Here is a 72,089-nt window from a genome sequence, read left to right as displayed (position 1 = left end):
CTTTATTAGGTGTCATGGGATTAGGAGATGGTTTAAGAAGGAAGGAAATGGATATTCAAAATGACAAGTCTGAGATAGTAGAGTCTTCATATTATGTAACTTAGAGAAAACCTTGTTATTTACTTTTGCTTCTACACTTTGTTTCCATCCTTAGCCATATTTTTTTCTTTTTCTTTGGCTTTTAACTCCTTTTATTCTATTTTTTCGGAGTTTTTATTTTATTTATATTTATATTTTTCTTTTCTTTGGATGGAAACTTCTTTTCTTTATTTTCTGAAGCAATTAACTAACTTTTGTTTACACCGGTTTTTCTCTTCTTCGTTCTTCCTCATTCTATTCTCAGACTTATTCTAGATTGGGTAGGTTGATTTTTTTTTTTTTTTTTTTTTTTTATTTTGTTTTGTTTTTGTAACAGGGTAAAGGATTTGTGGGTTATGAAAGGCTAAGGAAAGGCTCGAGGGGCTTACTAGCGGAAAATAATTCATAGGTTTGATTTTCGGCTATATCGATCCAAAGAGGGCCTAAATTCTCGCTTAGGATATGACATAGTGATCAAGCAAGTGGACGTGTGATTTCTCTATTCGAATATACTTCTCCCTTGTGTCATTTCTCAAATGTTTAGCTTCATATAAGGCTTTTAGGCTATATTCTCACAGGATTTGTAGAATAAGTACTCTAGCCTAGATTTTAAACTTATCGCTAATGATCATAGATACTCATGTAATATATTTATAGATAGATGCAAAGATTATTACCTACATATTAACCTAAGTTTCTAACAATTATTACGATACAAAAGCTATTGAAATTTCTAGATTGTTAAGAGCATAGAGAAAGAAAACAATACCAATATTCCTAAGTGTATAGCATAAACTTATTTATTTATATTTTTGAAATTTTTAACTTGAAAACAAATGCATATTATACATATCTATATCCTAACATATGCCTTAATTACATGTGTTTCTATGCCCCCAAACAAGAAGCATGCTTTGTCCTCAAAGCATTTAAATAAAGAGGGTAGAAAAATACCATGGAAATGCGTGAAATTCTGGAACATCTGCAAAACAAGGTTAGAACATACTAATATAGGAAATAAAAAAACTAACGCAACTCTATAAGAGTTCCACCTATTATGGGGTTAACAGAATTAAATTGTTTGGGACATAAGCAGACAATAACAAAACTAAAAACTTACCTTATCTCCCGCTTAAGCATCTTCCTCCTCATTAAAGAGATGAGGTTCCTTCGCATCCTACCAGTCCATTATAACTTGCCAAGCTTGCCGCCATTTATCATCTACTAATGCTAACCTGTTAAGTGTTATTATGTCTGATGGGATGTACAGGGCGACCAAATGAGGTCGCGACTGCCATCCCGCCAAGTCATTATTCGCAATGAGTGAACCACCCCATTGGTGGGTCTCATGACTTCAACCCTTTTCCAATCTGTGAATTGTGCACAGAATACAGGTAAACAACTACGCATGATACGGCTTACCAACACAGGCATAAGAAGATACTTACGCCTCATGGTTTGGGCTCTCTTAAGACTAGCGACTAAAACTCGGGGAATGTCATATCGGCGACGTCCCTCAGCTAAAGTGAGGAAAATTTCACCAACAGTACTGTTTGCATAAATGAACTGCCATTCCCCCAAAATATTCATCAGGATGAATAACATGGTGGTACCTACGTTTAGGGAAAGGCTACCAAGGGCAATGCTATATCGCCCCTGGTCCATTACTCGAAATACCCCTCCCCCATAATACTCATGGAAATATGTATAATCATAAAGATATGCATTATCGGTCATATATGCCCATGTGTGAACAGGATCCGGTATTGGTAATCCTGAAATAAAGCGACCACATGTTTATTGAATTTATGTGTCGTGTCATCGACTACGACGGAGAATTCTTGTTCTCCATCCTGATTACAATAGAATTTAACGTGGTCGTAGAAATAAGCAGTAGGTTGTGATGAATATGAATCGTCATCACTTACCAGTAGATGACGCTATCCTAACTGCAGGATCCTGTGTCGGAACCAATGTCCATAGGTCTCGGTTCCCAACACGTCTTCGAAAGACTGTTCAGGTATGACTATAGGAGATGTCATCTAAACGACTCCTTGAACAGTTCCAAAAATCCTGGAATGACCCTCAAAAAATTGGAACTTCCGTGTTCACAAATGGCAGTATGCGCTAAGCTTTGTCTTTGAAGCGCTTCGTGGGTTTTAGAATTACGGTGTTTGGGCCCGAAGTCGCCTCAAGGAGGGCTGGTGGTCTTCTGAAGTTTTAGAATTACAGAGTTTGGGCTGGTCGCTCTAACTAAACTTTTGTGAAAGTGTAATGCAAAGGCGCAGCGCCGTAAATCTTTGAAACAGGAGTTTAGAGGAAAAAGAAGGAAAAGCTTGGAGTGAAAGGTGCGGGATGATATTGGGGTGTAGTGTGGTTTGTTAGTGTAGAATGAAGGGAGTTTAAATAGGTTCTGAGCTTCCAAAATGAATCGGCAAGTTCCCAAATTGTTTTAAGGCAATTTCCGGAAATAGAAAAATTCCAAACCCGAAAACGGAAACAAACCATTTTCGTGATTTTCTAAAAATCCTGGTATCTTTCATGCTGGATTTAGAATAGTAACTTCTAAACTCTCCTACATTTCATGCTAGACCACACAAATCATAGATATGCCGATATCGGCCAAATTCTCAACCTTTCCTCCAAAACAACTTTACAGCAGATGATCATATAACGAATTATATTAAAACTAAAATTTAAAACCAAACAACATAAAACAAACACCTTAATATTTAAATTTAACAACTGAATTAAAATCCAACTAATAAAACAAAATCATGAAATAACAAATGAACACAAACTGATGGTGAACACCTAGTTATGTGATGAAGATGGACCCTGAGATGGAGATTGGCCCTGGGATGGAGAATGGCTTGAACCATCTGTCCTTCGGCGACGACGCTCATGCCTGTCAGACTCGGCTGAAACAGAGTCCTCCACGAGTGGCATGCGTCGTAGCATCTCTATTTGGAACAAGCGATGTGCTTCCATCTCAGTCCTGAGTACTGCATACTGGGCTTGTTGATGCTGGTGGATAGTCTCCATGTTAGACAAGATATCGCCCCGAACCCCCTTCTAGCATTTCAAGTCTCGTCGAAGGTTCGTTTTGCTTCTTCGAACTACAATCTGTCTATCTTGGATATCTTCACAAATACCATAAGCCTAGTATAAGCCGGTTTGCAACACTTGCATGCGTTCTAAATTAGAACTACAAGTATTTAATGCATCGTCATCCAGACATGTCATATCCTCCCTTTCATCCTCCGACTCAACAACCTTTCCTTCAGACAACGGCCATGTCTCTTGGATGCAATCTGTATAGATACTTGCATTAGAATGCAATTTGATCTTAATAGGAGTAGATTTTGCGACAGCTCTAAAGGAGAGCATGATCATAGTGATCAATACGGGAAGAGGCGCCAAGGTCTTTCCCACTCCTCTAATCACATTAAACATTAAGTCGAGGATGCAGAAATTATACTTATTTGTTTGCAAAATCCAGAGAACGTGCAGACATTGCAGGCCGATATCATTGACTTTGTCTTTCCCGAGGACGTTCCTACCAATCCACCGAGCTCTGACCCGGTTGATTGGTTCTCGTGGTTGGATCGGGCGGACGAATGAGATGTCGATTGTATTCACCCTCCACGCGGTATCTTTCATCAAAGCGGGAACTCCGATAATGGGATTCCTGAATTGTCGTTCTGAGGCTGCTTTCAAAGCGTAATTCCTAACATTCGACCAACAACCGTCACCGTTACTTCCTCCTCGTTCTCGCTACCTTTATAAAAATCCTATCCCCTCCAATTCTCACTTTTTATAAAACTGTTTTACCACATCATAGTGATAGAACTCCTCACCGAAAGTACCACAAATCCGTTCAATCCCTCCTAATCATCTCCGCCGTAAAATGGCGTGAAGCTATTGGCGAAACGCGTGCTCGGCAAAATTCTTCGTCAGAAAGCCATTGAAGTTTCGAGACAACTAATGGTTTTGTAGACGTGGGGGAGGCGAAGTTTGAAGAAAAACAACTAAAACAACGGTGGTGGTGGCGGTGGTTACTTGAATTGGTGGCTGTTTCGGAGTTAGGTTGGTGGTGGTAATGGTTTGGAGAGGATTTTAGTTGGATTTGAATTTCTTGGCGTGGGTGTAGTTAGGTTTCCTTTTTCTTTTCTTTTTTTTTTTTTTTTTTTTTTTTTTATTTTGGTGTTTAAGGTTTGTTTTTTAAACCTTGGTAACCGGGCGGGATTGAAAAGGAAAGAACTGCGTTTTTTGAAAGGAAGGAGATGAGATGACGACGCGTCGCGGTTTGGGCCCAAGCCCAATTTGAATTCAAAATTTTTCGATTTTTCGGCGCAATTTCAAATTCAATTTGCCGCTTCGTTACTGGCCCGATTTTGGCGAATGAGTTATGGAAATGATCAGTAGAGAATTTCCAATCCAATGATCCATAAAACACTCGATTCCAACAATGGGTGATGTATAAAAAAGTGGAAAATGCCTCATAGTGCGTGTGTGATGTAAGTTATGCGAACAAAGGAAATCTAAGTTTAGATTACGTCAACCCAATTGAACTACAAGTAATGGGCCTAAGCAATACAAATGGAAAGTTCGAGCAATCCAGATGGAAAGACCGATTGCCCACCCCCAAACAAATTTTTAAACACAAAATTTGTTCTAACGCAGGTCGTTTAAAGTCAGATTCCCTAGATGTGTTGGATTGCTATTTCTATGATTTAGAATTATTTATTTATTTATTTATTTATTTATTTATTTTTATTTATTTTTTTAGTTTATTATAAGAAAAACGAAAAACAATAAATACATAATTCACCCCATAAAGGAACATGTCTCAAAAACCGAGAAAACATGCAAAAGTGGAAAACGTGAATTATGTTAACCGTGGACTTAGGATCCGGTTACCTGAATGGTTCACTTACCACTATATGGAAGTGAAAGGAAGTACACCAATGACAAAGGTCAATCCTCATAGACAGGGTCCTGTAAAAGGACTTCCTCTACATCAGGGGACAGAAGTTCATGAAAATGTTTTAATCGTTGACCATTAACTTGAAAGGCACTGTTGTCATTTAGATTTACCAAGGTGATTGCCCCGTAAGGGGTGACTTCAGTAACCAGAAAAGGGCCAGACCAACGGGTTTTAGTTTCCTGGGAAAATATGTAGGACGGAGTTGTAAAGCAAGACCTTTTGACCAACCACAAACTCTTTGCGCAAGATTTGCTTATCATGAACACGTTTCATATTAGCTTTATAATCCTTCGCGAGATCGTAAGAATCGCTACGGATTTCTTCAAGCTCATTCAATTGCAACTTGCGTTTGACACTTGCCTCATCAATATTGAAGTTAAGCCTTTTTATAGCCCACAGAGCACGGTGCTCTAATTCAACGGGCAAATGACATGGTTTCCCAAATACAAGTCTAAAGAGAGACATACCTATAGGAGTTTTGGAAGCAGTTCTATACGCCCATAAGGCATCCGATAGACGCTTCGACCAGTCTTTCCTATCAGGGTTTATAGTTGTTTCTAAAATCTTTTTGATTTCCCTATTAGAAACTTCTATTTGTCCACTAGTTTGTGGATGATAAGGAGTTGCTACTTTGTGTGTAACTCCATACTTTTTCACTAGGGATGCAACAACTCTGTTGCAAAAATGTGTTCCACCATCACTAATGATGGCTTTAGGAATGCCAAACCGACAGAAAATATATTCTTTAATAAAAAATACGACGGTCTTATGGTCATTGCTACGGCAAGCTAGGGCCTCTATCCATTTAGACACGTAGTCCACGGCAACTAGAATATAAATGAAACCGTGGGGAAACAGGGGAAAGGACCCATGAAATCAATGCCCCAAACGTCAAAAATTTCTACTATCAAGATTGGATTTAATGGCATCATATTACGCCATTGATTAAGCCCAAGTTGTTGGCAACGAATACACGCCTTGCAATGCACTTGGGCATCCTTAAAAAGGGTAGGCCAATAAAATCCACATTGAAGCACTTTAGCGGTTGTTTTCATTCCACTAAAATGGCCACCACACTCTTTGTCATGGCGAACGATAGAACTTCATTATATTCCCACCGGGGAATACAACGGCGAATAATCTAATCCCGCACAATACTTAAAAAGGTATGGCTCATCCCAAAGAGTATAACTTAACTCGGCCAAGAACTTCTTACATTCATTTCTTGACCAATTATAAGGCATAACATCAGCCGCTAAATAATTTACAATGTCGATACCATGGTCTTTGAAAAATCGCGCGATACGATGCTCATCGGGGAAAAGAGTCCGGTATGGACTCAAGAATCACACTGATCGTCGTTTGTGAGTCTAGATAAGTGGTCGGCAACTACGTTTTCAACTCCTCTTTTGTCCTTTATTTCTAATGTGAACTCTTGCAGGAGAAGGATCCATCGGATTAATCTCTGCTTAGCATCCTTCTTTGCAAGAAGGTACTTAAAGGCTGCATGGTCCGTGTAAACTAAAGTTTTAGAACCAACCAAATAAGGACGAAACTTATCTAAAGCATAAATGACAGCTAAGAATTCTTTTTCGGTAGTTGAATAATTCCGTTGAGCATCGTTTAAGGTTTTACTAGCATAATAAATAACATTGGACTTATTATCTAGTTTTTGTCCCAAGACTGCACCAACTGCATAGTCACTAGCATCACACATGAGTTCGAAAGGTTTAGACCAATGGGGGAGGTCTGTATAATTGGTGCAGAGGTTAGGCTGACTTTTAAAGTTTCAAAAGCCTGCGACAGTTAAAATTAAAATCAAAGATTGCATCTTTCAAAAGCAGATTAGTTAAAGGCCTAGCTATTTTCGAGAAGTCTTTAATAAACCGCCTATAAAAACCTGCATGGCCTAGAAAGGCCATAATATCACGGACAGTCCGTGGTTTAGGTAGGGTCGCTATCTTATCTAGTTTGGCCTTATCTACTTCTATGCCATCACTAGATACGATGTGACCTAGTATTATGCCCTTTTCACCATGAAATGACACTTTTCCCAGTTTAAAAGCGAGGCTCTTTTCTTCACACCGTGTCAAAACCTTAGACAGGTTAGACAAACAAATTGCGTGAAGGAGTCTCCATAGATAGAAAAATCATCCATGAAAACTTCCATAAAGCGCTCTACCATGTCACTAAATATATGAAGCATACACCGCTAGAAGATACCAGGAGCATTACAAAGGCCAAAAGGCATTCATTTATAGGCATACGTTCCAAAGGGACATATGAAGGTAGTCTTTTCTTGGTCATCAATATCAATAATAATTTGAAAATAGCCTGAGTAGCCATCCAGAAAACAATAAAAAGCATGACCAGCTAGGCGTTCGAGCATTTGATCTATAAAAGGTAAAGGAAAGTGATCCTTTCGTGTCATAGCATTTAAACGTCTGTAATCAATACAGATCCTCCATTTCATAGGACCTTGTGTGACAACATAGTCACCCTTCCCGTTTCGTACCATGGTAACTCCCGATTTCTTAGGAACTACATGAATAGGGCTTACCCATTCGCTATCAGAGATTGGGTATATGATACCCGCATCAAGTAATTGTAAGACTTCTTCCCTAACCACCTCTTTCATGGCAGGGTTCAAGAGACGCTGAGATTCGCGAGAAGTCTTCGCGTTATCCTCCAAATGGATACGATGGGTGCAAACATTAGGGTCAATTCCCTTAATGTCGGCTAGGGACCAACCAATCGCCGACCGATGTTCCCTAATCACCCGGATTAAATGTGTCTCTTCATTCTTAGATAACAGAGAAGATATAATTACCGGATGACTACCATCCGGATCAAGTTGAATATATTTTAACTCCGGGGGAAGAGGTTTAAGCACTAGGGTGGAAGGAAAATCAATAGATGTTTCGTCGGGGTCCTCATTTTGCATAATGAATACTTGCTTAGGTAACAAGTTTTCATACTCAGTATATGGAGCAACCGAAGGGTTTACAATTAGTGTGGACTCTAGGATGGTGTTGACTTCCTCTAAGTAGGAGTCATTTACAAAATCTGAAGATCTAAAAGAAAGGAATGTGTACATATTGTTTTCGGGAAACGTGTTGTTAAAATAATCTTGAGCTAAGCTCTCGATCATGCTAACCTCCCCATCTATAGACGAATCTGGTAACTATTTCATCATTTTAAAAACATTTACCTCAACTGTAAGATGGCCAAAAGATAAGGACATCTTACCATCGCGACAATTTATAAGTACGTTGGCAGTTGCCAAGAAGGGGCGCCCTAAGATGATAGGTACAGAGTCGTTAGCGACTTCTGTATCAAGGATAACAAAATCAGCAGGATAGTAAAAATCCTGAACCTTAACAAGCACGTTTTCCACTACACCCTTAGGATACTTAATTGACATGTCCGCTAATTGCAACGTTATTTTTGTAGGTTGCATTTCTGTAGACCTATTTGTTTATACAAGTAATACGGGGAGTAAGTTAACACTCGCCCCGTGTCTAATAAAGCGGTCGTCGTGTGGGAATCTCCTAAGGTGCATTTTACTGATAGGACGACCGGGGTCCTTGTACTTAACAATTCCATTATTTTTGGATAAAGTTGGGAACCGCTCAGGTTAGAAAGGCGTCTTTAGGTATGTTGGTCTTCGCCTAGTAGTGCACAACTCTTTAAGAAACTTAGCGTGGTTAGGGAGCTTTTTTTTAATAGCTTCGAGAAAGGAAGGTTTATCGTTAGATTCTTGAAAACGTTCCTAATTTCCTCAAAGTTTGTATCCCTGGTTAGCATGGCTAACTTCTGAGGGAATGGTGGTTTCGCTCTATATTTAGCGTATGGCTCAACTTGATGTGTTACCTTGGCTTTCTGTTTCTTAGTTTGTTGTTTAACTGGTACCTCTACAGTGGTAGGCTCTTTAGTTTCTACTGCGGTATCTAGTTCGATATCCGGTGTAGGGAGTACTGATGGGGTAACTATAGGCATAGTTACTTTGTTATCAACCACTCTTCCAGAGCGGAGAGTGGTGATGACATTAAGGTCACCTACGATTGTAGTTTCAGTACTAGTATTACCGTTTACCTCAAATTTTGTGGTTTTTGTTTTAGGGTTTGGTATCGCTTGTCCTGGAAGCACGCCTTTTGGTTGGGCTTTCTCTTGGGCTAACTGTTGTATGCCCTGATTTATGGATTGTAAGATCTGTTGGTTTGATTGAGTCATTGATTGGAAAAGTTGTTGGGTAACCTGTATAAAGGCGTCTATACGATCCGGATGTGGTGGTGTAGTAGTCACAGGTGGTGCGACTGGAACTATCTCACGTTGATTATTTATGGGTGAGTTGTGATAGTTACTATTGTTAACCGGAACGATACCTCTATTGGTACCCTGACCTTGTGCTAAACCTTGTCGTGGTTGCGCTTGGTTGTTATAATTATTATAATTTCCCTGACTTTGTCCCTATCCTTGCCTAAGTGGAGCTTGATTATAGTTGTTTGCTTGCCTAACATTTTGGTTATTAAACCCTGGAGGTGAAACTTGTTGATTGTTTCGCCAACTAAAGTTGGGATGTTGTCTCCATGGGGCATTAGGAATAGGATAGCTATTAATGGAGCAAACATTGTCTTGCTCTAATTGTTGTTTGTTCATAGGCGAGAGGACAAAAGATTTAAGGTGCTCAGGACTCAAACAGACATTACATGGGTTGGAGTTAACATTCATGACGGGGATAGGCTTTTTTGCACGAAATAGCCTCAACCTTTTTAGTTAGAGATTCGATTAAATTTTTAAGTTCTAGATCGGGTTTCATCTCAAACATACCGGCGGCCTTAACTGTTGAAGAAGAACTAACAGAGCGGGGGATATCATCACTACCCCCCCAATTGTTATTACGTTTAGTTTGATCTTCTAAAAATTTGTAAGCCTCCGAGGCTCCTTTACTTAGGAAACTACCCCATTCATTATGTCAAGGACTTCTTTATGGTGATGTTGAAGTCCTTTGAAAAAGGCACGAACTAACGTGTCTTTTGCTAGGTTATGGTGTGGACACTCTATAAGCAGATCGGTGAAATGATTCCAAGCCTCAGAAAATGATTCATGAGGATTTTGTCGGAAAAAATGAATCTTGGAAAGCATTTCATCCGTCTTTAGGGGTGGGTAAAAATGTTCCATAAACAGCTGAACAAGTTTAGCCCACGAGTCCACAGAGTTAGGCGCTTGGGCAGTTAACCAAGACGCTGCCTTATTGGCTAAGGTGAAGGGAAATACCCTCAGTTTAATTTGTTCCGTACCAACCGTAGGATGATGGAATGTTGTAAGGACTTGTTCAATCGTACGCATGTGTTGATAAGGTTTTTCATGATCTAAACCATGGAAAATGGGTAACAAATTAAATATGTTTGGGGGAATTCAAAAATCCCCCACTGGGTCTGCTAGAACGATGCAAGATTTAGGGCTATCGCTCAAGGCTTTGTAAAAGTCGGAGAGAGGAGTCTCTCTTTCTTCAGCCATTATGTCCGGTGTGGTTGGTGGAATAGTAGCTAGAGGTGTAGTGATTGGTATACTTGATAGATTTGTTTGTTGACGTTGACGGTTAATTACGTTCGGTGTTTTTCTCCAACCAGATCTTAATCTCATGCAAGTCTAAGTCTAAACACGACAACACTCCAAACAATCTTGATATTTTAGTATAAACCTCTAACTGGAGATGTGAGGTATGGAAGAAAGGAATACCTGATAGCGTCCTTGCTTCGCTTATGAATAGCGTCTTATTTACGCGTGTTCAGTGTAAATAACAAGTTAGAACACTGAAAAACTTAAAAAAATCGAAGTTCGAAACAAACCTGTAGAAATTCGGAAAATTTAGCTTAGGGCAAAATTAACTCACGGCGATGTCGCTCCGGTAAGTTGAAATTCCAGTGTTTTAGGGCGGGTCACGCTCAAGATGGGGGCCGGTCGTGCTCAAGGTTCCGATCTTTTTGGGCGATGCTTTCGGTTAGAAGCCGTGTCGCTCCGTGTATATTTTTGCGGAACTTTTCAACGCTAAAACGGACAACCACAGTATGAATCAAACAAGGGTGGGTGGGTTTAATGGGACTTAAAAATGACTAATTATACTATGAAAACAATGCTAAAGTGAAACTAAGATGGCAGCGGCGCCATTTGATAAAAGTTAAAATGAATAGTTTACCTACGAAATGAACGATGAACTCAAAACGTAAGTAAACTAAAACTATTTACGAGTCTAAATTTATCAAAGTTTCTACTCTCAATTCTATCGAAATAGAGTGGAGTAACAAATTCGTTCCACTCCTAGTTCTCTAGCATGGAATGTTTTCTAATCTAATTAGTCGGTCTTAAGTCTAATGAGAGATTTACGAAGGGTGTTATACTACGATACAATATGAAATTGATTATGTTGAATTTGAACTACGAATGCTATAGAAATATGATTGTTTTTTAATCTAGATAAAGGATTAGAGGGGAATTGAATCCACCTCGAATCCAACTTAATAACCTAGCATAGATTCTTGTATCTCGATTCTTACGTTCTACGGCCAAGAATTCCGAGTTCTAATCCCTAGTGTTCATGGCATTTCTACCAAATACTAACTAGCATGTGAGGTCGTCCACCCATTCTCATGGCGAATCACGACCTTCTAGAATGGAATAGATTCTACAATGCTTCTACACTATACCACTAAGTTTTCATCAAAACTTCATCAACCCCTCTAATGGAGGTTTTAGTCTTGAGTCATCAACCCATCATTTCCCATTGAATTATAACTACACATCATATTAAAATTCTAACTTAACTAATTTAACTAACAATGCTTCAATCTACTTAAACTACGAAATGATAATCAACAAGAATTAAAACTAGATCTATAAATTGACATAACAAAAATTGAAATTGACAGAAATAACTATTTTATTTATCTAATCAATCAAGAACAATGATTCAAAGACTTAATCTAAAACAAGAATTGGAAATGGAACTTAAACTTAATTACTCTACTGAAAACTAGATCTAGAGTTCTATATAGTTTTAGGTCTAACTTGTTACCATTAACAAAGAGTTAAGCTTTGGTTTTTATACTTTCAGATCCAAAAATCGTGCATGGGCTTGGAGCCATGTTTTGGGCCAGAGAATCAGGCCCAAAACCTAATTCTTTCAGTCCAAAAAGGCCTCTTCAGGTGCAGTTAGCTTCAACAGACTTTTCGTCCACTTCTGCTCTTCTGATTGGATCAAGGCTTAGACCATTGGAAAGCTCTTTCCGAGCCGGTCTTTTTGACATAAGGTAGGCCCCATTCCGAGGTCTGAGTCCAAAGATACGGCCTTTGGAAGTTCTGCTGACTTGTGTGCTATTTATGCCCGCGTCGACTTTTCAGCTTTTGATCGGGCTTTAGAAAGGCTTTGTCTTCTTGAATCTTGGCATTTAATCACGGAACTCCTTAGTAACCGACCTTTGCTCCTTTATCTCGCTAAAGTGGCACATTTCTGCACATAATGGACTTTGAAACCTGAAATGCATAAAAACACGTAATCAGTGTTAACTCTTAATTATTACTCACATAATTGGTCTAAGAGTATGACTGTTACAGGGTTAAAACTATAGCTTTGGGCTCTTATCACACCACCACTTCTGCCTTCCTAGACTTTGGATTCTTCAGTTACTATACGTTGGACAAACACACAGAGTCTCACTCTTATTTGTGTGCACTACATGCACAAAGTGTACTACAATTTGTGTACAGCGGAAATATTAGGCAATCTTGAAGTTAGGGATGTTAACTCGAGGAGTTTGTAGATGCCTATAGAAGAGAGAAGGTCACTGTTGAAGGGATTATTTGACCCGCATGCATATAGTCTAATGTATATTAAACTGGAATACTATGAATTTTTTTATTATATTATATATCCATTTGCATATGAATACTGCAGCAATTTATTGTTCATATATCCATATTATCACTTAAAATTATAGCGATAAAAAAAACAGACGGTGGATGTGTACACAAAAGCAACGATTTTGTTTTAACTGATAAATAAATTATGTTGTTTCAAAATTTGCTCCCATACTAAGAGCTAAGAAGATGGTACAGTTACTAGGCAATTACACGTATCTTATATAAGTTGCATGTTAACATTGAACAAACACGTACCAAGACTTTGATATTTTGACGCCCTGTGGGACCATAACACTATAAGCACTGGAACAGGTATTGTACAAGCAAGGAACACAGCTTTCTCAATATGAGGTGAAACAGTTAACGAATACTGTTAGTCCAATAACATTGTGAGAAATATCGACAGTTGAGCCTTTTATACTCAAGCTGTTAGATTATTCTTTTATCATTTCTCTTTAATTTTTAATCCGGTAAATCGATCTTCAAAACAGGTTGACGCAGATGGCAATGGCACCATAGGCTGGGATGAGTTCATCACAGCGGCAATGCATATAAAACAAAATGGATGGACAAGAGTGTCTCTATACTGCATTCCAATTCCAATACTTTGATCAAGATCATAGTGGGTACGTCATATTAGAACAATTATTTTAGTCCCATAACATAATTATAACAAAAATGACTAACACTCCTTCGTAACAAAAAAATGTTGAAACTCCAAAATCATGTTAGGTCGTTTAGGAGGCCATGATTTTCTCATTGGTTGTGGAACATTATGTGAAGTGCCAAATAGTATTGACACCAAATAATAACTTAACATAAGAGTTTCACTTATGTCTTCAGCAGCCGTTTGTTTAGCATGTACTCTCTGGAAGAATTTGAAAGTAATTGGGCTGCCAATGGTTGCAAAATGTTACTTATGTAGCTAACATGATTGTATGAAACGTGGGCGAGATGGTCTTCAGTTGACACTAATGATACATGTTTTGCATAAATATACAAGAGTGAGTGTCGTTAAATTACTTAATTTGATGGTTACTTGAGACGTGCAATGCCTATACCTGAGTTTCTCCCAAAATCTTAAATGACTTTAGTTAACAGACGTGCAGCGGACAAATGATGCAGCGTATCCTTTGAGTCCAGCCATGCATTGCCTCTTTTGAAGTTATCAACTAATAGTGAAAAGGAACCGTACACCATTTACACCAAACCAATGTGTCCAAAGTTTCAAGATCGTATCCTTTTAAATGTCTAACACAAGCCTGATCAAAACTTAGGACTTGACTCCGATCGAATTATCACCATTCGTACTCTTGTTAATTAAATCACCTAATTTTGTCCTATCCGAACTGTAAACACCTTAGCAACTGTGCTTTATACTCAACCCAAACAATCAAATTTACTTATTAAATATGATTTACTAATGCCATGGTTATGGGCAATGCCAATTATGCTTTTGTATTGTGCTCTCCACAGTCATATTTGAATTTTTCTATTTACTTCATAATAAGTTAATTTCTACTAACTAATTCTTTTGCCTTCTTTGGAGATTCCGTTACGGGCCATGGCGTACAACAACGTACCAATTTCATTCAAGAACTTACTAGATGAGGCGTCTCGGATACTAGGAATTCATTTACCTACTTATGGATCAAATTTCGTCGCCGGCCGGTATGAGTCGTGGGTTGAACTATAACCTACGAAAAGGAGATTTTTTGGATTGCCAACACTTTTTAGGGATTATTCGGAACAAGTGGCGGCAAGGTTAGCCGTTAGCTACCTAAAACAAACATTCGAAGTTGAAATAATTGATTTCAATTTTCGTGAACTTCATGAAACACGTACGCAAGTCCAAACTCTTGGAAACCAATTAACTAACCTTCGGAACGAAATAGCCCAAGTTCGCAATAGGAACCTAATACTACAACACCAAGTTCAAAATTTGCAGCACCCACTTGCCAATCCAGAGGTCATAGTTATCAGCGATGATGGTGAGCACGATAATGTTGGCTCGGAATATGAACCCTCTATGGACTTCAACTACGAGACGGCGACTGAGGATTGAAGCTTTTACTGTTTTAGCTGTTTTTTTATCCCGTTGCTTATTGTTTTTTTTTAAGTTTCCCTGAAACATCAATTAATTACTTCATCCAAATCTTGCTTTGTATCAAAGTGATTTATGGATATACTTAGTATTGAATTGAGTAGTTCATCAATGTAAAGAGTGTTTTGGTCCTCTAAGGCCTATCTATGAAGTATCAATTTTATGCATGTGTTTATCAAAAAAATCTAGCTGTTTGCTATTATATTTCCTTTGGCATTGCAACTTATAACAATGTTTTACATGCTTTCACCATTATTCTGTGTTCATGGTTATTAGTGTTGGCTATAAATTCAAGACATAATATGTGTTATGTTTTATTTTTTTCCCCGATCGTCCTGTTATATATCTACTCAATAGCCACTTTATGTTCTTAATTCATGTGATGCCCTCGCTGCAGGTGTAGTTGCATAAAGTTTGTTGAACTGTATTGAATATGGAGTGTTTGTGTTTGTGTAGGGTGAGGGGGGAAGATTGGATATCATTCAAAAAGCTTAAGCAAGAAAACTTGCAGAATTTCCAATTACAGAAAAATTAGGTGTGATACATCTATATTAGAAACTTACATAGGGAAGCATGCTGTTTTTTGGACTCAAGACAGTGATATCTATCAACTACAAAATACCAACTTTGACTCTGCACACAAGAATTGCACAACAACACCTTCAACATTATTAACAGCACAAGACACAACACAGTCAAGGCTGCCATTTTAGCCTTCTCCATAGCATATAGCAGGTCTCACTAGCCAATTCAACTTGGTTTTGTAGAAGGAAGGCAGTTGGCGGAAAAGGAACCCCTCATTTTAGCAAACCTTCATGTTGTTTGTGGTATGTTAAAGGAATTGTTATTTTCTCTCGGGTCTATACCTACATTTATGTTGTCAAAAAAAAAATGCATCTGACCTCATCGTCTCATTCGCTCTCCCTTTGTTAGTTGAACTGTGATAGTGGTATGTCCGAATGTGTTTTGCAAATACTTTGATATTGGTATGGCTGAATGTGTTTAGAAATACTTGCTGAAAGTTGATGAGATAATAGACATTGCTGCAAGTGAACCAGTAATTGTGGTCCTTAAGTTGGGGCAAATGAAACAATTTATAACCATCATATTGAAGACGATACCACCACTTTGTTTATCTTAATTTAACTGTTTTTTTTTAATTCAACTCCATTGGCTTCTGGACTGTCTGGTGACATTATGCAATACTTTTGATCTAGATCCTCATTAGCACAGATTGCTTTTGTTAAATCTTCTTCTGATAATAGTTAAAGGTTTATCATTTTTTTTTCTTCTCCGATTAGTTAGGCATTTTTTTTCCTGAAATGAGTGTTTTCGCTTTATAGGATCGAAGTTGTACTGGAACTTAAGGATTTCTATCACTATTGCATAGGTTTGTACCTTCGTATTTTTCCTTCTTTTCTTACGATAGTATTCTGCATGTAGGATCAGTTCTTGCTTCCATTAAAACTATGCTTAATTGTTGACTATGATTGTTATGTGATATAATCAGTTAAAACCACGTCCATTCTATTTGGACTACTGTTTTAGTTAGCGAGAATGTAGCTACATTTTATTTCTGTCATGCAATTCTTATTGATTTTTAAATCCTATAAGGCCATCTCTGTGGAGACTATTTTATCCCTAAGCCTTTCAGCCCCATGCGGATGCTCATTTGGAGCTCTGTAGCTATGTTTTATTTTCTTCCAATTACACATTAGATCAATGTCGTTCCTGTGCTTTTTAAATCTATGTAAATAAATGATGTACATGCTTGGATCGCATTTGTTTCAAATCTGCTTTTAAAAATTGTTTCACTCGACCTTCCTTTGGTTTACCAGGCGTCTTAGTAACTGCAGCTTGCAAGGACCAGTTCAAGACCTAAGCAGAATACCAAGTCTTGGCTACTTGTAAGTTTGTGCGTTTCGCTGGTAACTTTTTCAGTTTCTTATCGTAGAATGAATCAATGGTGAATCTCACCACTTCCACGGATTGAGATAAGCTGCATTTTAGTAATTGATGATGAGAATGTTTACTTTGGTTATGACATTTAATTTCCAGAGATCTCAGCTGGAACCAGCTCCATGGATCAATACCATCAAATCAGCTTTCTGATGAAATCGCTACCATGTATGTATTATTATTCAATTCTTTTTGTTATGCTTTGTCTGTCTACATTTAACATATTTTATATTGTGGAGAACATGTATATCTATGACTTAAGGGAAGTTTTAATCTCCATCTATTCAATCCAGTGATCCTTTCCTTGGCTGTGGAACAACGGAACTGATTATGTTGTACTATATGCAGTGATGTGTCATACAACAACCTCTTAATTTTAAATCCTATATGGCCATTTCTGTGGAGACTATTTTCTCCCTAAGCCTTTCAGTCCCATGCGAATGCTCATTTGGAGCTTTGTAGCTATGTTTTATTGTCTTTCAATCACATGTGACATTAATGTCGTTCCTCCGATTTCGAAATCTATTAATGTATCCCTCTGTTTGTATTCCCTGTTTTAGAATCCTCAATTTGTTATTTACTTCTTTACTTCATTGGAATTAATAATTTTGCCACCACGCATGAGGTTTGTAGGTATAGTTGTTAATTTAGCAAAAAAATTAATGTGTAAGTAGGTAGGGCAGTTTTGGTTTAGTCCTTGGGTACGTCCGTTGTGGTTTACTCCACTTAGAGATTATGCAAGTACCCAAAATTTCGCAATTTTTGTGGAATGGCCTGTTTGCAGATGTGTTACAATCTTGCTAGATCATGCTTGGAAGTAGGGACCATTCCGAAAAGTTGTTCTCTGTAAAAAGTTTTCAACCAGTTTCAATAACCTGCCTTATGTGTGGGGTCTGGAGAAATAGTTTTTCAGAGTTGAGTAATACAACAGAGTGATTATCAAAAGATCTAATGCAATAACTTCTTTGTCGAGAGGGACTACTCCAGTGCAGCACCTTGCCTAGATATAATGGAAAGACCATAAAGGATCTCACTTTCATCAGCAATTGGTTTGATATTTGAAAACTAAAAGGGTTCTGCACTCTACTTAATGTTGTCAGAACATGCTCAATATCTGTATTTGGATGCGTGGAAGGGCTGTTTGCTTTAAAACTGACCATGCTCTTAACTTCCTCAGTAAAATGGACAAAACAACCTACTTAACGACATATGTAACACGTACATTGGGAGATGCAAAGGATCCAATAATGATTCGTTAATTTCATCGAAAACTGCTACGTTTCTTCGGTTAGGGACCATGCAGTTATCTATCAACCTTAACACACAAGCGAGTGAGATTTATTGAAGGAGCCGATGTATGTGCCATACAAGATTTATTGAATGTCATTGCTTATGGAACGTGGTTATTGTGGTCAACCTTGAAAGATGTGGTTAATATTTCTGCTCCTCCTGGTATGCTTCTATTCAGTCCTACAAGCAGCAACTTCTCATGATTTCAAGTCCATGGATTTCTTTGCGACCAAATTGATGCTTATACCATTTATTCTTCTTGGCATTAGTGACAAAACAGATAATGCAAGCTCTTTAGACTAATCTTGATGAAAAATCAAAGCAGTATATGGATCCGGCCTTGACTCAATTGTTTCTTATGAACAACATCCACTATATGGTCATATCTGTGAGAAGGTCTGAGATAGCCGCTGGCAGTTGTAATTAGTAGACTAAGGATATATAATTGACTAGAGATAAAACATTTTTCTTTTCCAGGTCAGAGACAAAGGATTTGTTAGGTGATGATTGGGTGCAAATACATCGTAGGACAGTGCAACAACATGCAAATCAGTATAAAAGAGTCTCATGGGGAAATGTTTTCTTCTCCACTTTCTTCTTGATTGTTATGTATATCATTTGTCGTATCTCTTAGTGTGTGCTGCTTAAACTGTTTTTGCTTGAGCTCTAAATTTGGTTTAAAATTCCATTCTTTGAACTTCAGACTTTTATAAAACTTTTTTGCTCCGCAAGTCAAACTTGCTCACAATTCTTTTATAATTCTATAGATATCTAAGGGGTGAGGTTGAGCATTTGTCTATAGACGGTCTTATTGCACATTAGCTGAATTTGACGAACCTGATCTAGATTCAAAATTAGCTGTTAAAGCTTTATTGTGCAACATCACTTCAAGAATTCCTATGGCGTGGTTCAGTGTGTCAATTATCAAAAAACTTAGCAAGTAGAGATAGTCTATGGGGATCATGAGCAAAAAAAGTTATTGTTGTGAATCTATGAATGCGGAAATAATGTTATCCACAACAAACGGATCAATCCTACACAAAGATTGATCATTCTCACTAGACAAGACTTCAACACCCTCCAAGTACTATCCCAACGCTTCTCATTGACAATTTAACAAACATATAAAGTAAAAGATAATAATGCAAAAGAGAACCAACCACAAGACAAGGATACATCGTGGTTCAGCAATTTGCCTACGTCCACACTGGCGAGATCCAAGCTTTACTAGATATCCAGAGTAACAGATTACAAGAGCTCTCAATTCACTCACAAAGAATGAACACTCAACTCACTAAGAATTTCTCTCTTACAATCTCTCTCTTTCTTTCTTTTTGGTTAGGTTTTCCAAAACCTTGATTTTGTTTTTATATGAAAAAACAAATTTCACGGTTACTGTAGCGAGGCCCACGAAAACAGTCTTGGGCGCAGGTGCCCTCTGACATCTCCACGCAGAATCAGCTCTGTTTCTCTCCTCATGTGAGGGATAACTCCAACCTTGCCTTTACTCCAACAAGGTGATATAAATCACTCGTTTTCTCTACATTCTCCACCTCGGTGAGGTTTTAACACATAAAACCGAGTCGAACACATCCAGCAAGAACACATCCATCTAGAACTCGCAGTCCATCCAGAACTTGCTCATGAAGAGCCACCCACAGAGAGTGTCATGCTCACAAAGAGCCACCCACAAAGAGTGTCTTGCTCACAAAGAGTGTCTTGCTCACAAAGAGCCACCCACAAAGAGTCATGCCCACAAAGGGCCACCCACAAAGAGTGTCATGCTCACAAAGAGCCATGCCCATGAAGAGCACGTCATGCCCACAAAGGGCCACCTACAAAGAGTGTCTTGCTCACAAAGAGCCACCCACAAAGAGTGTCATGCTCACAAAGAGCCACCCACAAAGAGTGTCTTGCTCACAAAGAGCCATGCCCACGAAGAGCACGTCATGCCCACAAAGGGCCATGCCTACGAAAGGCATCAATCAACAATGCATGAGCCTCCACCATTTGTGGAGTACCCCCAACCAATGTTGAAACTCAACTCCATAGAGAACCTTCTACAACCCAAAGCCCTTTTGCCCTTAGGCAATGAAACAAATTCCTAAGTACAAAACTTGTCACGAGCTTCCACCATTTTCTGCATATCCACCGACCAATCTCTGTAATGAGCATCTCTAACAGCTTCCTTGAAGCTATCTGGCTCATCATCTTCAATATTCAGTGCGTAGGCAACCGAGTCCGGTTGACCATAATGCTTCACTGGCTTATCATGCCCGTACTTCATAACTTGTTTCACACTTCTCTTTGGTTTTGATCTAGCCAAAGCTTGTTGCTCAGGTTGTTGTAACTCTACTTCTTGTTGAATAGTTCTTTCACTAAGAACCTCACTCTCTTTAGCATCCTCAGACACTTCTATCTCAATCACTTGAGATTGTATAGAATCACCACTATTTCCAGCCTTCTCCGGCCTGCTAAAAAGTAGCACCGAAGTCTCATCAAAGGTAACCTCACTACTGACCAGGAACTTGTGGTTCTCTAGACACCACAATCCGTATCCCTTTCTTCCCTTTGCATAGCCCAAGAATATTGCTTTCTTAGCTTTAGAATCAAGTTTACTATCATTCATGTGGTAGTAAGCACTAGATCCAAACACTCGCAAAGTACCATAATCAGCTGGTTTCCCTGTCCACACCTCATAAGGTGTTTTGCAGTCTATCGCCGGAACCGGTGATCTATTATACAAGTAACACGCCATGGCCACTGCATCTGCCCAGAACTCTTTGCCAAGATTGGCATTGGAAAGCAAACACCTAGCTTTCTCAAGCAACGTGCGATTCATTCTCTCTGCTAACCCATTCTGCTGTGGCGTGCCCCTCACTGTCCAGTGTCTGGCAATTCCCTGTTGCGCACAAAACTCTTGGAAAGGCCTATAGGTATACTCAGTACCATTGTCAGACCGTAGAGTCTTCACCTTCCTATTTGTGCGATTCTCAACCCTTGCCTTCCACTTCTTAAATGTCTCGAAAACTTCATCCTTGGACTTAAAGATATATACCCACACATAGCGTGTATAATCATCGATGAAAGAGACATAATACCGGTTACCTCCCTTAGAAGCCACTCTAGAAGATCCCCAAACATCCGTATGCACATAATCTAGGATACCTCTCGTCTTGTGCTTGCTTGTACCGAACTTGACTCTGCACTGCTTGCCACAGACACAATGCTCGCAGAATTCCATACTTGGTTTATCCAAGTCTTTCAGTAGCTCTCGCTTGCACAACTCAGACAATCCCTTTTGGCTCATATGCCCAAGGCGCATATGCCATAATTTTGTGCACTCAGAATCATCACTACATGTACCAATTGCTACATCACCTATCACTGTACTACCCAACAAAGTATACAAGTTTCCATGTCTTTGACCCTTCATAATGACTAAAGAGCCACTAAGGATCTTTAAGACTCCACCATTTCCCACAAAATTGTGGCCTTTGGAATCCAAGATACCAAGAGAAATAAGGTTCTTCTTTAACTCAGGAACATGCCTCACATCGGTTAAAGTCCTCACTACACCATCATGCATCTTAACCCGTATAGTTCCAATCCCAACCGTCTTACAAGCAACGTCATTGCCCATCAAAACGGAACCTCCACTCAAGTTCTCATAGGTAGCAAACCACTTCCTATTTGGACACATGTGGTAGGAACACCCGGAATCAAGAATCCACGTATCGGTCATGTGGTCATCTTGTGTAGACACCAAAAGACTTACATCATCCCCATCGAAGCCAGAAGCAAGACTTGCTTCACTAACATCCTCATTCTCAAACTTACCACTCATCTTGTTACTCTTTTTCGGGCTAGAATAATCACATAGATAATGCCCCTTTTCTTTGCAATTGTAGCACCGTACATGTTTTAAAGGCTTCTTCGAACTACCCTTCTACTTGCTTGTGGAAGTCATCTCATTTGACATCACCCTCGCCATCTTTTCTTTTGCTTCTTTATCAAACTTCTCTACTTTAAATCTAGCATTTGACATCTTGGGAGCCCCTTTTTCAAGTCACACACAATAACCCAAAAAAAATCTCACTCAGGAATTTTATCGAACACCTTGTCTACATAAATTTCAAGCACTATGATTCTTTACCAAAACTCAAAATCCTAGGTCGTATACCTCGCTCCGATACTAATTGTATTTGGGTATAATTAGTGATGTGATAGAAGCTATCTTCCTATGGATTTTCGCTTCTTCTTTCCTCTGTTAGTTATTGCCTGTAAACTCTCTAAGGTGGTTATTCCTTCTTAAACGGATGTTCCTAGAGAGTTATCATACTTAGATTAACTTCCTTGAGTTTGCTGTAGTTTCTCTTTTGAAGTTTATAACAGATAAGGAAAGAAAATAATATATTAGATTGGGCTTTCCCTTTTGGGAAGTAGGATGTAGCCTCACTTCCGTAACTAGCTTGCAGTTCTCTAAGGGGAGTGAAGCGAGGTCCCTCCTCTATTTAGAAGGAGGAGCGTAACGTCTAAGAGTATGATCTACTTTTTCTTTTGATAGCTCAATAGAGAAACCTGAGGCAAATAGCTAACTGCATCGAAAGCATTCCGCCTTCTTCCTCTATCATTATCACAATTGCTTCCGCAGATGCTGGAAGCCAAGTTGGTTACACCCATACCTCGGGCCAAGATCGGATCCACCTCCCGGGAATCATAATCCTAATACCGGGCATGAATATCACATGGGAGGAGCAGGGTAACCGGACCGATAGATGTTACAATCTGATAAACCTTGTGCAAGATCTTATTAACAAAGAACTTCGAAGTTTGAACCACCGAGGAAGAGAAGCCCGGCGTCTGTTGCTATTGATGCATCCGCTGCCATTGAATTTCTTGCTTTGTCTATGACTTACTTAACAAGCAGTCCAAGGCCTTACCTTAGTTCCTTATCTTTAGCTTGAGAGATGGGAATTGAAGGAGAAGCTGTCATCTGAACTTCTTTTTGCCTATTCGACTCTCTCTCGATGAAGGCTTTCGGGCCTAACCCGCGGTTATTTTCGGAAGTAAGGGACCGAAGGGATCGACCTTACACCCGGTTAAATTCGGTGAAATCCCCAAAGAACATCCTTACTTAACTTACCCTGGCTCCGAGAGGAAGACATTTTTTCTTTAGGAAACGACCTCAAGCTTTGATTTATATTTATTCTAAAGGCAAAAGGGGGCATCGCGATTTAGTTGTTGTCGAAAGGGAAGATAGTTCTTTGATCCGGCGGTTCTTCCTCAAGTTGAACCCATTTCGATGAGACCGGGCTTAGCTCTTTGAAGCGACGCGTTGAAGGAATAAGGGCTGCTGTTAGCGGAATCAGATCTCTTAGTTGAACTAGCTGAGGAAAGCTAAGCCGTTAGCCAAAACCCGAAAAAGGTCTTCCTTTTAAAAGGCCTATTTCATCATGATTGCAGCAGCCCACGACCATAATATTTCGAATCTTAGGCGGAAAATGGATTATTTTCGCATGGCCGGATCGAGACCTTCATGGCTGATAGGCCTACAGGGCGCTTTACGCCCCGGAATAGACTTGCTTTCCGTCTTTTTCAGCTCCCCTCTTTCCTTAGATCAGGTTAGCGCTTATGCTGCTTCATGCAATTATATTCAATAAATTGAGTCGAGAAGAAAAAAAGCAATTGAATCGGCCGTCATACTTCCTTTCGCCCCAGAGTTCGCTAGCTTCGTTATATGGAATGACCGGACTGACTTCAGTGAAGAAAGTGGTGACCTACCAAAGGCAAAGAGTTGGGTTCTCTACCGCACCAAGCAAGCCGTTATTGGGCTTTCCCTTTCACTAGAGCTACTTGGGAAACTTCCACGAGCTTCGTTTCTTCGTAAGGTAACCTCTGTCTTCATGTTCACATCTTTATCTGACTTTTTCTTTCATTGCACCTTTCACCTCCCTCGAAGTCAAATCTATCCTCTCGGTCTCGAACTCATATGGTCCATTGTCTTGTCCTTGAAACTATCATCTACGCCTCTGGTTTTGAAAGTCTGGAAAGCCATCACTCAGGCATAGTTTTGAACCCTATATCTGTCCCTTTCAAGCCATTTTCAAAGTCAGCTAATCAGTCTTTTGTCAAGTAAGTTACTCACTCGGAATTGGAAACGCGTCTTCATTTAATCATTCAGTGTCGCTAAATCTATCATTTGATAAACATCGCCAGGGGTCGACCACAAGGTGGGGATTCAAACTAAATCAAGTTCGTCTTGGAAGTTGGAACTTCAGTTCTTTGCTTGCGCTTACGCTTTCGACTTGATCGTTCTTGCTTTCTCCTTTCTTTCTATCGTACTTCACTTTCCCGTTGCCCGACTCTTTCTGCTGGAAGTCTCCGTACCGTCGCTATTGAGGACGGGGTAAAGGGCAATGTTCTTCTTAGCTTGACTCTCCTATTGATCCTCGGCTTTGCCCCATACGCGCTTTATCGTTCGAAAGTGATTCTTCTTTCTTTCTCTGTCCAACCGCTGGGATTAGGAATAGAGTAAGATAAGGGCCCACCGAAAGTGTTAGTTGTACTCGAAGTTCCTTCTCTCTTTCCTCTTTCTTTAGTGGACCAAAGTTCAGCTATAACCAAACAACTGTTTTGCTAAGATTTCGTGCCATTCTTTCAATCAAGATGTCGAAAAATCAATCATTCTTTGTTGCCCGTGAGCGAGTTGATGTTGAAAGTCGTGTTCGACAAGCCCAGCACGTAGATGAGAAAGCCTTGAGAAGTAGGTCTGTGTAGGGGTTAGAACTCTCCCTATTCAGTTGCCTACTTCACTTAGAATAGATGGTGACAATTATAAGAGCTATTTACTTATTTATAGGCAGGACAAAAGAGGTACTAACATCTGTGACATCTATCAATTAAGAGAAAAAGAGGATAAGGGATAGTTGTTGATTCATCTTATATGAAACTCTTCTTACTAATCACTCAGGCCTCTGGTATCTGTTGTTGTTTTGTATGTTTTCATGGTGGCTACACTAAAACTGTTGGAAGCAAATTCCAAATCTTAGGTTCTTCCATGTTAGTTTTGAAGCAAGATTAAAAAATGAAATTCTCTTGGTTGTTTTCACCCATGCATCTTCTACTGCAGATTTTGCAAACTCTTTCGGTTCAGGGCATGACTTCGTCAGGGGGTGGTAGTGGAATGGGAGGTGACGGAGGAAGTAGCAGTGGGGTTTCAAGAGCATTGGTTAAGGACAAGTCAAAAATATGATGAAAGTGTACCAGTTTAGTGTACTGGACCTCAATTGGTTTCTCTAGCACCAACAAAAGATGCGTCTATTGTAAGAGGTTTCCCTTCTGATATTAAAACTCACATGGAGAGCCAACATAACAAGGGATTACTTATTGAAAACAATAACGCATTTGTGAACTCTTAGTCTGAAGTCCCCCATCGGTGGGAAAGAGTTAGCACACCGCAACTGGATATTGGGGCCTCTGCGCTACAAGACCAACCACAGGTATGCACATTTACTCAGCTACTCATCAGTAAATCTCATTCATACTTGAATCTGTACATACCTTGCTTTATGCCTTTCTATAACTGTTTTTTATTTACAATACTTCATCTAAATCAATTAACCTGCTGTTAATCGAGAGTTCTTGAAGTTTCATATATTGTCACAACACGTGAGTAGAATCAGGTTTCCCGTTTAATTAGGTTGTCTAATTATTGTGAGTTCAAGACACAACACACGTACGTACACACTCTCCTATAAAAAAAAATTGTGTGCTTTCTCTCAAAATTTGCTAGCTTCCAAAAAACCCAATTTGAAGATTAATAAAAAATGGCGAAATAAAATTATGTTTACACTTTTCGGCAATTTTTTTTTAACATCGCGTGCATAGCACGTGCATCTTGCTAGTTGTATTAATTAACAAAGGCTCATACTATCCTTTGGTAATATATGAATGTTAGCCCTAGTATATTTCCTCATTTCTGCTATGATGGTACCACCCATTCTAACACTAAAGATGAATCTAAGGGAACCAACAAATTTACTAATATGGATTATCCAAAAAATCCAAGCTAAGAAGTATAGTGACGATTCTATGCCTATATTGCATTAAGCACAGCCGTAGTAAAAGATGCCGAGAAAGTTTTGAAGAAAAAACGTGATACATGCTTATTATTCAGAGGTCTGCAACTCTGCATCCAATTCAATAAGTCTCATGTCTCGGCAATTTTTAAGTATCTAATTTTCACTGGCATCAATTTATGTGCCTTCGTAAAGGACAAAATTATGTACATAATTACTTCACCAAACAAAGCAGCAGAGCTTATAGTCAAATTTTACTCAAATAACCAACTCAAAAGTGAAATTGAACTCAACTTCAAAAACCAAATTAAACACCAACAAAAAAACACACAAAACATAAATAAGTACGAAATTAAGTATAAAAACAATAGGATAAAATTGACACAACAAATAGCACGTATAACACCCCATTTATTTCTTTTATTTTTCCTAGTACCATAATAATAATAATAATAAATAGATAAAACAAAAATAGGATAGACATTAGTTAGGAAACAAAGATAAACCTCCATCCTTGTTTTTCCGGGGGGGGGGGGGAGGGGAGGGGTGGGGTTTAAAAACAAAAAGGAGTTCACACGTAGAGAATTTTACACAAAGAAGAAAAAAGATAGAAGAGAAGAGAGGTTTCTTGTTGGAGATTTACTGATAGTTGATATCAGGAGCGTATCACGGGTGAGTAGATATTTTACCATTTACTGAACTATTGGATTTTCCGATGGCTTACAACCTATACTACACTATACTAGACTTTTGTTAAGAATACAAGTTTTATATTTTGTTTTGTTTTGTTTATTCTCGAACCATGTTGTATATTGTTGAAACGCTAAGCAAAACTTTAGTGATAAAAGATTTTGAATATAATTAATTAACCTAACCATTTAGTTATTCGTATATACTGTCAAGATACAAGGGGTATCATTAGAATTGTTGATTCTCTGTTTGAGTGTTGGTGTGTTAAATTTATTATTTTGATCGGACTGTCAGTGGTTGAATTGGGTTCTGGTTGAACTGTGGTTGGTGTCTGTCGGGTTAATTTGTGTGGATGTTTGAATGGGATATGGTGGTTGTTGAAGTGGTGAGTGGGGTTTATTGAGATTTGTTTGAATGGGTACTGTGGAGGCTTGGAATGGTTATTAATGGCGTCGAGATCGAGTTTTTGGAAAGTGATGGATTTGTGTTTTGGTTATGTCATAAGATTGGGTTTTTGATGGAGAGAAAAAACGAACTGTTTCGGTGGTCTGAGATGGGCATACTGTCTCGACAGTGGAAGAGAGGTCTGATGGAGGAGATGACCGTGAGGATTATCCAACACTCTCGTTTCTAGTTTTCCTTACTTGGGTCGGGTTGAGTTGGGCCTGATATGTGTTGGGCATGGGTTTGAGTTTATGTTTAAAGGTTTGGTACGGTCATAAGTTATGAGTCTAATCTAATTTCATTGGTTTGAGCCGGTTTCTATTTTTTTTTAGGGGCTAGGTCATTATTGTTTTAACCGAAAAGCTAGTGTGCGCAGGGTGTACCCATGCGCAGGCATCTAGGCCACTCATATAGGCAGGGGATTCGTGTGTATTGCAACAAAGAAATACTATCAACGGCTCTCATTCCTGCGCACACATACATCGTGATGCACCTTAGATGCCCTCTTGTTTTAAGTGGATCTGTTTCTTTTAGATATTTCTGGTTGGGCTTGGGCCGAAATCAGTTTATGTGGGCTTGAGTGTTTTATTTTTATTTTCACTTATGGGCTTAAGTTTATTTAGATTGGGCTTGAGAAAGGTTAAAAACTTTGGGCCTTAGTCTTTGGGTTTTTGGGGTTAGATAAGTTTAGACTGGTTGACTGCTGTTGACCCTTGGCAGGTTTACTGTTGTTGACCAAGGTTGACTTTGACTAGTTGACCAGGGTTGACTTTTGACTGTTTGCTAGGATTAGGTCTAATAGGATAAGTCTAGGGCTATTACGGTGTTGTGCTTTAGGCTAAGACTATATTTTTACCTAAGTGTGTACGTGTATTAACTACTATGTAAAATTTCATTTTTTATTATAATTCTGTTATGATATACGACGCTATGACACTTAGACATCGATATAATTAATAATGTGTAAACAATAATACACGAAAGCAGATACTCCTCCGTTCTCTGAAATAATATATGCAATAAAGTTCAATAATGCATAAACAAATTTATCACACCCTTTTAGAACTCTCCACACCTCAAGTTTTGGAAATTAGATTTTATGACTGGTGATGTCATGTGATAGGTGGGCATTTATTGAATGTGCTATAAATGGCCCGTTAGCATTATAAATGGGTATTCATTGACTGTGCCATAAATGACCCGGGTATTCATTGAATGTGCCATGAATGACCCATTAGTGATATGATAGGTATTCCTTGAATGTGGCGGGAATGACCTAAGGTATTCATTGAATGTGCCATGAATGACCTGAGTTTATATGCCCGAAGAGACTGTGAAATATGTGTATGAAAGTCCAGAGATGGCTATGATATCGTGGTATTTGGAGGGAGAAAGGCACACAGGAATGTGTGATTTGGCAAATGTGTGGAGTGCAAATCGTGGAGTAGGTACTAAAGGGTGGGTGTATAATAAAAGTAATCAATTAATGAATAAGAGAAATTGATTTGATTGTGTGGGTGTGCTTGGACTTGCATTTGAATACTTATAGGATATCTACATATGTTTATTTAGAATTTCTAACTTATGTTTGCAGGAGGGTAGAACTAAATAATATTTTGTGCAAGGATGTTGTCCTACCCTTAAACAGAAGTGGATATCGGTAAGACTTAATTTAATTTCTAAGTTATTAAAATGAGTTATTATAATGAGTTAATTGAATGGGTGTCTTGCTTGGGAAGAAACTATGCCAATTAAAATGACGGAACTACCTGTCTTTCAAGCTGAGAATGGTTAAGTTATGGATATATTTAAAGTATTAGCTTGATAATTAAAGTCTGGAAATATTTTATGTTGTTAGTCTACTCATACCAGCAAATTCCATTTTCTTGACCCATGTTTGCTTTGTTTTGGCAGTGTGGGTGTGTTCTTGGGAACATAGGTGGAAGGCAGTGGAACCACGATGTTTGATTTGGATTCTTTTCTGGAGCAGTTCGTTAGTTCTTTTATTAGGTCTGATTCTTATTGGAAGGATGTAATAACGTAGTTTACATATTCAGTATAACATGATAATATGGTAGTGAGGACTTTTATTCTTAGAGTTTGTTTGATGTTTTGTTTTGGACGAAAGATAGCCTATTAATAAAGTGATGGCGGATAATTATTGGGATTATTTAATTTAAGTTGATTCTTTTGGGATTATTTAATTTAAGTTGATTCTTTTATGATATGGCTTTTAAGGTTTTTATATGTGTTGTATCCACCCCGTCATAGCCTGGGTTTTAGACAATTGAATAGTAATGTTTGAGATATTTATATGTGACAACACGAAATCTAGATAGGCATTTAGTTTTCACATTACTCAAATTCCTCCAAGAACGTAGTTTATACCTAGATGGCTAAATCCTTAAAGCTAAAATCCAATTACTTAACAAAACTAACATGGTTGATTACACTATGGACATTCATAAATCTCTTTATCTTATATATAAAGCGGATACCAGATTTCCCAATTAGTTCCCGTATTTCCGGTTTTAACACAAAGTTTTTAATGGAAAAGGTACTGGAAAGTTAGACAGCCACTTATTTTTTGTTCTTCATTGAAAGGGTACATTTGTAATTAGCCTGCCATCCGGAAAATAACCCCAACAGACGCACCGCTTCGAGCAGTTTACCAAAATTAGAAAAACTAAACTGTTCGGTCATCTTCTCTAAACCAATCTCTTTCTCAACTCTCTATCTCTGCGCCTTTACATTTTTTTTCACAATCGATTGATGCATCAAAGAGCCGATTCTTTGAGATAAATCTAGACAGCCACTTTCTTTTTGCTCTATCTTAGATGGGCAAATTAGTAATTGAAATTATTCCCAGACTAAAAAAAAATTCATCCCCAAACAACACACCAATTCTTTTATATTCAATGAATCTGTTATAATTCACACATCTTCATCTCACACCTAATTTCTCTCCATTTACCCAAAACGCATGCCCTCTCTAATCTTCAGCAGACAATTCAATCTCGTTTCTCTCATATAAGTATTTTACTGCTCTAAATTTTTTTCTTCTCGGTTTTTTGCTTCTTTTCCTCCTTTTAAGTTTTCGCTAATTGCTACTCCCTGCATGTTACAGACGGAAAATTCATTGAAGTGTTGGAGTATCATACTCGAAGGTACATTTACAATAAACGGGTCGAAACAATTTCTTGAGGGATTGTTTAAATTTTAATTATGCTACTGTTTATCCTAGACTTGCGACCTGCTACTTCATGTTTTCATGTTCTAATTTAGTTATAGATTTTGTGGATAGTCCTATGTTTCCAATGCTTTGATTACTATATTATTCTATTAGGATAGTCCTAAGTCCTACGCTTACCAACTTCTTGAAATTCTATTAGATACCCAAAAGCTTTGCACACTTTTGTGCTATTTTGTTTTGTGGTCGTAATTGTGCTCTGTAAATTGAACAAAAAACCTTTTGTTATATAAATCATATCATGTAACTGCTCTCAAATATGACAAACATTTATACTAAATTTTAAGGAAGGGCGCAAAATGACACCAGTAAAGCACAGTCAATTTGCAAGACTCTTAAATAACGGACTAATTTACGTATTATAAAGTTTGTGTGACAGTCATCTTGATGTAATTAGTGACAATCCTAGCAAAGAATTTGAAGGTGTACACTGTGCCCCTTTCCCCTTTGTTTGTTGGTAACATTTATACATGTTAAAAGAGGTTAGTTAGCCATTGTTCATGTGGAAAGATACTAAGATAGACAACTAACAAAAAATTAATTTACTGTCCTCAGTTTAAGCTTTTAGTTTCTTTTCTTATTTTTTCCTTACTTTTTTGTTAACAAACTTATTTTCATTTTCTTCATTATAATGATTTAGGGTTTATATGTTTTGTGTCCTTCCATGAGACCATGATTATATTCTTCTTTAACTTTTACGCTTTCCTTAGATCATACCAACTGGCATGCAACAACTTTAAATTCTTTTCACAACAATATGCAGTGGTTACATGTCACCTGAGTATGCCATGGAAGGAATATTCTCTGAAAAATCTTATGTATTTAGCTTTGGAGTGTTGATGTTAGAGATTGTGAGCAGTAAGAAGAATAACAGCTTCTGTTTGCCTAAAGAATCTTATAACAACCTTTTAGGATTTGTGAGTATATACTTTTCAATTTTATCCTCAACTTATAATTTACTTTTATGATCTCTTGCTTCAAATGGGTAATCTTAAATTTTTCGATCAAGGGATGACAATTGTGGAATGAAAATAAGGCATTGGAGTTGATGGATCCAACATTGGTCGAATTATATAATTCACAAGAGCTGATGAGATGCATCCATATGGGGCTCTTTTGCGTGCAAGACCATGCCCTTGATAGGCCAACCATGTCTACAATAGTTTCCATGCTTTGTAGCAACGCAACTGTAGCTATAATGTTTTATGGGACACAATATAAATGTACTACGTGTTGCAAAAGGGCTTATCCACTTGAGAAGGTCAGTGCTACAGTTGTTATTCATCTGAATCGATTATGTGCTTCCTTTTACTTGGCTTCTGGTCTGTGGACTATCTTTGTTTCCAAAACATTTGAATCGATTATGTGCTTCCAAAATATTTCTTATTTTCTTTTTGGTTGTGAGACATTGTGGGGAAACCCGGCAGGTAAGGTTGTTGGCAGGCCGGAATTCGATGTTGTGTTGGATAACAATGGCAAAGATTTGGATACTGTGAGCTTTGTTTCCTGTCTCCAAATTCACCATTACTGTTTTTGTGATTATTTTTGTCTTTTTGCAATTATGAGTTTCACAGTTTCATTTGATAAAGCAATTATTGGATGGAAAAAAAATAAAACAGTGCATTTGTCATGCATAAGCTGCTGTGTTTTGCCTTCTCATACTCTAATGCAGTTTGGTTGTATTAACCTAACATGAAAAGTTGAAAACCTTAACATGCAGGCCTGAGTGCCGGCGTCAAACAATTTTTGTACATTAGTAGTGCTGGGATCTACAAGCAAACGAATGAGGCACCTCATGTTGAAGGGATATGTTGTATGCTTCTGTTCTTTTTTGTCGAATTCTCATGTGTTTCATACTGGATATTTTCAGTATGTAACAACTTCATGGTTTGCTAAGTTACTAACTAGGTCTTAAACTATTTGACTAATTTTGTGCATGTACAAAATTGAATTAATCAGTATTGTCTGAGACTCACCATTTTTTATTTGAATCTGTATGTTTCTTCACCTTAGATTTTACTACCACCAAAATCTATAAAAGATGTGTTAGAAACTAAGTTGTAAACTGAGTTTGCCATTATCAGTTAAGCACCAGTCTAAGAAGAGTTAGGACATAGATTTTCTTTAAAACAATCACATCTTATTCAGCCAACAAACAAAATCAAGGCTTCATAGTGTATGTTTGTGTATGCCCAAAGGTCGGCCCATTCGAAAATCCAATGCTTTTATATTACATCTCACCGCACGGTATCTTTGGTCTCCTTACCATAAATAATGTGTTACCAATAGGACTCCTACATTTTCTCATTCTTGAGCTAAACTTGGCGGGACACCATTAAAGCTGATGGCAGTCATGTTGCGATGGATAAATATATTGCAAATGTTTTCAAGAGGTAGGCAAGGCGAGTTCCTTCCTAGCACATTATTGGATCGGGAAACAACAAAGATTGTGAGGAGTGGTTCTTTCATCGTAAGTGTTTAATGAAATTCTTATTTGTACCTTTGTTATGTTTAGCTCTAGGCATCTAGTCTGTCGGTATAATAATTGTTTATTATAACTCCAAATACCGAAGCCAATACTTTGATCTTTCCAATCTTATCTAACTAAGATCTACGGTAATGCGGTATTGTTCATGACTGACCCGGTTGAATTCGGGATCGGGGATGCAACTACCAACATCTCCCATGTTAGGGACTTATCTTCTATGCTCACTTCGGACGGTTGAAGATCCAATTGTTTCAAGCCGAAAAGATTTTCAACTGTGTAAGTATTGGCTGTTAAAATGTTTGAAGATGGCCCCAGTAAGTCTATTGGCTGTTAAAATGTTAATTTGTTGCCTCATAGGTCAGATGGTAACCTATGCCAAATAGCTCAGATGGTGGTAGGTAGATTGCATGTGTGTTTGACATTATGTAACAGTAGATAAAGAGTGAAGGATCGTATGGGAAAGGGAGTTTGTATGAAGTTTTTCGTTAGAGCTTAGAGAGTAGTGTATACTTCAAGGAGCTTCTTCCTGGGTCAAATGAGTATAGGAGTACTTCAGAAACAGTTCTTCATACTCTCGAACAAGTGAAATGATTAATGCTCTAGTGAGACGTATTGATGAAATTCTTTAAGAAGAAACTCCAGTTAGACGTATAAGAAGAAACTGGGAAACTACAAAACCATGATCATTCTTCACGTTGCTGTCCCTCTCGAGCTCCGTGCATCTCGAAGAGTTTGAGGAAAATATTAATAAGTTGATCAATAATCTTATGTTCTATTCTTTGTCATATACCATCAATGCAGATCTTAGCATCCCTACTTTCTTTTTTTGCAGAAAAAATTGTTTATGTTGTTCTTGCTGCAACCAAATGTGTTTTCTCCACATGTTATACCCATGAACTCAATCTGTATGTTTTCGGCGTAATTCAACATTGCAAGATCTTTATAATTATGTACTCATTACGATGTACATCAGTTTTTAAACGCTATTGTGTCATTGATACTTACTACTATCTCATAATACAAACTTATATAGTTAGCGCCATCAAATATGCATTTTTTTACATGCAACTAAAAAGGCAGTCTCTAACAAATATACATACAAACGTCATTTTTTTTTACAACACCTTGCTAATACACAGATAGAGTTGTAGGAGGGAGCTATGAGTGTTACATTTAGTCTGCATTCACGCCTTCATACGAGGTATTGCTTGAGAGCAGATTTCCACTATTACTTTTTGGAAATGCCCATACCATAGAGCTTTCAAACCGACTAGGAAGGCCCAGTAATGGAAAAAAAAAAAAACAGACTTATCCCTTCGATCCTCACTGCTTGAAGTTCAATCCCCTCAATGGTCAAAAAACTATTCCTTCAAAATTCAAGTACTAACTGCTTCAACTACCGCTCGTATAGTTCCTTCAAACTATAACCGTTTCTTAAAGTTTAAATCACAAGATACATACAAAAAATTCCATTGTCAAAGCCTCACTTATTCTCTTCCTTCCCAATTTCTCATGTGCCATCTTTGGCATCAGCAAATAGCATTATCCTGCAAAAAAGGTTTGATCATGACTAATTTCAGTCTCTTCAACAACACTTTGCATATTTCAACTTTAAATAGACACCATTTTAACTCTACTAAATTGTTTCATCGTATCATTTTTTCTTTCATAGTGTTGTAGTTTTCAAGACTGTTCATCACGTACACTTTCAAGAGTGATTCATTACTTTTTTGTACACATTTTCTTATTCACTACTGCATTTCATAATCTCCTTCGTAAAATATTTCTTTCATGGTCTATATTTCTCTGACTTTAAAATTTTATAGATTTCCTTCAAAATGACACCACCGGGATATCTTCCTTTATCTGACATAAATTTCTAGAATCAAAACTACAGAATTAAGTTTCGCGTCTCTAGAAAATGGAGCATCGGAAAAGAATTGCATGGAAAACCTAGCAGATTTGACATGGTTTTGATAGACGATAAAGGTAGCCAATTTTATTTGAATTGTACAAATTCCCTTTCCAGTATATTTTATTCAAACAATTATTAACTGTTTGCGTATATTTTGGTTTCAGGGGAATCAAGTGCATGCAATTGTTCCAAAGAACCAATCTGAAAAATTCTCAGAAGTTATCCGAGAAGGCTGCGTGTATCATGCTGAGCATTTTAATGTACAAACAGTGTCTGATTATCAGCCTGTTCAACATGTGTTTGTTATACTTTTTAAATGGGAAACGTTTGTTAGACTACTAAGTGAAACTACACCAGAAATTCCGCCGTACAAGTTTGCTTTTAATGAATTTGACAACATCAACAGTCGTTATAAACAAATTACAAATCTAACAGGTATCCGAGGAATGAAGCCACTGAGAAATATAGACAACTACAAATATGTATATTTATACATAACAAATATCTCTTTATAATATTTATCAGATGTATGTGGCGTGCTTGAAGGAATTTCAGCCATAACGGTTAGGAAAGGAATGAAGCAACTGAGAAATATTCACTTGAGGAATGACATGTTAGCTTCCAAATTTTGTTTTAATGAGTATGGAAAACATCTTACCTGTATCTATATACTCACAAAAAAATTAACTACCCAGTGGGAAAAAAAATGAGGATTACACTATGGGAAAATGCAGTGGATTTGGTTGACAAAGATATCATTAATTCTACTGTGGATCAGCCTGTGGTCGTTGTAACATCGTTGACTGTTGACATCTATACTGGTAACTTAATTAATACAAGTATAATTATACGCTTTATATTACTATATTATTCCTTCTCCTTGGAACTAACTGCTGCTTTAAATATTTTAGGAGTTTACTATCTAAATTCAACAAGGGCGACAAAAATTTATTTCAACTTGGCAATTCCTGAACTTCAACATCTAATGAACAGGTAAAGTTCTCAAACGTACATATACTTTACATTACTCAAAATTTAACTTTCATTTTTTCAGTCCCAAGAACAAAACAATTGAACTGCTTGAAGGGTCAGCGTCTACTGATCGTATATCGAGTACTCGACAACTCAAGAACAGGAAAACTCTTTCTGAAATTCTTAATTCATTGGACAGAGACACCATTGTGAGTTAACAATACACTTTTATATAATTTTTTTTTTTGCTTTAAAACTTTTCACTATATAAAATCATTCTTTTAAAGGACATGTTCTAACATGCAAAGCTTCAATTTGTGAAGTCATACATGACTACGAGCCATATTATTTATCCTGCCCTAAAGCTGGCTGTCGAAAGAAAAAAGTTTTGGAAAAAGATGATCGCTATTGGTTGCTGTAATGAGTTTCTACCATCTCCATTTACAAGGTAAAACTATTATATTTTATTATAACTTCTTCACTTCCCTTTCAATTATTTATATTGACATTGAATGCTAGATATCAAATTCAAGCCCGCATTCAAGATCACACAAATCGTTCTATTGTGACCATATTTGGAAAAGAAGCAGAAACACTGGTTAAACATCCAGCATCTGAATTGGAGGCTATGCTTAAATCGGTAAATCTACTATTAAACATTTCAACACTAATTTATTTGCATTTAAATATATCTAATTCAAGTGCATAATCTTTTCTTAAACCAGGCAAGTGGTTCTCAAATAGTTAAGAATATACTGAATGAGCTTATAGGTTCATCATTAATTTTTTAAATAAAAATTAGTGAATACAACATCAAGAATCAAGGAACCAATGGCTTCATAACAACTAAAGTTTTTCCTATGGATTACAAGCTAGAAGGAGACATGATGCTTACTCACATTGATCAGGTAAAAAGAAAAAGTATATTTAATAAAAGTTTAAGATAGATAGACAAGACATTATTATTTTTTTATTCAATGCATAATTTCTTTTTTTGATTATAGATGCAGGCCAAAGTAGAAATTCATACTCTTAATACTATCTACCCAAATCCTATATCCGAGCATCCAAAAGTGAGTGATTCTAATCTAATCGCAAAAAAATGTTTTTATTTATTTGTTTACTTGAGATAATTGTTATATATATATATATATATATATTATTAGAGAAAATATACATATTAATATGCTATTACACGTTTTTACGTTATGTTATCTGTTGCCATCTTTTATTATTTGTAACGGGGGGTGCTTCAATTAGAAAATTGAATATTATTTTGTTAAGAATCATGTCCTGGGCAGATCAGCTCATTAGAAATTCAATCCTTCTTGATACAGATATTACCATTTGAAAATTCTTCTGAACCACCTGGAACCTCAACTAAGGAAACAAATCCTAAACGTATGCGTAGAAAATCCGAATGTGTGGTAAAAATACAAACGCGTTGATTTTTAACTATTTGTTTTTATCAATTCTTTTTCCTTTATAACTAACCTGGGGGGGAATGTGCGTATTATGTTGGCACAGGAAATTTATTCATACAACTTTAAGGAAACCGTGGAAACTTCAGCCACGACTGTTGCATCTAAGAGAATCCGCACAATTTACCAGGTAATAACTTTAATTATGGTCATTAGAATTCTTAACTTCCATCTATTGTGATCTTTAGTTTAAATAAATGTTTGATGAAAGAATATGTCGTTATAGGAGTAAATGTGTGTGTTGTGGTGTGGTGTTGTGGATGTGGTAGTGTATGTTGTGGTGTGGTGTGGTGTGGTGGAGGTGGTAGTGTGTGTGTGTGTGGTGTTTTGTGTGTATGTGTATGCTGCCATGTCATGTGGTGTTGTGTTGTGTGTGTGACGTCGTGTTGTGTTGTGCTATGTGTGTGGTGTTGTGTTGAGTGTTGGGTGTTATTGATGTTGTGTACTTGGCTTTGCATTCTCGCCACGATCTGTGCTTTGTGTGTGTTGGGTCTTTGCATCGCTGCGTGCTAGGTGTTGTTTTCTGCCTGCTACTATTGCTGTTACTGCTGACTCCAAGTGCTTCAGCTACTGCTGCCTGATGGCTGGTAGTGGGAGTGTGGTGAGTGTGCTGGTTCGTATCTTTGTGTGGACTGGTGTGTCATGCTATAGTGGTGTAGGTGGCAAGTGGTTTAGTAGTGTAGTCAACTTATTTTGCTGCTGCTGTAGTGGTTTATGATTGGAACATGTTAATGGTTATAGGACTGAATGATGGAGATGGCTTGGAGCATGTCGTTATTAATATTGTCCTCAACTTATTATTGTTTTATTACTTATGGTTATTAGATATTTTGTTGTTGGAATTTAATTTGTAAAGCAACAGTGATGTTACTAATGGCTATTAGATTTGCTCTGCCATGTCATAGTGATGCCATAGGATTTACATAAATAGTTGTTCTATAAAAAGCCCTACTTGGTAATGTAAGCCGAGCATTTTTTTCCCGGTGTCAAAAAATCTCGATTCGTATAAGGTAAGGTAAGTGTCCTACCTAAATAAGTTGCAATACCATAGAACTTCCCAGTTGACCATCAACTCAAGGTGAATTTACCCATAAATAATGCCATCTTAAACATTCTAAACGAGAAATTGTTTTGAGACGATAAATGTTTCACTCATACAGGCAATTACAAAATCCAACACAAACTAGTTAAATATGCCCACATATTCCTATGGAAATAACATAAACTACTCAGTAAAAACATTTACAACAAACTTTCACACATAACTACAGAATCCCAAATTACTACACACCCAATCTTCTAAAACCCAAAAGACACAAAACTCTTATCCAAAACACCAAAAATAAACATAACCCATGTGTTCTTAAATCTAAAAAAAAACACATTTTGCAGGAACTTACACTCTATCACTAAACTATACAGCCTATTGTTTGCCTTTCTAATTATTGTTTATAATGATTTTTACTAAACTTTCCATTCCATGTTTCACAATTCAAACGAAACTCCGGCACAGAACCTAATCACCCAATTGCAAAATCTTTAGACTAAAGTTCATCATCCATAGCAATCCATGATTCCGCCAGTGTTGGGCAATATTTCAATAATTAGTTATTTACCATGCTCAGGCCCAAAACAATATATAAAAATGGGGAAGCCCAATCCATCATGAAGCAAAAGATTGATGAATGGCATGTGTAGCTTGGTGCCAAAGAAAAAGGTTCATAAATTGGGACCAAAGAACCAACATTTTATTTCATTATGTTAATCAAGTGGAATCTCGAAACCTGGCAAAATTTTGAATGTGTAGCTTGGTGCTAATAACATTTTTAGAATAGGGACCAATAAACAATGTAAGAATTGATCAAATTAATGCTCTACAAAAGAATTACACAACTAGCATCACAAAGGTAAACTTCATCAACATAATTCCTATTTTTTAGGTAAATTAGTTTGTGCCATATACGATACTAATTACATACTAACTAAATTATAGGCGGTTAAATACTTCTTCAAATATGTTTATTCGCAGCTTCGCAGAGCAGCAAAAATCGAATCAAACAAAGATTAAAACTAGCGTATTCAATCGTTTTTTTTTCCTTATTGAAGTTCTTTGAATATAAATCATTTTACATAATCCATTCAGACAAATGTAATATGTAATATTTTACATTATACATAATTCTTTCCTTTGATTTTTCTACCCCAATTTTCTTTTCTAGCACGTGCAAGGCACGTGCCCGTTTACTAGTAAAAGTAATAAAACTAAAGAGGTTTGACCTTTTGTGTTTTTTTTGATGAATTCGACTGGAGGAGACAATAAGCCTAGATATTACAGGTTTATCATTACTGTCAGGTAAAGCCCTTGCTATCCTATGCGTGCGGTAAAAAGAGGAAGTGAAAGGAGTTAAAATGGGCATTCAACGACCTGCTGATGCTCACATTCTTACGGATAGCCATTACTCGCATAGTTACGAACATCACCCCAGTTGCGATAAAGTATGGATTGTAATTCATAACTACCTTTTGTCATGTTGCCCAATCTCAAAAAATAGATTGATAAGAGGAAGAGAAACTTCACGGTTGAAAGAAAATAGAAACTTATGGGATTAAAGGTAAGTTTGGATGATTAGTTATAAGGCGCTAATCATGTAGAAATTTGAGATCGAAACCGATTCCCATGGATGAATGTTAATTCCTTGTTGGTATTGGTACATGGAGTTCTAAAATTAGAAGGTTGCCTTCGGCATAGGAAACCTCCTATCGAAAGCTCAACGGTTAAAAGACTTACGATACTTCGAGTTCAAGTTGTATTAGAAAACTTTTAATTATTTTTAAGTGTCCACGTATGCAGAGCATCCTATCGAAAGCTCTACGATTAAAAGACTTACGTATAGGTAGAGTTCAAGTTGTATTAGGAAACTTAAGTGGCAGAATTCTCTTTCTTATTTGTTTGGTCTTCCTTCTTCTTTATTATTATTATTATTTTTTTGGTTCGATTAAGCTATAGCTGATAAATATATATTTTCTTTTATAAAGTTGAGGGTGCACCCTGACCCCCTGGCTCCACCACGATTATATACTATCAAACACCGGCCCCTAGGAACATTAGATAATGTCTTATTTTTGTTTACTAGCTTTATAAGTAGAGTTAATGTGATCCAATTAGTAACAACTAACACTTACTTTGTACCACTTTTATTTGTTTGAAGCTTCAATGGTGAACAGCAACATTCCAACTATTGATCTCTCTTCTTTCTTTAATGAAGGAAATGAAGATTGTAAGAAGGAAGTCATTGATATCATTAGTCATGCGTGTTCTGAATATGGGTTCTTTCAAATTGTGAACCATGGTGTGCCACCTAGTCTTATGACTAGAGCCCTGGAGGTATCAAAGATGTTTTTTGAGTATCCTTTAGAGGAGAAGCTCAAATCCAGTCCTACTCCTGATGCACCATTACCTACTGGATACAGCGTTCAGCCAGAGCATTCAGCAGATAAGAATGAGTACCTGTTGATGTTCCCTCCTGGGTCAAGTTTTAATGTATTTCCTGATCAACCAGCAGAGTTGAGGTATGGTCCAATTTCAATTATCACAAATTGTTATGATAACACCATATAATGCTTAGGAGCTAGAACCTTTTTTGTTAATTCACTACAGTATAGGGTTGATGTGTTCTGCATGATTAAATCATTAGAATGGTTATTATCATCCTCAGGAAGGTGATGGAGGATATTTTCTCTCACTTCAGCAAGGCAGCATTGCTAGTTGAGACCATATTGAATGATTGCTTGGGTCTACCTCCCAAATTTCTCCAAGAATACAACAAGGATAGAAGTTGGGATTTCATGGCAGTTTTAAGGTACTTACCAGGGGCAATAAATAAGGAGAACAACAACATTGGACTTACAGAACACCAGGATGGGAATTGCATTACCTTTGTACTTCAAGATGAAATTGGGGGTCTTGAGGTTCTCAAAAATGGAGAATGGATTCCAGTTGTTCCAACTGAGGGTAGCCTCATTGTCAACTTAGGGGACGTCATTCAGGTAAAACGAGGTTCATTTACGTACAGGCTGGTAATACGTGTAAGGTATGGCTGTATACATATAAATATATAATTCCGTCAAGTATGTATGCTATACTTTAAAAGCTTAAAGAAAGTGAACGTATATAAGATTATAAGTTACTATGAAATGACAAAGACGTACTAGGCGGAAATGCGGAATCACACTCTAATTTCACTAGCACAAGACAAAATCCAACAGCTGGAATCATCAAATGGCCAAATGGGAAATTGATTAATTTGCGCCAGCTTCACTATAATCGTCAGTCATTTTTTTATTTATTTAAATATATTGTTTTACCTCTTCCAGTTGACACATTAGTTTGATTTAGTTCGATCTGGTTTAGATACTTAATTATATGTCAAGCTTAAACATATAGTGTCATATATGTAGGTCAGTAGGTGCATACTGATCAAGATAAATGGCAAACTTGTTATAAATAACAAAAATAGCGGACATAGCCTTTAACATTCAGTTCATAGTTATTATCTCTAATCTGGGTTTTGATGTAGTTTATGCACTTAATAATGTATATGTATATTTTCTTTAAGTTTGTTACTTTGTTGACTGTTTGATCACATTTTGTGGGAAGGTTTTGAGCAACAATAAGTTCAAAAGTGCAACTCACAGGGTGATGAGACAAGAAGGAAAGTTTCGCCACTCCTACGTTTTTTTCAATACCATAGAGGGAAACAAGTGGGTGGAACCATTGCCTAATTTCATAAAAGAGACAGGAAAGCCAGCTCAATATAGAGGATTCTTCTACAAGGACTACCAGCAGATGAGGATTAGAAACAAGACACACCCACCTTCTAGACCTGAAGATGTCGTCGATATAACACACTATGCCATTGATTGTTGATAAAGTCTCATTGTATTCCTTTGTCTAATAGATCATATCTATTTCTGATGAGAGTTTGTATGCATGTCTCATCATGTATTGTTTCTAGTGTGCTACGATTATTAGTCATTCAGATAGTACATTTTGAAAAAGAATAAAATAAAGATGGAGAAAAAGACCAAAAAATACATCAAATTTTGTAGTTGGTTTCAAAACAGACAACATATTTTTTTTTTATTCAAATAAACATTGTACTTTCAAAACATTTCAATTTAGTCATACCGTCCAATTAATTGAATGGCGTGCTGACATGGTCGTTAAAAATTTCCCCAAATCTAATTTGCCCATCTGGCATTAGTTTCAACCTTGAGGTGGCATTAGTTGTATATATATTTCACCGGCACATTGTCTATCACTTTTCCCGCCTAAGCTCTTGGCAGGATTAAACTGGTAATCCTACCAAACAGATTTGCACCAAAAGAAGAAAAAATCACTGAACAGAACCCCAATTCCAAGAATGCCAATAAGAAACCATGTTGTTAGTTAGTCTAACTTCTTACCTTCATACAAAACTTTCTCCCGAGTACTAATTATCAAGACAAACAGTAAATCCAACATACGTCGTTCTCCTACTGGAAATAAACCAAATAAAATATTTTGGGATATAAGTGCAAGCAAAACTGCAAAAGTAAGACAGCATGAAAATGAGCTTACATGACAATAAATAAATAAATATGAATAGCCAATGAAGCAATAAGTCTAATAGATTTTTCATTTTACTTTTTATAATTTTTTTTTTTTGTCAACTAGTATAAGAAGAGACAACGTGACTTCAATTTATAACAAAAATTAGTAGCACTTGTATTTGTAGGAAGCTTCAATGGTGAACACAAGCATTCTAACTGTTGACCTCTCTTGTTTCTTTAATGAAGGACATGAAGATGATAAGAAGAAAGCCAGAGAGATCATCAGCCATGCGCCCATGCATGTTCTGAATATGGATTCTTTCAGATTGTAAACCATGGTATGCCCCTTAAAACTATGACTAGGTCCCTTGAGCTATTTAAGAAGAGAAGCTTAAGTGCCGTTCTAGTGACAGATCACATCTACCACTACCTGGTGGCTTTGATCGTCCACCAGAGCAGTTAGCTAATAAGAATGAATACTTTACCATATTCCATCCTGAGTCTGGCTCTAATTTGTATCCTAATGATCTCCCAGAGTTCAGGTACATACACATGATCCAACTTTCGCCATTACAATTTACAAGTTTTGTTGTCCAAATTCTTATTCTTAAGACATGATACATAAACTGTTCCATTCTTCCTTGTTTTAAAAGTATGGAATTGTTTCAACAAACGGTCATATGTACCGCATAGTTTTAGATGTTCGCTTTTATGGAATAGATATATAGACATTTTTGTGTGTCAGTGTAGAAGTACTCTCTATATACACCCCGTTTCTGATGACAATCTGATGAATCAGTTAATAGACCACGGAATAGTCCTGTTTGTGCATTTATGAAAAGAATCGAAACGTGCTTTCCAGGGAAGTGACGGAACAAATATTCCATCAGTTCACTGAAACTGGACTTCTAGTAGAGACCATAGTGAATGATTGCTTCGGTTTACCTCCCAAGTTCCTCCAAGAATACAATAATGATAGGAATTGGGATTCATTGGTGGCTCTGAGATACTTACCAGCAACAGACATTGGGAACACTGGATTAGGTGCACACCAAGATGCGAATGTACTTACCTTTCTGTTTCAAGATCAAGTTGGAGGTCTTGAAGTTCTAAAAGATAGAGGTTGGATTCCAATTGTTCCTACCGAGGGAAGCATTATTGTCAACTTAGGCGACGTTGTTCAGGTACAACATTGTTTCTTTTCGGAAAAAAAATTGTGTTTTAAGTGTAGAACATAGTTGCCAAACCTTATTCAAGTTTCCATGTATTTCATGCACATTTTTGTTTTACTTTCTAATGTTACTTCTGTGAAGGTTTTGAGCAACAACAAATTCAAAAGTGCAATTCACAGGGTAGTGAGACCAGAGGGAAAGTTCCGTCACTCCTATGGTTTTTTCTATACTTTGGAAGGAAACAAATGGGTTGAGCCATCACCCAGTATCACCGAAGATATAGGAGTGCCAGCTCAATATAGAGGATTCTTTTACAAGGATTACCAGCAACTGAGGATCAGAAACAAGACACACCTGCATTCTAGACCTGAAGACGTCATCCATATAACACACTATGCCATAACCAGTTAGGACAACACCTCATTTCTTTCGGACTCCTAATAAAATTGTATATGAGATCTGTATCATGTACTGATTCTAATCTTTGTAATTTCGACTATTTGATGTGGAAAGATATGTGAACCTCTTTGGTTTATATTCCGTGGTATGCACTAGAGAATTTCCTCTAAGCAGGTACCATAAGCTTATACTGTTTATATCCCTTCACTGTTAGTTTATAAGACTAAATTGCTGAATAGTTCTGAATAGTTCTGTGAGGGATTCCTTGCATTATATAGTCAAGATTACTTACAATATGTACCATATATGCAGCTTGCATATCATTCTAAATATGGACAATATAACCACATTCCTAAAGTACAATTATATACATAGATATGGCAATTCTTTCCAAGGCCATAATATATGCCAATCTCAATCTCAGTAACATATATGGTAATGCAAATATGTCAATCACTGAATCTCCGCAAATCTCCAGCCACAATATTTGGCAACCTCATTGACATCCTCCCTCAAATTGATGCTGGTCGATCAAAAAGCATCAATTTGCTAACAAGAAACTGGTGTCGTTGTCGAGTCATCGCCTTGGTAAACACATCAGCAGTCTGAAGATCCGTTGTGATATGCGGAAGTGTGATAATGCGATCATCATAAGCATCACATATAGAATGGCAATCCACTTCTATGTGCTTAGTGCACTCATGGAACACAGGGTCGCAGTAATTTGAATGGCACTAGTGTTGTCAGCATGAAGTGGAGTAGGCTCTAACTGTGGACAACCAAGCTCCGCTAGAAGACCCCGAAGCCAAACAATTTCAGAACAGGCAGAAGACATAGCACGATACTCAGATTCAGTGGAAGATTTAGACACACGACCGCTTCTTCTGCGCGCCGAGTGAAATGAGAGCGGCCCAAGAAACATACACCAACCCGAATGTCGGCGATGAGTATCGCACACCCGGCCAATCGGCATCACTATACCCCACCAAATCAAGGGGAGAATTGGCGGGGAAAGAAGAGACCCTATCAAGAGTACCCAATAAGTAGCGAATAATCGCGACGAACCGCAGCCAAGTGTAGGTGCCATGGAGCGTGCATAACTGGCGGACTTTGGCGAAGCAACGCAAAAGAGATATCAAGTCGTGTAATAGTGAGATAATTCAAACTACCCACCAACCTGGCGATACAAAGAAGGATCATAAAGAAGATCACCCTCCTCTTTTGCGATACTTCACATTCACCTCCAAAGGAGTATCAACCGATCTACCATCACGAAGACCGACCAAGAGAATCAACTCCTCCATATACTTATCTTTGATGCAAGTAAGTCCCGCCTGGACTTGAAAGCACCTCAAGACCTAAGAAATATTGTAACGGACCCAAATCCTTCATATGAAACTCCTTAAGACGGTCTTGAAGATGAGATATCAATCCAGAGTCAGTCCCAGTAATAACAATATCATCCACGTAGACTAGAAGAATCACATTACTGCCTTTGGTTGAGAGATGAAGAGAGCGAATCATAACCGACTCGAAAGTAAGCGAAACCTAGAAGAGTAGAACGAAACTTGTCAAACCAGGCACGAGGAGCTTGTTTCAATCCATAAAGCGAGCGCTTTAGCTTACAGACATCAGAAGATGGCAAAGAAAAGAGACCCGCAGGGGGTGTCATATAAATCTCTTCCTTAAGGTCGCCATGCAAAAAAGCGTTCTTGACATCCATCTGCCGTAAAGGCCATCCCTTAGAGGCAGCTATGGCAAGAACTGTGCGAACTGTCGTTGTTTTGGCAACCGGGGCAAAGGTCTCCTCATAATTCACGCCATATTTTTGACGATTCCCAAGAGCCACCAACCGGGCCTTATAGCGATCAAGTGATCCATCAGAGCGAAACTTAATAGAATAGACCCATTTACAGCCAATGGGTTTGATGCTAGTAGGACATGAAACAATATCCCAGGTGTGACTCTCCTGAAGAGCTTGTAATTCCTCTTGCATAGCCTTCACCCAACATGGTTGGGTAACCGCTTTCGAGAATAAGAATTAGGAGGCTGTAATATGAGATAAGGTACGCAGAGAAGCCATACCAATCGAGGAGGACGAAGTAATGCGAGAGGATCGTCTAAGAAAGCATCTGGAACGGAGCGGGATCGAAGGGCGGAGGGCGGAGGAGGCTCCGTTCGATCAAGCAATGGGTCGGGAAGGGGCGTAGAAATTTGGAGGCCGTCGTCTCGATAAACCAAACTTGGTTTAAAACGCTCGATAGACCGAGAGCCATCATCAAAACTAATGAGCGGGGCCAAGTCCGAAGAATGCACAACATGCTGCTGAAAGTAATACTGAGTCTAAAAAAAAACCACATTGCGAGAGATACGAAACCGATGTGCAACACCATCATAGCATACAAAACCCTTGTGAGCAGTACTATAACCCATGAAGGCACACCGAACAGATTAAGCAGCAAGCTTATGACGTTCATGACTGGGCAAATGGACAAAGCAAATACACCCAAAAGTGTGTAACATGTCATAGCCAGGATGTGTACCGTACAAGCGGAAATGAGGCGAGTCAAAATCCAAATGTTGAACAGAAGTCGATTAATCAAGTGAAGTGAGCAAATGGAGAGGGCTTCAACCTAAAATCTGGGAACCGAAGATTCCAAGAGCAAAACTTCGGACAACATCTAACAAGTGGCGATTCTTTCTTTCGGCTACCCCATTTTTGCTGAGGGGTATCTGGACAAGAGTGTTGAGAGAGAATACCCTCTTCTTGCAAGAAAGCCTGACAGTCATGAGACAAATATTCCCCGCCATTGTCGGACCTCAGAATCTTAATATTGGATGAGAATTGTGTCTCAATGAAAACTACAAAAGTCTTAAGAACAGTACTGGCCTCACTCTTATAACGAAGAAAATATATCCAGGTGTAACGACTGAAATCATCAATAAACGTCACAAAATATTTATAATTAGCATGTGAGGTGACGGGTGCCTTTCTCCAAATATCACTATGAATAATCTGAAAACATTTATCAGCTCGACTCCCATGAACGGGAAATGGAAGAGTCTTGCTTTTCCCAAGTTTACAAGTATCACAATCAAAGGACAAACTAGAACACTGAGACTGATCTTTATTACCCAATAAACCAATTTTCAACAAATGAGACAAAATTAGAGCATTGGGATGGCCCAATCTTTTATGCCAAATTTCATGCCTACGTCCAACACTAATACAAGCCAAAGACATAGCAGTAGGAATAGTAAACTGTAAAGGAAACAATCTTCCGACTTTAGGCCCCTTCGCGATCACCTTCTCCGACCCCTGATCCTGCAAGATAAGACAACCGCGCGGAGAAAAACACATCACGTTATTGTCAACTAATTGACCAACCGAAATCAGATTAGTGGATAAACCCGGGAGAGACAAAAACAATTATTAAAAGAAGACCCAATATCACCAACTGCGGTGTCGGGGAGAATGCGCCATTAGCAATCTGAATGTGTTGCGTCGGTATATCGCCGAATGTTGTGCAAAGAATTACAACTACGTCATATGATTGGATGCTCGGAATCAACAAACCGGGGAGAAAAAACGGTAGTGCTCTTACCTTGTAATCCCAAGGCGAAAAAAGGCGAGAAAAAGGCGAAACAATCATTTGTTGAACCAGTTCTGCGGTAAGAGTAGGTTGACTGGTGCTAGCCTGCGAGAGTGTGGAAGGAGGGCCCTGAACATTAGCTTGAAAAGCACGAGCTTTCCGGTTTTGAGGTCGTGTGGGACACTCCTTGATAATATGCCCTGGTTCCTTACAGTAATTGCGGACTTTTTAGGACAATTGCGAGCAATGTGACCATACCCCTTTGCAACAAAAAACACCGTGATTTTACCGTTCCCCCGTCCTTGGGCAGTATAGGCAACAGTCATCACATTAGATGAAGATATATCAGTGCCCATGACAGTTTGAGTAGCCAACCGTTGTTCCTCACGCAAAAGTTCACCCAAGCACACATCCAGAGAAGGAACTGGATTACGATTCAACAGACCTGCCCGAGCAACCTCAAATTCAGGCCGTAATTTCATAAGAAACTGGTCCCGCTTGCTAATCTCGTGAACATCTTGGAGGGCTTTCAAGGCGTTTGCTGGGACCTTATCATGAATGATCCCAGAGTACTCACTCCACAAGTTCTGAAAACCAGAATAGTATTGCTCAATATTAAGAGTGCCATGATTGTAGTTAGCGATCTCTAATTCCAAATGAAACCGTCGTGCATTGTTGTCTTGATAATAGATGCGCTTTAAATACTCCCACATTTCCTTAGCAGTAGTAAAAGAGCGTAAATTATTCACCATTTGGGCCTCCATGGACCCCAAAATCCAGGAAATAATTCGTGCATCCTTCGTCTCCCATGCACCGAGATCAGTAACAACTACGGGAGCTTGAGGACCCATCAATGTGACCCCAAAGCTCCTTCCCTTTTAGAAACATCTTGAACTGGAATTCCCATGTGGGATAATTCTTTCCTGTAAACTTAACACAAAAGGCTTCAACATAATTCGTTCCCGTCATAGGTTTCACTACAAAGAAATCTTGCAGACAAAACAAATTGACGTTGCCGCAGAAAAAAAAAATACACCGCCTGTGTATCGAGAGGGCAAACGTTGACAAAGTGTTGTCAAACCACGACCAACCGCTAGAAAAAACCCACACCGTTGAAGGTGAGCAAGACCAAAACCGAGGATTCAACAGAAACCCCACGAGGTAGGCTCCGATACCATGTTAGTTTATAAGACTAAATTGCTGAATAGTTCCTGTGAGGGATTCCTTGCATTATATAGTCAAGATTACTTACAATATGTAGCTTGCATATCATTCTAAATATGGACAATATAACCACATTCCTAAAGTACAATTATATACATAGATATGGCAATTGCTGTCAAGGCCATAATATATGCCAATCTCAATCTCAGTAACATATATGGTAATGCAAATATGTCAATCACTGAATCTCCGCAAATCTCCAGCCACAATATTTGGCAACCTCATTGACATTCACAGCTTAGCAAGAAAACCTCAAAAACTACCGGTCTTCTTTGTTTATGACTTTATGTGCAGTACATGTCCAGTATGCTCAGATTTTACACATAGAGTTGCTTGTCTTATGCTTGACGTTCAATCCTAAAGTCTGATCGTTATATACCTTTTCCACGTTTATTCCTAGCTTTTACAATCTCTCCTCCTAACTTCTAGTACTTGCAGCCACGTACTAGAAATCTTGCTTCTAAACCTAGCCAGAATGAGAAATTGATTATGAGGGTTTTGAAAATATTAGTTTTGAGACCCTTCCTTCCTCTCTGACCAATGCTACTTTTGATTTTGCTAGGCCTGCATTCTAATCCGAAATTACAATAATAAAAAAAAATCATGGGGGTACATAAATACGGAATGGAATATCTTGCCATTTTTCACCAGGCGAGATTAATAAAGACTAAATTTCCCAATTGAAAAACCCTCCTAGTTTTTCAAAATTGAAACTTTTTTTTCCGATTCGGAAGAGAAATTAAATTTGCAAAGTTATATGACTATATTTATTTCCATAATCAAAAGAAGGCTAAATAGTGCACTAAAAGTCTTAAGACAATACCAATTGGAAATTTGGTGGTTATGGGGCCAAATTCTGATTTTAAAGAGCTCAGTTTAAATCAGAAATCATGAATTTGAGACTTCCATTAGTAGGATTAGCCAATTTGACCTCATCTTCTTTTAAATTTGCAAGAAGAGGCCAAAGTTGCAAAACCCTAGGACCATTGATAGACCACAGAGCTCTTCGACCTGCCTCCTGGAACATAATAGATAGAGTTGTAAGTACAGTGAGCCTACTGGTTAAGACTTGGTAGGTTGGGCCTGAGGTCTTGGGTTCCACTCCCACCTTCACCAGGGATAAAGGATCTAAGGGGTGGGTTTAGGGTATATGGTTATAATCATACTTATCAATATTGTAAGCACGATACATATCTTACCAGCAAAACAATACCTATCAGTCTATCACACTACTGTATTGAAAATGTTATGTTACCCGTATTGTACGATACAAGATGTATCAGGCGATACACTTCAAACACACGAAATAACCAAAACTTTTATGGTAAAACGAGTTTTTTAGATTCATTTAGTTTTTTCTTCTCTTTTTTAAGCTTTGTCAAGCCATAATAGGTTTTAGTTACGATAAACCATAACCGAAAGCAACTTTTACCTACTCAAGTAATTGCTAGCTTAGCCCCTTATCTATAATACTAATTTGTGCCCAAAGGTTGAACATGATGGCATTTTTTACCATACAGGAATACACTAGTAGTATCACACAAGATAAAGATTTTATTTATGGATGAAACTTACACACACAAACACATAGGAATCTATTTAATTATATCTTAAGCGTATCATACGATACACAATACGATTTGATAAATATGGTTCTAACTATCAACAGAAAGAAAAAAAAATAGTAAATACAAAACTTGAAGACATAATAATTATGACAGCGGCAATATCATGTAATAACTGAATTATCACAATCATGCCTACTGAATATCATTAGCACTCTATGCATTAGAGAAAACAAGTAGGTAAGCATAATTCTGTTCTGTTTTTGTAGTTGTTGACTTCTTGTTGTCCTCACCTCAAAGAAAATTCAAGATTTCCCATCTCTCTAATTTCAGGAAAACTCAAATTTCTCACATTCCTTTTGCTGATGATGTTTGCTTACTATGAAAAGGTTAATGTGAGTCAATAAAGGCTATTAAGTCTTGTTTGCAAGAATTAACACACGCTAGTGCTAAATGTGCTCCGGGGGTATGAGTCTTCAAGATGCACAAGTTCTTGCTGGTACAATGGAAAGCTGATCTGGTTACCCCTGCGGTTAAGTACATGGCGTTGCCTCTGCCCTCTGGTTACTAGAATTGCAATTAGAGATTTTCAGCCTCTAATTGAAAGATCAATTGCTTAGATATCTCATTGGAAGAATAGATTTCTCACATGCTAGAAGATTAGAGATGATCCACTCTCTGTTTTCCCCTTCTACATACATTGCACCAGAAGCTTCCTATAACTTTCTACTGCATTGGAGCAAGTGGGAAGGAACTACATCAAGCTAGTCTTATAGTTGATATGAAAAACATTGGAGCAGAGCAGCAAACAGAGGCAGCTTCAAAACAGAAATAGCAACCTGAATCTACAATAGTGTCTACAACTTCATATTATGGATTGGTCTACAAGATTACTAGCAAGGAGGGTAGCTCTAGGTTCAATTGGTGTGAAAGCAATAACTAAACAAAATAACTTTTGGACTATCAAAATTCCAAATGGTTTTTCCTGGACCTAGAGAAGTGCCTAAAGGTCTAGGACTGCAGCAGCTAAGACTACCAAGTGATGCTTATCACTACTGCTCACATACAAAATGTGATCAGTAGTGATAAAACACACACACAACAATGCAAGCAAGTTTTATCTTTATTTGGAAGGGGCCAAGGGGCCATTACTATAGAGTATTAAGACGTATAAGTTTTTCCCCCAAATCTTGCATTGTCATTTTTATTATTATTACCATTTCTATTCTATCTCTTCTTTTTTTTACTCCTGATGAACCACTCAAGTCGTTCTCAATCAAGGAAATATGGAGAAGCTTTTTGATTTCCTTCGGTAACTGATGGAGAGGGCTTTAGTCGAGATGAGCTAATTCAGTTTTGTAAAATTGCACTACTCTATTGTGCTTATTCAATATTCAGTTGGGCTCACAAAGACACAAAGTACACTGAGATATATATGTTTTAGGTACCAAATTGGGGGCCCTAAATTTTAGCCAACGGGGGGGGGGGGGGAGAGCAGGCCCTGTGTGCCTCTCACATGCATCGCTGACATGGTATAACTTTGGCTGAAAACATGGGCTTAATCTTTGACACTCAGGTGGAAAAAAAGTCACAAAAATACATCATCAGTTTCTCATGTAGATTGGATGGCACATTCACGAAATGCTATAACTTAAAAAAGCTTGAAGATGCAATCACTTTTTGATGATAAAAAAAAGTACATTGCCGTAAGTGAAAAATACATAAAAACTATATCTGATATCTTATTATCTTCTCTATCTGATATTTATTATTGTAATATGCTAAACAGTACATGCAAGAGGAGTTCTACTAGCTTCCTTAAATTGTTTGGAAGTTAAAAGCCAGGTCATATTCTCTTTATTGCTAAGTTACATTGACATGGATACGAAGTGTCTGACACGGTGAAATACCAAACGTTGAGGTAAATCACATACAAAATGTGTCCCACACGGACACGTGGATACACATCCGACACGGATTTTTTTTCAAAATATGGTGTGTCTATATAACCTAGTTTTATTGTGTCAGGAGTTCAAGTGTTCAACCACAAATATACGTAGAGTAAAATACAAAGCAACTAGCAAGTGGGTAGGGGTGGATGTGATTCCTAATCTGACCTGTAATATAATTAAATATAAAGCTTCCAATGCTTGAACCCGAATATCTGGATCATCTACAGATTCCCGTTCTATTGAGAGGGCAGTCCCAAGCTCTGGAGGCATCTTTGATGTGTCTTGCTCACTGTAAACCTGACCACACCTCCACACATTATATATGTATATTACATCTAAGAGCATTTAAAAGGAAATTCACGCAAAAATATCAGCAGCAAATAACTTTCAACATATTAAATAACTAAATATCAAAATTTTCGTTTACTTGTTCATAGCTGAGACTTGAGATGAATAAAATGAACCTAAATGACTGCATTGTGATTGAGGATTGTACCCTTTTCTTGATCATATTGTGTTATAAAGTGTTCTTGAAGACAGATTACTGAAATGACTTCTGTATATGGTTAAATTTGTTAAATGCGTTTAGTTTTGCAATGTAAAACGTAATATAAGCGGTTACCTTTTTTTGTCACAATTCATAGATGATGACTTTTTCTAGGATATCTTAGCATTTGTAAGCTGACGTACGTGCTGATGTTTAATAGGAAGATAAGCAAGACCTTACTACGTAAAGGTTTCCCCACAAGAGCTCAATGAACTCAATGAAGGGTCCTAAGCTCAATGACTTTTAATTAGAGATTATACTCCAAATATATATATCTGTTTTGAGAAACTCATGTTGTCTTGATTAACAATCTTTTGAAAAACGCATCAAAGTTTTGAGGAACAATGTCTCTGTGAGGCTTGAGGCGAGCAAGCCTCAAAAAAAAAAAAAAAAAAAAAAAAGTGCCTTGAAAAATCTAGAAAATGTAGCTGTAAATTCAGAAGAATGAAAAACAATATGCCATATTAATGAAGTTACTAAAGCATAAATGAAAAGTAATGAGACTAGGTTTTACCTTGTTGCAGATGCATCACGCTCGGATCTGTGTATGGAAACCTGAAAATAAGTCTAAATACATATCCAAATTGATAGGCAAATAGCAAAATAGCATAGCACACTACTAAAACAGAATTACTAGTACTTAACTAGTCAAATAAGAATATAAGATATAGTCACAAGTCATATCAATAAGATAACTAAAGCGTTCTTGTGGACAGATTAATGGAATGGAAACATAGAACTGAATGGACATATGTGTTGTCGTGGACAAATAAATTGAATGGAAACATAGAATTGAATGGGCAGATGTAATGTATAAAAAATATCATTAGGCATAATTTAGGTGGTATGTTAAAATGAGGTTAGAAATGTGCCACAAATAAGTAAAGATCGTAGTAAATTCTGGCAATTGGATAAATACGTATATGTAAACTAAATAGTGGCTCTTTCTTGAGCTGTGAGATAAGGCATCAGCCTCAAATTGGTTGTTGTGGCTTTGCAAGTTGCAATTTCCTTGCACCCCCATGTTTCTTTGTGGCACAATGTGTAAGAAACAAGTAAATTGACTTCTGCTTCTTTCTCTTAGATGCGTTTAGGCTTTCAATGTAAACCTTAACATAAGCGGCTTGCATTTATTTTGTTTCTTCTTGTCATAGGTGATGAATTGTTGGAGAATTTCTTTTCATTTGTAAGCCAAATTGCTGATGTTTAATAGGAAGACAAGCAAGATCTTAGTACATAAATGTTTATGTAAGAAGAATTTATTGACCTTCCTTGAGTCAATACATTTTCTACTTCCTAAACCCATTGATTATTAATTAGAGAGTTTATTTGAAATATGTGTACTTGTTTTGGAGAACTTGTGTTGCCTTGGTTAAAAATATTGCATCCTTTTAACCTATGAAAATTAATATATGTTGCATCTTTGAGTGTGCTTTCCTCTTTGGAAAGTCTTCTTGGTCATTGCGTTAGGCTGCTATTGCGGGTTGGGGAACCAACAGTATCTGACCTAAGGGGTGCATTGGGTCGTGATTTGGTCTTATAAGTGCTAGGACCCTAGGACAAATCCCCTGCTGTTCTTTATACTTCTGAATTTGTTTTATGATAAAAATATGTTTGTTTGACTTATAGGTGACATCAAACCCTTGGGATGCAACTCGTGTTCCTGGAGGTTCATCCGGGGGTTCGGCTGCTGCTGTTTCTGCAGGACAGTGCATGGTGTCTTTGGGAAGCGACACTGGTGGAAGTGTTAGGCAGCCAGCATCATTTTGTGGTGTTGTGGGAATAAAACCAACCTATGGACGTGTCTCAAGGTTTGGACTCATGGCGTATGCATCATCATTAGATGTAATTGGATGCTTTAGTTCTTCTGTTGTTGACACTGCAATTCTTCTTGAAGCAATTTCCGGTCACGATAGATTTGATGCTACTAGCAGTAAGCGTGTAACAATCCTTCTACAGCCTAATGTGTTTATCGAAATTTTGAGCCTGTTTTGTTAAGTCTCTGAGTATGTACAATAGATTAGATTTGAATATATGAGTGAATGGGACTGCTCTTTGTGACAGATTGTTTCATTTTTCAGAAGGTACCGAATCTTGCTTCTCAGTTAGTTCCAACAGAATCTTTGGAATCTAAACCTCTAAAAGGGCTAAGGGTTGGGGTGATCTGTGAAACCCTTGCAGATGGTGTTGATGTTGGAGTAGTATCCGCAATTCAAGCTGCTGCTGCACATTTGGAAGAGCTAGGTTCCACAGTGACTGAGGTAGGTTTTCTTCTAACAGATACCTGTCTTCTATTTAGCTAGGTAAACCTACTTAAGTGCAAGAGCTTGCACCTTTATATTCCAATAATCCGATTTATACCGCATGGCTTTCTTTGATGAAGACAGGTGTCATTACCCTCCTTTTCTCTTGGGTTACCAGCCTACTACATTTTAGCTTCATCTGAATCATCTTCGAATTTATCTCGTTATGACGCTGTAAGATGAGAATATATTTTACTTTCCATTCGTCTTGTTCGTTTGCTATCTAGTTAATAATGCCTGTTAATTCTTAAACTTTGTCTCCAGGTATGGAAACCAAGTTTCAGCCGAAGAGCTTAGTTCACTTTATGGAGCTTCTCGAGCTAATGGGTTTGGTTCTGAGGTATAGACCTTTTCAATAAGCGATTTTGGACTTGAACGGAGGAGTTCTTAAATTTTAACTTCTGCTAGATTAGTATAATTTGGGACAGATTCTGATGCAACATTGAATGAAGCGTTCCATCCGAATTCCAGTTTTCCGCTCCTCAGTTGCTTAAAAAAGATTGATTACATTTATATATGTCTTTTGCAGGTCAAAATGAGAATTTTGATGGGAACTTATGCTCTTTCTGCTGGCTATTATGATGCATACTACAAGCGTGCACAGCAGGTATAAGTATAATAGCTACTCTTCACATACACCAGTGTATGTGATAGTTTTATGCAAGTTATCTGATGTGGTGGATTATATCTGATAAGAAAGTAAGAAACTACATTTTACAATTTTCTTGATTATTTTAACTTCCAACATCTTAATAATTTCTATTTGATACAAGTCATCTGAAGTGTATTGATGTGTGCACTACATTTTTGCTTGCATATGGATCTGGGTACAATTGGCTTTAATTCTGTTCTGCACTTCCTATTGGAAGAATCCCTAACACGGATTTAATCTGTTTTCCACTCTTTTCTTTATATTTGGAATATTAAATTAAGTTTTTATTTACTGGACTGGACCACTGGTTATAGAAACGATCCATTTAATTGAAGTGGCAGATATTTGATATTTGATATTTGATAATTTATATATTATTATGCTATTACTCCTTTTTCTTCTAATTGTGGACACGTCACTTCCAAGATATGATTCTATACGACTTTGTGACTATATTAGTGTTTTTAGGTAAGAACCTTGGTTCGAGAAAGCTTCAGGACAGCACTGCAGGAAAATGACGTTCTAATTTCACCAGCAGCACCATCAGCTGCTTATAAGATAGGTTTGCCATCCAACCGATCTGTTAAAGAACCTATCTGTTAAAAACTTAAAGGAGATTCATCTCTGTTATAGGGAGTTCACAGATTCTGTTTGACAGGTGAAAAGAAAGATGACCGGTTAGCAATGTATGCAGGCGATATCATGACTGTAAGCATATCTAGACTAATGAATTTCTCTTGCATTCAGTTATCAATTTGGACTTATTTTACTGGAATGCAATGAAATAATAATGGCCCTTATTTATATAGACTGAAAATATATGTAATTATATGTTTTTTTTTCTGTGCTGTTTGAAACCATCTCACATTTTTTTACCCAGTACCTATTGTACATCTTCAATATCGATGTATATAGTTTATTTCACTTTTACCTATTATTCTTACCCCATGTTGATCTTTCCTACATTGAGTCTATGAGCTTGTCGAAAATTAACAAATCTTGTCCACCGGGGGGAGCTTGCTTGGGCTTACTATAGCATAAGGCTATAACAGTATAAACTTTACCTTTCATTCTGACCAAGCTGCTTCTTTCACATAGCACTCAAGAAACTCACCTACATACCACTCAAGAAGCTCACATGCACTTCAATCAAGTATCCCTGGTTGTAGGTCATTTATATTAACGGGGCATCATTGTCTTCACAATTTTGTGCAGCAACCTCTTCAGTTTCATTAATGCACCCACACACACTCTTCTCCAATAAAACTGGACAAAGTGGCTTGTGAATTTGATGACTCTAGGTTTTGTCCGTGGTTTTTATGTGTTGTTGTTCTGAAAATAGGTCAATGTCAATTTGGCTGGGCTACCTGCGTTGGTTCTACCGTGTGGATTTGTTGACAGTGGACCTGCTGGTCTACCCATTGGTCTTCAAATCATTGGTGCAGCTTTTGATGAGGTATTCTGGTTGTTTTTCCTTCGTAATATGAAGGAAATTATTTGTTTGTCTTTCACACGCTGATATTCAGTCTAATGATTTAATTCGACTCAGTTAACAAATTCGTTGGAGTCCTGGAGAAACCTGATTAAATAGTAGAGTAACGATACACCTTGCCACGGGGTGAAGATTTGGCAGAGAGTTTAAGTTGTGCATCTGTTAGGATACATGCAGAGGATATATTCTAGGATTTCTAGGATGGGGGGATCTCGAGGCTAACATGTTTCATTGCACTTAACGAGTGTAGTAATACAGGTTCGCGGCTGAAGGTGGTGTTTCCCCGAGGCTTCTTAGATAGTAATATTCAGGTTGTTGAGTTGTATAGTAGAGTTGATGTTTAATGCAGCACACGTAGTAATGTTCCACATGTAATGATGGATGATGGTTGGTAACACTCTTTTGGCCGAAATTTAAATCAACCTTACCCACTTGGAATCACAATCCATAGAACCAACATAGACCGTCTCCAGGGACAGTTGCCTGTTTGGCTTATGGAACTGCAGCAAGTTCCAAGTGAATAGATTCCGCAAGATGTAACAAGTACATCTAGGATTGTTCTCCTTACTTAAGAGCTGAATTAGCGTTGGCTGCAAATTAGTAATAGCCCACTGGTGAATACTGCCAATGTCACTGCTGGATTGGACATAGGCTCCACCAACACTCGATTTAAGAAACCGAAGAAGCCACTTTAGAGTTGCAAGTCGAACTTCATAGGATGCATCATATATAGAGAGAATTAGCCGTTTTTGAAGTCCAGTAACTTCCTGTTGGAATCTCTTGTATTTCAAATGACTAAGAGTGTGTATGCAAAGTGGAGGAGATGAACAAAGAGTGTTCTCTCTACTTTAGTGCATAGAAGATAGTCCCACATTGGTTACTGTGTGTGTCTCACTAGTGGGTAGTGGCTTGACCAATTACCTAAACTTGTTTTGCTTCAGCAGCAAGTTTTGAACTTCTATTCCTAGTTGGTCTCTCTTCCTTATCTGTTTTGGAAACCGTCTGTTGTGACCGATCTTACTGTTGAGGTTTAATACCAATACCAATCGATACCCCACTATACAGATAACTTATATTTGAACAATAACCACTCCAATCAATAATCTAAATATTCCCTACAACCAAACTAACATGCTCAACTCGCTAAACAACTATTAACAACAGATAATAATGTAAAGCAGTAAAAACAAACCACAACACAAAGATATACCGTGGTTCGGCCAATGGTGCCTACTTCCACAAGAGCTTGTCCTTTTATAAAGTGGGAAGGAAGATTACAATCACTCCTTGTAGTCTCTCACCTTACTAGATCACTCCTCTCTTTTTATAGGGTTGTATCTCTGTAAAAATTATCTCTCAATCTTGATAGCTTTCAAGATTGGGTTTCCTCTATGTATCTGTCTCTCAGCATGTGTTAGGTTTTGCCAAAAACCCCAACTTGCATTGCAAAACTCGTGGGTTCCGCAAAAATAGAATCCTGCCAAAATAGTCATGGCGCTGGTCGCTTCTAGCCTCGATAATGTCCAGCGCTTGGTAGCTGGTCGTGACTCCGAATCGGTTTATGAGGGCTGGTAGCTCTGCTGTCTTTTCCACGGAGGCTAAACTCCTTTTCTCTCCTCTCCTCATGTGAGGGATAACCCCCACACTTACCTCTATTAAATCAGGATTGTGCGTCCATATAGAATATATACACGACCAGAGAAACACAAAACTCGCGAAACAGATATAGCCTTTTCTCCTTCTCTTCTTACTGTTAGCCGCCAGAGAGAGTTATACTGCCGTTCTAGAGAGCAGCCTGTTCGAGTGCAAGTCAGCCTACTGTGAACCATTGAATCCTGTGAGGAAGACGCCACTGTTGCCTTTCTGCAACATTGGAAGGGGTGAAATCTTTCCTTAAGATTGTTAGATTAGTTGTATGGAAATAGCATTGTGAAAATTATTATGTTATTGGAGGTATGTGAATTGATATATTTTGCGTTTATATTATTACTAAATAAACAATCTATCCTCATTCTTCTAATCTTGTCGATTGTTTTTTTTTTTGTTGTTGTTGTTGTTGTTTTTTTTAATGAAGTATTATTTAGTAGTCATTATGTGGTGCCCTACCTGGATGAATTTCCTGGCTCCGCCACTGGTTGTGATTGTTTTGTGGAGTCAAGTTGAGGTTGGGCCATTAGGGAGGACGAATGACTGGGGAAGAAGATGGAAGTGTCAAATAAGGGCAATCTTGAAAATAATTGAAATGTCTAACCATTTTGGGTGTTTAAGTCTAATGATTTAAACAATAGGAGGTTTAGTCTAAATTGGTATATAATTTGGGGGAGTTTTTTCTAATTAACTCTTAAAAAACAAGATTGCAAATAAATGAAAAATAAATAAAACTGGAACTAGATATATTGCTATGAAATTATGGGCCCAATTCAATCGTACGTTAGTCCAAATTGTAAATGGGCCTCGATCTGTCACATAGAAAGCCCCAAACTAAAAAGGTCCAACGTCCATCGTCACTAGGGATATGTTTGTAATTTCAAGCACCCTCCCAAAACCCCAACGGGTTTTAAACCCAAGGCCCTACACTACACAAATCCATCTTCTTTTCCTTTTCTCTACATTGTAACTTGGCTCCTTGCTCAATCGTTCGCTATTTACTTTTTAGTTTGTGTGATTAACAGGTAAGTCACTCACTGTAACTCAATTTGAAATTTCGTTTCTTTTTCATGTTTCTGTTGTTTTCGATACTTTAAATTTTGTATAATTTTGTTTAGGGTTTTATGTTTATTTTCTCAAATATATCCATTTTGACTTTTGTTAAGTAAGTCAACTCTCGTGGAATGTTGTTTTCTCGCCTTTTCCATAGTTTTCCATTTCTGTGTTTGGGTTGTTGATTAATTTGAATCTTACTTTCTTGTGTATTAGTGAAATGAATTTAACTGAAGGTTGGATTAGGTTAAATTAGGGTTTACTAATATTTTCTTCTTCTTTTAAAATAGATACATTTGTTGATCAAAAGTTTTAGCACCGTTAATACATAATAGTATATGATGTTTGACTTGACTCGATAAAAAATATAAGATGAAAAAAGTAAAGAATATAGAAACTTCTGGTTGATGGTAAATTGATACTAAATGTTCAGAGGCTGTATTTTCCCTTTGGGACTTTTTTATTATGTGTTTCTAGTTCTGTAACTTTAATAGTCTATTGACAACATGAGCATTTTCCTTTAGCTATAATGGTTTTGAGTTTTGACTGTTTTATTGATGGTGTTTTGGTAAAGTCATAGACTTATTTGCTTCTATTGTGGAGAGGTTTTATATTTGCAACCCCCTTAACATTCGACTTAATTTTTCCTGTAGTGAAATTTGTTAAAGTGTGACACCCATCGTTGTGAACAACTCTTGTCTCTGTATACCTGAGTTCCCAATGACAAGTGGTGGCCCTGGACTTGACTCTTTGGTAGATCGTAAGTAAACTCCCACCTTTCCTATTCATTGCTTAACTGGAGTATCTTCTTTATATGTGCGGTTAGTGATACATTTCCATGATTGTATTAATTGAATAGGATTGGTCGCTATACATGATTTCAGTTATAAAATCCCCCTGATGCTTTATTCTATTAATGGTTCTTTTGACACAAACTACTTGGACATGCTTATGTACACATGTACACAACCATCGTTTTTAACTTCCTATTTTTTCGTGTGCAGAACAAATTTCGATTATAACAAATGATGGGCGCAATATAGTGGTAAGTAAAACTAAGCTAGAGTTAGGCTTTGTATAAAAAGACTTCTGATAGTGCTTTACTAGTGTCGCCTCAGATGAGGGGAGTCTTTGAAAGGTTTTGACCAAGCAACAAACATTATTTTTGATGAGTCTCATGAACGTGTTTAATCCACAAAGGTTCGTCCAGTTCCTTTATAAAGTTTCATACTTCAATGAGTTACAGATTGGGTCTTTTGTTTAATGGCTTCATCAGAAGTCATTCATTACCCTGTTGGTTTCTTGAGTGTCTGACTGGTTGACTTGTGTTTGATCCGACAAGGTCTTCCATTGTTCTTGGTAGCTCACAGTTTTGTCTGTTCTTTCTTATGTACAGGAAGGTGTCCAACAACTTGTATTAGGATTGTACATCATAAGGGGCGATAACATGTAAATGTCCAGTGATAACAGTGTAATTGTACAATTATACGTCACTCATGTGTAACAATGAGTAAGTAAATAGTTTATATCATGATTGCATGTTATTTTAACACCGGAAATTGTTTCTTACCACCAATTTCGCACGACAAAGGCAAAAGTTTTTTCGTTGGTTTGTAATTAAAAAAGGGGTTAATTAGACTCCTATTGTTTAAATTATTAGATTTATAAATACTCATTCTGATTGAAATTTTACTTAATTCTAAAACTGCCCCTATTATTTTTTTTTCTCGATCACTCTCCTACTTCATTTTTTTTTTCCTACATTACTACCATATATCTATACAAAATTATAATCCAAATATAAAGAATTGGAAATGATACCTACATGGTAAACTATTCAAACTATATTGTGAACCCTTCTACTCATTATTTTCCCTTTTGATACAATTAGAAAAATTGAGTATTTGGAGATTGAAATTGAGTATCATTAGGTTTATTTAAAGAGTTCGTCTACCACGAGGATATCCCTATAGGGACGCCAGCCGAGACCGTTGGATCCGAGATCTAACGGTTCGAAAATAAAAAAACAAACCCATATTCTCTCTCTTCCTTTTTGTTTTTGATTTTCGGACCGTTGGATCTCGGATCCAACAGTCTCGAAACACTCATCCCTATAGGGATATCCTTGTGGTAGCCCAGATCTTATTTAAAAATGATAATGTTATTGGTGTTAGAGTTATGAGATTTGGGTTGTGATCAGTGGCGGATCTATTAATGGACCAGGTACGGTCTGGCCCCCCCTCAACTTTGGACTCAAAAAAAATTAGTAGTGTTATTTGAGCAACCCAACCATAAAACCCACAAATACACATCTCTCTCTCGAGTCTCTCCTTCTCTCTCAGTTTCAATTCCCTCCAAATCAGTTTCAATTCTCTTGAAATCAGTTTTGATTCCCTCCAAATCAGTTGGGGTCCATGGTTGTTGTTTAGTAATTCCAGTTTTAGGGAGATACCTTCTTTCTAGCGAGGGCCCAGTCTTAAATTGCATGTTTGGGTCAAATAACAACACCTCTCTCTCGATCTCTCTTTCTCTCTCTGTCTCAGAATTCAGAACTTCTCGTTACCAACCAATATTAATTAACCATCAATCCATTATTGCACTCAGAATTTCAGAAGTCATAACCAACTAACTTTCACTTCGGTATGTTATGTATTTTTCATTTCTTACTTATGTTTTATTATTTTCTTATGAACAAATAATACAATTCTGTGGATATTTGTTGAAAAACATGTTTCCACCTTTCTAATTGATGATAACATACACGTTTCGTCTATATTCGGTTAGCCTAAATAATTTTTGTTGTAGTGATATGTAATTGATTTTTGTGTAGATATGGAGAAATTCCTCATAAGGAAGCCTATTCTTGATCAATCACCTGTGGTTGTAGTAGTAGAAGATACTCCCCCTAATCAAGTGCAACCTACACTAAAGCAAAACCGTGTGGAGAATGATCATACAAATCTTCCTGCCGATCTGGGGTTACGTCCTCGAATTTCAGATTATCCTCCTAATGAGCAAGAGTTTGTTCATCGATCATATCTACTAAAGGGTCCTTTTCAGCCCCGTGAGCACAAGTTTCCATTAACACCTATATACAATAAACTACGAAAATTCAATGCTTCCTGGTTCAATGAGGTGGTGACTGGTTAGAGTATAGCATACATGATGATTCTATTTTTTGCTCACATTGTTATATTTTTCGACCGGACCACGGGGAGCAAGGAGGGGGAGATTCCTTTGTAGTTAGAGGATTTAAAAATTGGAAAAATAGAAAGGTCGCATTACAAAGTCATGTTGGGGGGCCTAATAGTGCTCACAATCATACATATAGGCAAGGGCAAGCTTTACTAAATCAGAAGCAATAAGTTCGAACTCTTTTATCTAGACAGTCAGACAAGGTTCGAAATGCATACAGAATTCATTTGCAAATAGTGGTTAATTCTTCTCGATTTCTTTCACGACAAGGATTAGCCTACAGAGGTCATGATGAATCCCCTCCCTCAAGTAATCCAGGGAACTTTCTAGGGATGTTGAAATTTGCAGAGAATCACAATGATGTCATTAAGGACGCGATAAGGAATTCTCCTGGGAATCTCTATTTGACTTCGCCTGATATTCAGAGAGATATTGTCAATTCAGCTGCAGTAGAAACTACAAAAGCCATCCTTAAAGAGCTTGGAGCTTCTTTTTTCTCAGTTTTGGTTGATGAATCTCAAGACATATCAATTAAAGGGCAAATGGCTGTTGTTTTGCGCTTTGTAAAGAAAGATGGATGTTTGGTTGAACGTTTTCTTGGCATTGTGCACGTTGAAGATACTAGTGCCTTATCACTCAAAGTAGCTCTTGATTCACTTTTTAGCAAACAAGGATTATGTATATCAAGATTGCGTGGTCAAGGTTATGACGGAGCTAGTAATATGCAAGGTCAGTTCAACGGTCTTAAAGCCCTCATCATGAAGGAAAATGGATCTGCTTTTTATGTTCATTGCTTTCCCCATCAACTTCAGTTGGCATTGGTTGTTGTTGCTAAAAACATTACCCATGTTGCTTTGTTCTTTAACTTGGTTTCTAGTGCCGTGAATACTTGTGCAGCCTCGTGCAAATGTCGAGAAATTCTTATGGATAGCCACAATAAAAAAGTTCTTGAAGTAGTAGAAAATAATGAACTTCCTACTGGACAGGGTCTCTATCAAGAGATTAGTTTGAAACGTGATGGAGACACATGTTGGGGGTCGCATTATGCTACTTTTGTCCTTTTTCCTTCAGTTATTGAAGTTCTTGAGCGTGTGGTGGAAGATGGTCTAAATCCAGAACAAAGAGGAGAATCATTTGCTTTACTAGTATCATTGCAATCTTTTGATTTCATTTTCTTATTACATTTGATGAAAAAGATTCTTGGAATTACTAATGATTTGTCAAAAGCATTGCAAAGAAGTGATGAAGACATTGTCAATGTAATGACACTTGTTAAAGTGTCCAAACAACGATTGCAAACTATGAGAGATGACGGATGGGATCTTCTTATAACCGAGGAATCTTCTTTTTGCACTAAGAATATCATCACCATCCCTAACATGGAATACAAGTTTGTAGCAAGAGGGCGATCTCGACGTAATGCTGAAGAGACAACAAACCTTCATTATTATCATGTGGGTTTATTCTATAAATGTATAGACTGGCAGCTTCTTGAGTTAAACAGTTGGTTTGATAAAGTGAATACAGAACTGCTTCTTTGTGTAGCATGCTTGAATCCAAGTAATTTGTTTGTTGTATTTGATAAGAAAGGTTTGATACGTCTTGCTGAATTTTATCCGAGTGATTTTTCCCCTGAAACTCTTATGATACTTCATGATCAGCTAGATAACTATATTATCGATGTGCGCTCTAGTCATAGATTTTTAGAATTAAATGGAGTCAGTGATCTTGTTAGGAAGATGGTAGAGATAAAGAAAAGTATCGTCTATCCGTTAGTGTTTTTGCTGATGACATTGTCATTAATCTTGCCTGTTGCTACTGCTACTGTGAAGAGAGCATTTTCTGCTATGCACATCATAAAAATCCGATTGTGCAACTGAATGGGAGATGGTTGGCTGAATGATTGTTTGGTTACATACATTGAAAAAGACATTTTTGATTGTGTTGATGATGAAACAATCCTTCAACGCTCCCAAAAGATGGGTCGTTCAGCTTTAGGGCATCCTTCTATTCGCCGAGGGCAATTGTGAAAATTATTATGTTATTGGTGGTATGTGAATTGATATTTTTTGTGTTTATATTATTACAATCTATGCTCATTCTTCTAATTTTGTAGATTTTTTTTTTTTTAATGAAGTATTATTTAGTAGTCATTATGTGGTGCCCTACCTGGATGAATTTCCTGGCTCCGCCACTGGTTGTGATTGTTTTGTGGAGTCAAGTTGAGGTTGGGCCATTAGGGTGGACGAGTGACTGGTGAAGAAGATGGAATGGTCAAATAAGGGCAATCTTAAAAATAATTGAAATGTCTAACCATTTTGGGTGTTTAAGTCTAATGATTTAAACAATAGGAGGTTTAGTCTAAACTGGTATATAATTTTGGGGGTTTTGTCTAATTAACTCTTAAAAAACAAGACTGCAAATAAATAAAAAATAAATAAAACTAGAACTAGATATATTCCTATGAAATTATGGGCCCAATTCAATCGTACGTTAGTCCAAATTGTAAACGGGCCTCGATCTGTCATTAGAAAGCCCCAAACTGAAAAGGTCCAACGTCCATCGTCACTAGGGATATGTTTGTAATTTCAAGCACCCTCCCAAAACCCCAACGGGTTTTAAACCCAAGGCCTTACACTATACAAATTCATCTTCTTTTCCTTTTCTCTACATTGTAACTTGGCTCCTTGCTCAATCATTCGCTATTTACTTTTTGGTTCGTGTGATTAACAGGTAAGTCACTCACTGTAACTCAATTTGAAATTTCATTTCTTTTTCATGTTTCAGTTGTTTTCGATACTTTACTTTTGTATAATTTTGTTTAGGGTTTTATGTTTGTTTTCTCAAATATATCTATTTTGACTTTTGTTAAGTAAGTCAACTCTCGTGGAATGTTGTTTTCTCGCCTTTTCCATAGTTTTCCATTTTCGTGTTCGGGTTGTTGATTAATATGAATCTTACTTTCTTGTGTATTATTGAAATGAATTTAACTGAAGGTTGGATTAGGTTAAATTAGGGTTTACTAATATTTTCTTCTTCTTTTAAAATAGATACATTTGTTGATTAAAAGTTTTAGCACCGTTAATACATAATAGTATATGATGTTTAACTCGACTCGATAAAAAATATAAGATGAAAAAAGTAAAGAATATAGAAACTTCTAGTTTATGATACATTGATACTAAATGTTTAGAGGCTGTATTTTCCCTTTGGGACTTTTTTATTATGTGTTTCCAGTTCTGTAACTTTAATCGTCTTTTGACAGCATGAGCATTTTCCTTTAGTTATAATGGTTTTGAGTTTTGACTGTTTTACTGATTGTGTTTTGGTAAAGTCATAGACTTATTTGCTTCTATTGTGGAGAGGTTTTATATTTGCAACCCCCTTAACATTCGACTTAATTTTTCCTGTAGTGAAATTTGTTAAGATGTGACAGCCATTGTTGTGAATAACTCTAATTGTCTCTGTATACCTAAGTTCCCAATGACAAGTGGTGGCCCTGGACTTGAGTCTTTGGTAGATCGTAAGTAAACTCCCACCTTTCCTATTCATTGCTTGACTGGAGTATCTTCTTTATATGTGTGGTTAGTAATAGATTTCCATGATTGTATTAATTGAACAGGATTGGTCGCTATACATGATTTCAGTTATAAAATCCCTCTGATGCTTTATTTTATTAATGGTTCTTTTGACACAAACTACTTGGACATGCTTATGTACACATGCACACAACCATCATTTTTAACTTCCTATTTTTTCGTGTGCAGAACAAATTTCCATTATAACAAATGATGGGCGCAATATAGTGGTAAGTAAAACTAAGCTGGAGTTAGGCTTTGTATAAAAAGACTTCTGATAGTGCTTTACTAGTGTCGTCTGTATGTAGGGAGTGCTGAAAGGTTTTGACCAAGCAACAAACATTATTCTTGATGAGTCTCATGAACGTGTTTACTCCACAAAGGTTCGTCCAGTTCCTTTATAAAGTTTCATACTTCAATGAGTTACAGATTGGGTCTTTTGTTTATTGGCTTCATCAGAAGTCATTCATTACCCTGTTAGTTTCTTGAGTGCCTGACTGGCTGACTTGTGTTTAAGTCGACAAGGTCTTCCATTGTTCTTGGTAGCTCACAGTTTTGTCTGTTCTTTCTTATGTACAGGAAGGTGTCCAACAACTTGTATTAGGATTGTACATCATAAGGGGCAATTACATGTATGCATCTATTGCATATTTGGAATTCACTCAAACCGTACTTTTACGCTATCTCTTCCACTTATGTTGTTAATCTTTGAAAAAACAAAGAACTTATGTTGTTTTGTTGGCCTTTGCTGAAGTATTGTTGGCGAAGTGGATGAAGAGCTCTGTCACACCCCGAATTTCGACAGAATTCGGAGAAACAATATTTGTTCCCGACTCTTCGATTTTCGAGGTGTGAGGAACTCTCAACTTCCAAAAATCCATAAACAGTTTAAACATGCAAAAAATTTAAAAACCAATAAAAATTTTAACTTAAACAAAAGTCCTCTTCATTACAAAAATTCACAAATAAGATTAGGTTACAAATCTCTTTTCAATAACTCTTTATTTAAAATTACAAATGAAAATACAAATAACATTGTCTCAACTGAAAATCTATATCACCTCAAAGGAAAACAAAGCCTATCTTGAAATGCGACGCTAACGCAAACCACAAGCAGCAACCAACCTTCTTCAACACTAAACCTGTCAAGACTTAACAACTATGTTCATTTAATGAACACACCCGATAAGCAAATATGCAAATCGGGTCAGCATTATAAACAATGCTGGTGTAAGTAGCCCTAAAATAACACATATATTTATACATATACATACACAATCCGTAAGGCAGTTAGTTCCTCCACCGAGGCGCCTTCACTTCCAACAATTAATACAACATTCTTAACTACAATAAGTAAGGTAGGTAGTTCCTCCACTGAGGCACCTTAACTTCCGACTAACCACACAACAAACCATACGTATAATAAAAAGGCATTTAGTTCCTCCACGATGCGCCTTAGGTTCTAACTAAATTAATAACCAGCCAAGCATATTCTAACTTGATTTCATGCTCAATTACAGAGTGGGTCGCCTCTCGCACAAATAATTAGTTTGACCCAAAGAAAACCATAACAATCATCTATCTAAAGATATATCATTAACCAACATATTACCATAATTATATTAATTAACGAAACTATGTCTTACCTAGTTTCCCTTGCTACCACAATCGGTTCCCAACCCAATAACATGTACATCCACATGCCTCCCCTTACATAATGAACCACTCCATGTGAAACTACCCCACAATCGCCACTATTCGCCTAAAATATCGCGCCTCGTTCTAATTTTGTGAACGGAATAATCAAGTCACTATTCGGCTACGCCGTAAGGGCCATTCAGATTTCACCGAAAAAGGGCCAATCACATTATTTACCGAAAGGCCATTCAGATTCAATGAAATGGAAGGGCCAATCATTAATGAATGGGCCAATTACTTACAAAAGGCCATCAGATTCAATACGCAATGGCCAATCATATTACTGGGGCCAAATCACATGAGTTATGGTAGATAGGTTCTAGGATTTTCGTTAATTAATTTATTCCGTGTCATACCTTAGTAATCTATCACGTGCCAAATAAATTATTTAAGCCACCATATTTGGAAAATCTCAATAATAATTCTTGTTCTATCTCATGCCAGTATACTTAATTGTACTGAAGCTCAACGTTTCTCGTTATAATACAATCCACATTATCATGTATCAATACTATTCATTGCACGATATCCAAATATCTCTATATCAAATCTCGAAACTTATTATTTCACATGCCGATCATATATTGCACTACACCATATAGAATATCTCAAGCCTTCATAAATACTACCATTCATTTAAGTAGCAACTCATAATAGTACTCAATCATGTAACGTATTCGTTCAATATATTTATGTGAACTCAAGTCACCATCAAAGCCCAATATAAAGTCCATGAATCTAAGTCTCAGATATAATTTAATTCTCATAAAATGTATATATCTAAGTCTTATAAGAATTCCCTTTTTTGTTACGCCAAATTTTTATATTCTTTACACACTACTCACATCAAATCTGAATTAGATAATGACAAACAAAGTTATACAATTTTCGACAATATTTTATTACTACATTTGTCCATATTCTTAAATATGTGAAAATCTAGAAAAAGTGAACATTCCACAGTCAACGGTCAATGGTCAACGGTCAATGTATCAACAATGCAAAATCAAACATGGTCATAGCCATGGTTCATGGCTAAGGGCAAAGGTGCATGGCTCATGGGCTCATGACTAAGGAAATGGTTCGGACCCAACTAGCCAAGCCCAAACCCAAACCTTAGAACCCGGCCCCAAAAGTCTAAACCAACTTATTTATTCAACCTAACCCAATTGGGGACATAAGGACCAACCCACATAAAATTAGAAACCGGCCCAAAGAAAACTAATTAGTTTTTGGCCCAAAAACTAAAATCCAAACCCAAAAATTGAAACCGGCCCAAACCAAAAGATTTATTTCGGCCCAACCCACAGATGTTTAGGCCCAAGCCCCAAGCCCAGCCGGTCATCTTCTCCATCAGTTACCACTACCACTACCACTTCTGGCACTGCCACCACCACCCTCATCTCCTCCTTATCCTCCTTAACCAAACAACTTTAATTAACACAAACACCTCAAATCATTTGATCCCCCATCTTCCTCAAAACTAGATCTAGAATCCATCGACCTCCATTCACCACCGTCCGACGGCTTCCCACAACCCCACTCGACAACCCTTACACACCCCCACTATCACCCAACATCATCTAACCCAACACAACAACAGTTCACTTAATCAAATCCACTGGGTGATTCCAAAGAGCCGACAACACCCCAAAACCATGTACAACAACCAACCAAAACAAAACCAATTCGCCCAATCCGAATTGCTTAGCAAAATGAACTCGACCGCCAATGGTTAAATCCGAAAATCAAGCTCCCATCTCTCCCAAAAACTCCACCATTTACAATAACTACACCACCCCTATATATCCCAGGAAACAAATGTATAATGAATGAAAATCATGATCTATTTATTTATCCTCAAACAATTGATCTATATCAAATAACCAAATCTCTATATCCCTGTTTATTTTATTTTTTTTATAACTTTTGTTGTTTTTTGCAATTATAACAGTAAACTTGATTTACCTAAAATTTAAATCCCACTATATATATATATATATATATATATATATATATATATATATATATATATATATATATATATATTCAATCGACAATTTACATATTTTTTTTTAAACTTGCAAAAATCATACGGTGAATAAAAAAGATATCTACTCACCTTAATTAACAGCTCGACGAATTCCTCCTAGTCCGAGTCGTCGCGCTCCAACACTCAAGCAAATAAGCCGCCTCCATTTTTATTATTATTTTTATCTCCAAACCCTATTCTCTAGAAAATTATGAATATATACTTGGGTTTGAAACCTAAGCCCAACACAGACTCGGGCCTAGAAATCAGGCCCACATATCCCAAATCCAATTCAGCGAATTTTAAATAAATAAATTAAATTAATTAATTAATAAATAAATATGTATTTTAAATACGGGCGTTACAGCTATACACATCTCAAAAGAATCTCGTCCTGAGATTCGGAAGTAAAGCTATACGAACAAATAACAAAAGAATCTCGTCCTGAGATTCCAGAATATATGTCCTCATGCCATTACAAAATCTATTATAGTTTAACTGTCTATATTAAAACAAATTATTACTGTCACTTAAACACCAGATAAATATATCATTTCTCATTAGCATGCAGTTTCTTGACACGTAGCAACCTCTACGAAAAATTAATATTCTACTTAACTAATCAATAATATGGGGTAAGTTCATCCCTGCATAAAACATTATGGAGTCTTTCATTATCATGCACCAAGAAAAATTAGTGCCATGATACACTTAAAATAAAAATCACTCATAT

General features: G+C 37.3%; 3 protein-coding genes, 3 long non-coding RNA genes and 2 pseudogenes across 7 annotated transcripts; 7 read left to right on the top strand and 1 right to left on the bottom strand.

The window, feature by feature from the left end:
- Nucleotides 1–36,914: 36,914 nt before the first annotated feature.
- On the top strand, nucleotides 36,915–38,004 carry LOC147480406 (uncharacterized). Its single transcript, XR_015203733.1, has 5 exons — nucleotides 36,915–37,089; nucleotides 37,186–37,254; nucleotides 37,519–37,608; nucleotides 37,709–37,792; nucleotides 37,889–38,004. It is a non-coding gene; the product is annotated as an uncharacterized LOC147480406 (long non-coding RNA).
- Nucleotides 38,005–40,813: 2,809 nt separating this feature from the next.
- On the top strand, nucleotides 40,814–42,783 carry LOC147480405 (jasmonate-induced oxygenase 1-like). The gene is made up of 3 exons (XM_086580708.1): nucleotides 40,814–41,232; nucleotides 41,379–41,709; nucleotides 42,320–42,783. Exons 1-3 carry the CDS (start codon nucleotides 40,877–40,879, stop codon nucleotides 42,587–42,589), a joined length of 957 nt encoding a protein of 318 aa, XP_086436834.1. The 5' UTR covers nucleotides 40,814–40,876; the 3' UTR covers nucleotides 42,590–42,783.
- Nucleotides 42,784–43,386: 603 nt separating this feature from the next.
- LOC147480404 (protein DMR6-LIKE OXYGENASE 2-like) lies at nucleotides 43,387–45,027 on the top strand (annotated as a pseudogene). Its single transcript, XR_015206195.1, has 3 exons — nucleotides 43,387–43,796; nucleotides 44,117–44,438; nucleotides 44,568–45,027. The product of XR_015206195.1 is annotated as a protein DMR6-LIKE OXYGENASE 2-like (transcript).
- A 2,734-nt stretch (nucleotides 45,028–47,761) lies between these two features.
- On the bottom strand, nucleotides 47,762–49,443 carry LOC147480403 (uncharacterized; annotated as a pseudogene).
- A 4,265-nt stretch (nucleotides 49,444–53,708) lies between these two features.
- Nucleotides 53,709–58,274, top strand: LOC147480402 (glutamyl-tRNA(Gln) amidotransferase subunit A, chloroplastic/mitochondrial-like). Its single transcript, XM_086578645.1, has 9 exons — nucleotides 53,709–53,717; nucleotides 55,336–55,647; nucleotides 55,788–55,967; nucleotides 56,094–56,188; nucleotides 56,274–56,349; nucleotides 56,539–56,616; nucleotides 57,130–57,223; nucleotides 57,320–57,369; nucleotides 58,004–58,274. The coding sequence occupies exons 1-9, from the start codon at nucleotides 53,709–53,711 to the stop codon at nucleotides 58,178–58,180; spliced, it is 1,071 nt and encodes a 356-aa protein (XP_086434771.1). The 3' UTR covers nucleotides 58,181–58,274.
- Nucleotides 58,275–61,976: 3,702 nt separating this feature from the next.
- LOC147480401 (uncharacterized) lies at nucleotides 61,977–62,423 on the top strand. Its single transcript, XR_015205915.1, has 2 exons — nucleotides 61,977–62,053; nucleotides 62,250–62,423. It is a non-coding gene; the product is annotated as an uncharacterized LOC147480401 (long non-coding RNA).
- A 1,262-nt stretch (nucleotides 62,424–63,685) lies between these two features.
- On the top strand, nucleotides 63,686–65,928 carry LOC147480400 (uncharacterized). The gene is made up of 2 exons (XM_086578644.1): nucleotides 63,686–63,873; nucleotides 64,239–65,928. The coding sequence occupies exons 1-2, from the start codon at nucleotides 63,686–63,688 to the stop codon at nucleotides 65,926–65,928; spliced, it is 1,878 nt and encodes a 625-aa protein (XP_086434770.1).
- A 1,578-nt stretch (nucleotides 65,929–67,506) lies between these two features.
- Nucleotides 67,507–68,261, top strand: LOC147480399 (uncharacterized). Its single transcript, XR_015205914.1, has 4 exons — nucleotides 67,507–67,571; nucleotides 67,816–67,856; nucleotides 67,935–68,009; nucleotides 68,206–68,261. It is a non-coding gene; the product is annotated as an uncharacterized LOC147480399 (long non-coding RNA).
- Nucleotides 68,262–72,089: the final 3,828 nt, after the last annotated feature.

This window comes from Coptis chinensis, chromosome 8, assembly GCF_015680905.1.
Source record: "Coptis chinensis isolate HL-2020 chromosome 8, ASM1568090v1, whole genome shotgun sequence".
In the NCBI taxonomy this organism is placed as follows: domain Eukaryota; kingdom Viridiplantae; phylum Streptophyta; class Magnoliopsida; order Ranunculales; family Ranunculaceae; genus Coptis; species Coptis chinensis.
Note: the sequence above shows the minus strand (reverse complement) of the source record. Positions and strands in the feature narration are given on the sequence as shown.

What these genes read in the sequence shown, in the direction of transcription:
- LOC147480405 (XM_086580708.1), top strand. Translation starts at nt 40,877, where the DNA reads ATGGTGAACAGCAACATTCCAACTATTGATCTCTCTTCTTTCTTTAAT. An exon ending in GATCAACCAGCAGAGTTGAG is followed by an intron (nt 41,233 to 41,378) that starts GTATGGTCCAAT and finishes TATCATCCTCAG; the next exon opens with GAAGGTGATGGAGGATATTT. An exon ending in ACTTAGGGGACGTCATTCAG is followed by an intron (nt 41,710 to 42,319) that starts GTAAAACGAGGT and finishes TTTTGTGGGAAG; the next exon opens with GTTTTGAGCAACAATAAGTT.
- LOC147480400 (XM_086578644.1), top strand. Translation starts at nt 63,686, where the DNA reads ATGGAGAAATTCCTCATAAGGAAGCCTATTCTTGATCAATCACCTGTG. An exon ending in TATCCTCCTAATGAGCAAGA is followed by an intron (nt 63,874 to 64,238) that starts GTTTGTTCATCG and finishes TCTTTTATCTAG; the next exon opens with ACAGTCAGACAAGGTTCGAA.
- LOC147480402 (XM_086578645.1), top strand. An exon ending in ATGCTACTAGCAGTAAGCGT is followed by an intron (nt 55,648 to 55,787) that starts GTAACAATCCTT and finishes TTCATTTTTCAG; the next exon opens with AAGGTACCGAATCTTGCTTC. An exon ending in ATGCAGGCGATATCATGACT is followed by an intron (nt 57,370 to 58,003) that starts GTAAGCATATCT and finishes TTCTGAAAATAG; the next exon opens with GTCAATGTCAATTTGGCTGG.